This window comes from Chelonia mydas, chromosome 6, assembly GCF_015237465.2.
Source record: "Chelonia mydas isolate rCheMyd1 chromosome 6, rCheMyd1.pri.v2, whole genome shotgun sequence".
NCBI classification, from domain to species: domain Eukaryota; kingdom Metazoa; phylum Chordata; order Testudines; family Cheloniidae; genus Chelonia; species Chelonia mydas.
In genome coordinates, this window is record NC_051246.2 from 37,878,984 (window position 1) to 37,951,072 (window position 72,089).

The 72,089-nt window shown below is 41.7% G+C and overlaps 1 protein-coding gene, 1 long non-coding RNA gene and 1 other non-coding gene across 5 annotated transcripts; all 3 read right to left on the minus strand.

Moving 5' to 3' along the window:
* Window positions 1-987: 987 nt before the first annotated feature.
* Window positions 988-17,970, minus strand: EIF4G2 (eukaryotic translation initiation factor 4 gamma 2). Of its 3 annotated transcripts, none has more exons than XM_037901427.2 (22): window positions 17,821-17,970; window positions 15,842-15,948; window positions 15,507-15,572; window positions 14,870-14,995; window positions 13,956-14,058; window positions 12,746-12,877; window positions 12,583-12,649; window positions 12,341-12,492; window positions 11,843-11,953; window positions 10,851-10,934; window positions 10,642-10,740; window positions 10,309-10,450; window positions 10,047-10,207; window positions 9,410-9,523; window positions 8,401-8,526; window positions 8,053-8,157; window positions 7,751-7,966; window positions 6,829-7,087; window positions 3,380-3,584; window positions 2,623-2,834; window positions 2,179-2,300; window positions 988-1,813 (listed from the first exon to the last, which is right to left on the minus strand). In XM_037901427.2, the coding sequence occupies exons 8-22, from the start codon at window positions 12,422-12,424 to the stop codon at window positions 1,748-1,750; spliced, it is 2,106 nt and encodes a 701-aa protein (XP_037757355.2). In that variant the 5' UTR covers window positions 12,425-12,492; window positions 12,583-12,649; window positions 12,746-12,877; window positions 13,956-14,058; window positions 14,870-14,995; window positions 15,507-15,572; window positions 15,842-15,948; window positions 17,821-17,970; the 3' UTR covers window positions 988-1,747. The 3 variants fall into 3 exon arrangements, with proteins under 3 accessions (XP_037757355.2, XP_043405823.1, XP_043405824.1); XM_043549888.1 differs by lacking the exon at window positions 17,821-17,970 and adding an exon at window positions 17,608-17,708; XM_043549889.1 differs by lacking the exons at window positions 9,410-9,523; window positions 17,821-17,970 and adding an exon at window positions 17,608-17,767.
* Window positions 9,208-9,373, minus strand: LOC114018839. The gene has a single exon (XR_003564052.1). It is a non-coding gene; the product is annotated as a small nucleolar RNA SNORD97 (small nucleolar RNA).
* Window positions 17,971-22,459: 4,489 nt separating the features above from the next.
* On the minus strand, window positions 22,460-38,509 carry LOC122466424. The gene is made up of 3 exons (XR_006291884.1): window positions 38,412-38,509; window positions 34,540-34,707; window positions 22,460-23,557 (listed from the first exon to the last, which is right to left on the minus strand). It is a non-coding gene; the product is annotated as an uncharacterized LOC122466424 (long non-coding RNA).
* Between the last annotated feature and the right edge of the window lie 33,580 nt (window positions 38,510-72,089).

The window sequence follows — 72,089 nt, forward strand, 5'->3', positions numbered from 1 at the left end:
TGCAGACTATGCTGCACTACTTGAAGCCAGCCACCCTCCACCCCCAATTTAAAATGATACACTGAGCATGCTTCTAACCCTTGTGAGAACTGCACCCTGTGTACCAACCTAAAAATACACCTACTCATGGGATGAGCTATGTCTGAGCAACCTAACTCAGTAGAAGTGACATTTAGACAGCAGTCCTGAACACTTTTAGTCCGTTATATCTTGCTTTCCTTAAGCTCTCATCTACCAGAAATGTAGCAATTTAGTGCTTATATAAAGTTCTCCTTTCATCAATGTTTCATTAAAAGAGTTATATAAAGTGTGTTTGCAAGCTTATCAATACTATTTCTCTGTTCTAGTAGAAGGCAATAGCTTGTCCTTCAGGTGAGGAAATCCTAAGTTTTAAATTGCTTGTGGAACACACCATTGTCATGCTGGATCAGGGAGGTGGTTCATCTAGTCCTCATGTGTAGCCAGTATGAGATACTTCACAGGAAGGTACAAGCAACCACACCACTACAAAATGCAGTCACCCAGATCTCAGGAATTAATAAAACTTGCTCTGTGATTAGAATTTCTTCACTCCCCCACTCCCTTGTATCTCATCTTTAAAAAAAATCCACTTAACAGTGTCTACATATTATGAAATTAACACTTAGTAAAAACCAGTGCAATCTGAAAGTTAAACTGGCCCTAACCCATCAGTAGACATGATGTAATGGTGACATTTTGCAGTTTAACTTAAATCAATTGGGAATAATGTTTAGACAGCCACTCAAACTCCCTTGTAGACACTGTTAAAAAAAAAGTTGATTTAAACTCACAAATTTAACTTCTAATAGAGCACCTTCCCTCATTTAGCAAGGCCTCAGCTCTACCTCATCAGTATATTACCACCTCTATACTTTAACTTCACTCCATTTGGATGAAATGTTTTTAAGGAATCCAATTAACCTTTCACAGTCAAAGCTCTTCTACCGGGAGACATTCAGAAACAAGTCAAGTATCACAATGTTTATTGATAGATACAAGTATATAAAATCAGGGCATGAACATGTCTTGATAAATTAAGTAGACTTAATTTCAATACTATAATAAGAGGGACCAATTCAATTTCTCACTATTTTATGTTTCACACCCACAAAAACCACTTCCAAGGGCATTTAACCACCTTTCCAAACTGATCAGTTTTTGTGCAAGTAAACCATGTTTCTTTTAAAAAGACTTGTGCACTTGCCCAGGCTCAAGGATATTAAAATCTAGCACATAAAGCCCATTACTAGAGGTAGAATTACAGGCAATATACTATTACGGCAACAACCATCGATTACAGTTAAGGATTCTCTGTAACAACCAAATGGATAATCAAATATTGCAACGACTCAAGTATTACACTGAGCAAAGTGCATTTCTACAGTATTCAGTGTTGCTATTCAGTTTTCTAACTTAACAGCCTATAATAACTGGCAGCAAAGAAAACCCTTGCAATAGACTGCTTCTGCTTGAGAACTTATGATGTAATTATTGCATGCTGCTAATACACTGTTATCTAAACATTAAAGATACTCTAAAATATTTTATGGTAGACTATGATTAAGACATACTACAAAAACCTTATGCAGAAGAATATCCTATTGACACGCTTCTGCTTTAAATATTGTGAAACATTACAGCGGAATGAATTTTCGCAGTGGTTAGGTCAAATGCAGTTACATCATAGCAACAGTGTTTGCACAAATTTAAGGCTTTGGCTGGTTCTTTAGTCAGCTTCTTCTTCAGATTCTTCTTCTTCAGCAGTTTCCAGCCAGGTTAGCCACTGGTTTACCTGCAATCATATCAATGCAATTTCAGAAGCAGAATGAGCAGACTGTGCGCGCGCACACAAATTTCTACGTCTCATTCAGGTGGCTTTCCCCTAAAATACTAGCATAGAAAGCATTTCTTTTGGCTAGCATACATGTCATGGACCTTTGTCCCTTTACTGTGTGGAGTAGTGGGGCAGTGCTCCTTTATCCTGCCTCAGATTCCTTTCCCCAGCCCAAATAAATGCCACATAAGAGCATTTCTAAATTAAGCTAAGTACTTAATATTTTTACAATCGGCTTCCCTGAACTCATCAGCACAATGGAAGTAGGCAGATATATACTGAAAAAAGAGTTTTACGATTTCTGCTCCATTATACAGTTTTACCTGGAATAAAGCTTTGCCCTTCCCTGGAAACTCTTGAGTAATATCCTCTTTCCATGCCAAAAAGGCTTCCTCTTCAATAATTTCCATGTCGTAGAAATGAACAAAAAAGCGCAGTAACATGCCTATAAAAAACAGGCCAGGTAAACCAATTCAATATTAGGCATATTGCTTTCCTCAGAAGCCGTTTCCCCAGCTGTAGAAAGCTCTACACAAGGCTGACAATTGCACATTAAATGAAGTTTCATTTAGGTAAGTATACTGTTGCACCCAGGTGGTAAACTTTAAGCACATCCTAGTTATAAAAGTAGCAGAGGCTGCAATTATTATAGACTGCCCTTTGACAGACAGGTTTACTAAACACTTCATAACATGGATGGCACTGGATTCATACTTTGCCAATTTGTTACTGTATGAGAGGGAAATACGTAAATACATTATCCATACCTTTTGGAAAGTTGTTGTTGTAGCAGTGCACCTGAAGTGCATACAGAGCACTCACTTGTAGATCAACATGGTCATGAAGAAACTTCTGCATTACTGGCTTGAAGGAAAGAAGCAGTTGTTTTTCCTGTTCTAACTGCTCTTTAGAAGGAGCAGACGAAGAATCTGGTTCGTCATTAGGCGGGCTTACTTCACTTGAAATATACTGCAAGAAACTGGAAATAAAAGTTAGATATAATTTCAAAATGTTTTCATAGAAGACTAGTGAATTACTTTCACATCGTCGAAGTAGCTGTACAAACAAGCACTTCTGTCAGTTAGTTAAATTCACTATCAATATTTTCCACTTTCAACTGCTTAAAACTCACCACATTAAACCCAAAGACCAACAAGGTCCTATCTGGGAAAGTACTCAATGAGTAGACAGACAAGTTATTTGTGGGCCTATTCATCTTCAGATGCAAGGAATCCTAATCTATTTCCTTGGACTCTGCTGTTAGGGCACTGAAGGATTTGAGGACAAGGTCAGGATTTGCTCTTTAGAGCATTCTTTCCTTCTGCCGTAGTGCTTTAAACAGCATTAAAAACAAGTCATTATGAACCCCCTACTTGTGTAAGATCTTGTCTCTATATCCTCCTTCTGCAGGGTACACTTTATTCCTGCTATGTGGATACTTCATAAGACATTAGTGAGCACAAGTCCATGTTTGGACTACTAACAAGTATGACTGATTAATTCAGAGCAAACCTATCAGCTCACCTGGTCATCAAAATATTCACAAATCCCTTATCTACATGAAGTTTGGGTGAAATGTTGTCTTTAATCCATTTATAGATGGCTTGAGGGGATGGATCCAACTTTATTTGCTTCAACAGTTCCTTCTCCAGTTTCAGAAGTGGGAACAAGAAACTCAGTCCTTTCCCTTCCAAGATCTCCAGCATACGATCCTTATTCTGATCAATTTCTAAGACAAATTGAATGAAAATTCTGAATAACTAAGACAACTTTTGAAGTTAAACGATGGACCAAACCAGCTTAGCTGAAAAGGAGAGGTTACTTACAATTGCACAGTAACTGAGTTCATGATGTTTTGCCACGATGGGTGCTCCAGGCAAGGATGTACACATGCCCATACAGACTAGGAGATTTTTCTACTAATAGTGCCTATGGGTCTGCACCTGCACTGTATGCCTCCTTGTGCTCTGGTATGAGGAGCAAACTAGGACACTCCAGTTCCTTCAGAACCTCACAGCACAGTAAGACTCCAAAGCAAATGGGAAGGGAGGTAATGGCAAAAAACACATAGGGCCAAGACATCAGGAAGAATGCCAATTACTATAAGAGTAGGTTTAAACTAGTGTAAACTGTGGATTCTCTAACTTCACGTCTTTAAAAATCATGATTTGAGGACTTCAGTAACACAGCTAGATGTTACAGGTCTATTAAAAAGGAGTGGGTGATCAAGGTTCTGTGGCCTGTAACGTGCAAGGCAGATTAGAGGACGGGTTCTCAAACTGGGGGTTGAGGTGAGTGTGTGTGTGGGTGGAGAAGGAGGAGGAAGAAAGAAAGAAAAAGAAGAGTCATGAGCTGTCAGCCTTCACCCTCAAACCACACTGTCTCCAGCATTTATAATAGCGTTGTGTGTTTTTTTCAGGGTGGGAGGTGTGTCTTGCACTCAGCGTCTTGCTGTGTGAAAGGGGGCACCAATTCAAAAGTTTGAGAACCACTGGATTACAGGATCATGATGGTCCCTTCTGGCCTTAAAGTCTATGGATCTAAGTTAAGTAACCTCTCCTTGGAGTTATTGTCCCTACGGGTTGTGACAAAGCTCCCACTCTACCTTGGTGGGTCTTGTGCTTAGTGGCGGATTTGCTCGCCTTGGAGCTTCACGGCAGCCCTCAGCTTGGCCGTTTTTCCTGAATTAACAGTCCAGGTCGACTCCTCCTGTGTCTGACCAGGAGTTGGGGAGGATTTGGGGGGAACCCAGGCCTGCCCTCTACTCCGGGTTCCAGCCCAGGGCCCTGTGGAATGCAGCTGTCTAGAGTGCCTCCTCGAACAGCTGTGCGACAGCTACAACTCCCTGGGCTACTTCCCCATGGCCTCCTCCCAACACCTTCTTTATCCTCACCACAGGACCTTCCTCCTGGTGTCTGATAATGCTTGTACACCTCAGTCCTCCTATAGTCCGCGTTCTCACTCTCAGCTCCTAGCGCCTCTTGCTCCCAGCTCCTCACATGCACACCACAAACTGAAGTGAGCTCCTTTTTAAAACCCAGGTGCCCTGATTAGCCTGCCTTAATTGATTCTAGCAGCTTCTTGATTGGCTGCAGGTGTTCTAATCAGCCTGTCTTAATAGTCTCCAGAAGGTTCCTGATTGTTCTGGAACATTCCCTGTTACCTTACCCAAGGAAAGGGATCTACTTAGCCTGGGGCTAATATATCTGCCTTCTATTACTCTCCTATAGCCATCTGGCCCGGCCTTGTCACAGGGTGTACTACATAAAAGTCCCAAGCAATTCCTTAATGTGGAGGAGGGTGTTTAGGAGGTGGATCCCATACAAAGTATAGAACAGCTTCAAAGGCTGCGTCCGCTCTGAAGGCATGGAATAAGGCATAATGCTATGAAAATGTATTAAGGGAGGATCAGGTGACTGACTTGCAAGTGTCCTTGATGGGCACCTTCTTAAGGAGGGCAATGGAATTAGATGAGCCCTCACGGAGTAAGCAGCGACTTGAGAGGGTTCATCCCAGAAAGCAAAATGCACCACCACAATCACTTCAGTCTGAGAGGAGACTGAGTGACCCCTCCAAAGGGCAAAGTCTAGGGAAAGCCCTTTGAAGGACTTACTTTGATAAGGACAGAAATCCAGGGCCCATTTTATATCCAATGTATGAAGACTGGTCTCTGAACCTTATCTAAGTTCCACTTGTCTAGGGAAGACAGATGAATGTCCTGATGGATGTGGCAGTCCAGTGATACTTCACGGAAGAAGTGTGGTAGGCCTGTAACGTAACTTTTGCCCAGAAAACACAGCATATGATGGGTCAGCCATGAAGGCTTCCAGCTCCCCATCCCTTCTGGCTTAGGCGACTGCCACAAGGAACGAAGTGTTGAAGAATGGATGAAGCAGTCAGCAGGTTGCCCTGCGTTTGAAGGGAAATCCTTTTACTGTGTTAAGCATTAAGCTGAAGTTCCAGGGTAAGTTGTGGTCCTACACTGGAAGGAACAGATTAAGGAAGCCCTTAAGGAATCTTGCTGCAGGATATGCAAAGATAAGGGGTTTTTCTGAGTGGCAGATGGAAAGCTGTAATGGCAGATAAATGAACCTTGACAGAGCTCAGGAACAAGCCCATCAATTTCAGGATTAGTACAAAAGCTGAAGATAGATTTCCTGCTATTTAAAAGGACTTGCAAGAGCAGAAGTACTTCTAGATCTTCTACCTATTCTCCCCTGGCATCTACACACACATAGAACCAACTGAACTTCAGAAGAACATTCCTGCTCTAGGCCTGAGAAGCTGGGATGATAAACTGGGGCAGGTTATGGAGCCCTACTACAGAGCCAGAAAATCAGTCATTACAAGAAGGTACAGAGGCAGACCAGATGGGCCAGGAACCACATTCATCTTGGCCACACTGTGGTTATGAAAGTGATCATGGCTTTCTCTTTGAGCAGGGCTTTATAGATCAGTGAAATTGGAGGGAAGGCACATAAGGGACCAATGTGCCAGAAGACCATCTCCCAGGGAGTCACAACTGTGTATCTTTCACACTCTGCTCTGAGAAAACTGGCATTTTAAGTTGGAAGGCATGGCAAAAAGGTCTACCTGGGGAAGGCCCCTGGTAAGGCTGATCTTTCAAAATAGCATGTCTGTCAGCTCCCACTTATGAACTTGATGGCACTACTAGCCAACAAAACCAAACAAAAACTCCAATTAAGAATGCAATGGCACGCACACATCCTCATCTCAGGCATCCATATAGACAACTTGAAGAATAGCATTGATACGACATCAAATAAATCACTGGGGTAGAAAAAACCTGATCAATATAAGAAATTCTGCTATATGACAGACAAAGTTATTTATTAAAATACCTTATCCCCCTCCCCAAGAACGTTTCATGGCATTTTCCACCCTAGTGCACTTTACAGAAGTTGCAAGATAAAATGATTAATATCATGTCACAAGTATTTTTGATTGCTTACCTGGCAACATCTTCTGCATGTTGACTTTGCTTTGTTGGAAGAGTTCAGTTAGCCATTCACGGTCTTGTAACTTAGCTAACTGCTGAAGACAAAGCAAGAAGAGGGGGAAATGGGTGCCACTCTCCAGTGGTTGAGCCAGTTCTGAAATGCTCACCAGTTCTGAAATAATGGCACGGGCTGCAAACTGTGCTAAGTAGGATTTCACCAAAGGGATGTCTACCTCCAGTTTGGGACACTGGTCCAATACATTCAGGAATGCCTAGGAAGAGGGAAGAATATTAAGTTGTCAGCAACATGATTAGTCTAGGGAACTACAAGATGAAAGAACCTTACACGCAAGGTCTGTTCTGTCTAAAGGACACTAACTATACATCCAGTGAAAACTGTGTCTATTATTCGGAGTAGTACCCATAATTTACTATAGCAGTTGTTTTCAAACTTTCTGTATTGTGACCCCTTTCACACAGCAAACCTCTGAGTGTGATCCCCTTATACGGGCGAGGGGGGGGGGGGGAGGAGAAAGACTTAAATTAATGGGGGCTGGGAAATGTCTGCCCCGCAGAGCTGATAGCTCACAATCCCCATGCAAACACCTTGCGACATGAGGAATTATGACCCCCAGTTTGAGAACCCCTGTACTATAGGATATTACAGAAAAAAAGAAGTAGAATTCTATCAAATAAGAAACTTGAAAACCATCTAGTCAGTTTCACAATTTCCATTTGTAGATCTTGGAAACAGTCACTGAAACTGTCACATTTGAAATAGGAATGTAGTTGTAAAGCCACAACAGTTGGGAGAGGGATTTACAAAGTCAGCATTCAGTTTTTTACAGTTTTTAAGCAGACTACCTTTTTGAAGCTAAGCATCAGAAACAGAACCTTTAACTCAAAAAGAACTCCAAAGCTACAACACAGAGTACCTGCATGAAGTTGTCACTAGTGGCTATTCCTTCCTGTTTGAGTAAGCTGATCAAAGCACTTGCTTTCTCTTTATCTTCATCTGATCGGTCTAGGGATTGAATTATAATTTTGCTCAACATCTCAGGTAGGAAGGGCTTTGGAGCCCTCATTTCTCTCACACCATTGATAGCATCATTTGCATTTCCATTGTTCAGATAGTCAGTTACAACAGCTTCCTGAAATAGAAATGAATATCTGAGCTCCACTGATTTCTTGCAGCAGCCGTGTCTCCTGTTTGGAGCAGAGTACAACATTAACTTACAGTGAGTTTAAGCAATTCTTCCTTAGAAGGTGGTGGCTTTTTACTGATCTTTGCAGGCTTCTCTTGAATAAGTGGTGGATTTGTTTTGAGACCAAGCTGAGGAGGCTTGAAAATAAGTGATAAAGTTAGGGTAGTTTCAGAAATTACGTATTTGGTTACATTTATTCAAATAATCTTTTGCTGAAAGTACAGCCAGAAGAAAAGCCTGTATTCATTTCACTGTTTTTTATATACGATTGTGATTTATCCTGATGCATGTGCAAGAGCTACTTTAGTTGTCAGCGCTTAAATTGCATACATATTTATATAGAGCTAAACAATAGTTACTTATCAAATTAGGATATTTACCTGTCCCAAAGGTGGTGTCTGAGTGCGTGGTGGTTGTGCACTGGGAGGAATCATAGTTATTTGGGGCTGAAGCTTTGGCACTTGGTTCTTATTCATTAGAAAAGATTGAGCAGGTCTCAGGCTTATCTGTAAGACGACAAATCCTAGCCCATCAAACTGCTGAAGTTCCTTGGCAAGTCATTAAATAATCAGAATATCACACAAGCCCTGCTAATATAGTATAGTGATTCAGGACAAATTTATTTTTGTAGGCCTGATCTTGATCTCATGCCAGTTTTACACTAGTGTATTCAATGGGATTTCAGAATTTACACTAGTAAAACTAATCAGGAATAGGCCAAGTGTGTACTTCAACACCCAACAACAGAATGAAAGAAGGATAAAAGTCCCAATTTGAAACAAGATGTGTTAATATAAGGTGCCTGTGTATTTAAGTCTTGGCTGTTGATTTACAATATCAAAGACACAATATTGCTAGTTTCAGCCTTGCTTTGGTATTTTGAGGACTGCAATATAAACCCAAAGTGATCTGGTTTGGAAACAGAGGCATGGCTATTAGGTAAGCCAAGATTTAAAGGAAAAATATGCAAGTTGACATCTCAGTGACTGTGTCAAATGCAGAGTAAACTTTGTATTATTGTACATGCATATCAGTTTTCAGATTGACTGAAATGTTATTTTATCATGGCCAACCACTCCCCAAAGCGGGCCTTTAAAGAGAGCCGGTATTGTGACCAGATGAAGAGCTCCTTTATATGAAAGGCCAGAGGTACTGGCCTTGCTTTATGAAAGAAAAATCCTGAGAAATTGCCCTCATATCTCATAATCTTGCTCACAGGACGCTGGACACCCAAGGATAATGAGGGTTAAAGTGAAAGTGGAGAAGGGACAAAGAAGAAAAGAGGAGGAGATAAGAATCAGAGGTCCAGCATTAGTCCTCGTAATAACGCGTCTTGCTATAATCATTGGGCAATATATTAAGAATGCTGCAAGTAATGTAGGTATATACCTCATCTGCATTAAGCTGTCCTTTCTTAGAAAACCGAGGTGGCATATCCTTCGACTGTCCTTGTTGCTGGGATAACAGTCCCTGATTCTGGTTATGGTAGAGCTGGCTTTGCCCCTATTTCAGAGGGAGAGAGAGGGAGAGAGAGAGAGAGAAAGAAAGAAAGAGATAGAGAGAAAAGAAGTGCAGATGACGGGGGTGCACAAAATATGGTAGTAGTACCAAAGGAACTAGAAGTTCAATAGAAAATATTTGCCAGGGAAGGAAGAAAGAGGGGAAAAAAAAGTAGTGTATTCTATCCCTAAAACCAGGGCCATGGATTTAAAAGAAAAAAATCGACACATTACACACTTCTGACTCGAAGTCATTAAATGTGCACCTTCCCTGGCAATAAAGAAAGAAGTCTCCCTTGCATCAGTCTCTCTCTTTTTTTGGGGGGTGGGGGTGGGGGGATGGAGAGGGGAGCTGGGGGAGAAACGACGCAGTGTGCAAGAAGTGCTTATTCTCCTACCAGCTGTAAGAACCTTATACACCACAGATGACCATCATCCATCTGGAAGCCTGCACATCTGTCTCAATCTAAAGAGATTCCAAAACTAAGAGGTTTCAGATATACCTAACCACCAAAAGTCTTCCTTACCTGATTTTTCAAAAAAGATTTGCCTAGATCTCCAAACTGGGATTGAGCAGGAGGCATGAGGTGTCCCCCATGGCCATTGAAAAGTTGATTTGAACGATGACGTCCCATGGTTGGTGAAAATCTATCCTGAATAACTCCTGGACCAGTACCAATTCCACTACCTGTATATAGGAAGGTGAATGAGAACATAGACAGTCATGTACACACCTGACGTTCAAGAGAATGCTGCTGCCGCCACAGCAGCTTTCGGATTTCCGTTTACCTGGCATTTGTCCAAACATATCAGCAAGCCCTCCAAGTGGGTCCCTGTCAAGTTTCATCCTGGGTGGCATAAACGGTCCCTCCAGAAAAAAGTCGCTTCTCATCCCTTGAGCCATAGGAGCAGGAATAAAGACTCCCAGATCCTTCAAAGACAGATTTAGAATCTTAGTCAATTCATCTAGATAGTTCTGCAAGTCCAGAATATGTATTCGCAGTCTAATCAGATTCTAGGATTAAGAGTTTAGTCAGAGTCCAGGAGTCTTCATGGAAACATGCCACAGATAACCAATAATACATCATTACATTTGATGCAAATGTACATGGAAGTACTTACTTTTACTGCATCTTGACGGATTTGATTGATAGTCTTTGGTCCATTGTCAAGAAAAGCTTTGCGAGGAACCCAGTTGTGTTCTCTCAACTCCACAGTATCCTAAATGAAAAAAGCAAAAACTTAATGGGAGGGGGGAGAGAGGAGACGAGACGAGACAAAGAGGGCAAGAAACCTCACAGGACAAACTGTTAAGTGACTGGCACTCTTACCTGCAGCAGGAAACGAATCCTTGCTGGCAATTCCTTACTTAACATCAAGGAGCGCATACGGGCAAAGTACTGATCCATTAAGGACTACGAGGAGAAAGAGGCCAAGTTTAGCTTAGTTGTTTAAAGTTTCAGTTTCCCCCTCAATAGTCTCTCTTTTCAGGATCAGTATTACAAATTACATTTTAAATGTGGCAGTGTTCAAATGATCTAAAAATGATAAAGACAAACAAGCTGTTGTCCTCCCCTTCTGTTTCCATTCCTTTAAGGGAACGGTTTGGACTGGACTGTAGCTGAATCACTAGACTATCTTCTGCCCAAGTCACTCTGAGGCAAAAGTCAACACTACTTAGCTTTATAAACATTCTGACAATGACCAGCTACTAAAAATACCTATGAAGACAAGACAAGTCAACCTTAAGAGACATGGGGTAGGAAAGTTATAGGCCATAAACATATAGAAGAAACATCATGTAACTAGTTGCTTGTGCTTAGAATACAGATCTACATCATCTCCCCCCCCTCCCCCCGATAGAAAACATTCAGATACATAATTCCCCAACTTTCTAGAGTGAAAATTGTGAACAAGCAACTTATTTCTGCCTTTTTTCCCCCCTCTCCAGAAAGCCATCTCAAATAAAAAAAATACAATCAAAATATGAATCCTTCACAGATTTAACACAACGGTTCCAGCATTCTGTTTAGAGAGAGAGAGAAAAAAAAAAAAAAGACGACAAGTCTGCGCTAAGTGTGCAGAGTTCACACCAATTATGAAGTGATGAAAAGGCAACACAATTAATGTAGATGAACTCCCTGAATATAAAGAACTTAGACAGTCCAAATCTAGTTCTTTCCAGCCAGTTTTTAAAGGTTTTGGTATAGTAGCATTCAGTCTGAAACACTAATTCAAAGTGGATTGCAACATATTACACCTGGGTCCAAAATTTTTTTTTTAAAAATCAGTGTTAGTACTCCAGTTTGAAAGAAAGACATACCTTGGCTTTTGCATGGTCTAGTCTAGGTCCCACTGTCCTCATTATCTGACAGAGGCACTCCAAATCCTCCCCCATATCCTTGAGTTGGACTCTCTTCTTCTTTTCCAAAAGCTAAAACATTAAAAAGAGGGATTATTTCCATTAAGAGGGGGATCTTTCTGCAGACAGTTATGAGGTTAATTCAAAATACAGAATGCTCTCCCCTCTCTCTATATAGAGCCTGATTCTGCAAAATACCTGGACCAAATTAAAACCTATGAGAATTCTCCAAGATGAGAACTCTATCTGTTCGATAAAGCTATATACTGCACTGAAAGTTGCCCCTCTTGAAAAAAAGAAAAAAACACACCCCAAAGTATTTTGCACGGTCATTAACTATTCAAATTTTCCTACATACACACTTCTTAAAGCAATATTGACTATTTCGCACTTGAATGTTAGCTGTAAAGAACTATTTTACCAAGCTGTTACACAAATTTAGGAAGTCCTGACACTTACTGTTTTGATGCACTTATGAAGGATAGATTCATGAATAAGATCAAGCTTGCCAAGTTCTCCAATGAATTTGATGTTCCCCAGCATCTTGATCTTGGCAATAGCTCTCTGTTCCTCCTCCTCCGGGAGGAGGGGACCATCACGCTTATCATAGACTGGACGTAAAGAGAAGTGTGTCAGCAATACTCTACAAATATACATAAAATATAAACTCTAGATTTAATATAGACTAGCTTTAATCTTACTATCAACATTTCTGGTGCGGTTCTCAAATTCATCTTGAAGTTTAGAAATTAGGAGGCGTCTGAATGTCTACAAACAAGATATAATTAGGTTTCAGACCAATGCAGTTAACCACACAAGCAAAAAGTTTAGATTTTCAGTGAGAGAGAGGAATAAGACACTCACTGTGCTTTGCTTCTGTCCTGGATGACACTCTGCTGATGGGCCATCAAAGTTGGGTGCATCTTCTGCCAGCCGCAGACATAGTTGAGCATACAGGGAGCTATACTTCGGCTCTTCGAGGGCTTTGTCTACGATCTAAAGAAAATAGTATGTTTCTAGTACCGTAACTGATTAGATTTTAATTCAAACTTTAAGATACCCTTTCAGGATTAAGTAGTGAATATCTTCAATAGGACACTAACAGGGGACTTTTAAAAACTGTCTATTTGGGGGCAAAGTACCCAGTCATACAGTTACAAGAGTCACTCTTATATGTGACTATTGTTCCAGATGGACTCCTGGTATTTCCTAACCTCTTGTAGCCTTAGAGAACTTGAGTATCTTGTGTAATCTTCAACACACTGGTATTCCAATGTTAAAAAATACCCTCCTCCCTCCCCTCCTACCACCTCAGAATCTATTACAGCCTTACAACATTGCTATGGGATTTAGACAGTAGTTGTGCCTGAGCTCACACATCTTTTATTTCATGTGAATGAGTGTATTTGGTTCTGCCTCTGCACCGGGGGGAGGGGTGGGGGTCACAGCATGGTGTGTGTCTGTGGACTAGATTATCTCTCAAAGTCCCTGCCAGCCCCATTTTAGTTCACCTGACTATACTGAAGTAATTTACACAGAGCACAAAGATGGGTAGTACGGTACAAATTATTTTGCACAGTATAACTACTACTAGTAGCAATGTTTCAAAAAAAAAAACAAACAAAAAAAAAACAAAAAAACAAACAAAAAAAAAAAACAAAAAAAGCTACACTATCACTTGGCACTCAAGTGTAACAGAGTCCCAAGACCACCTATAGAAATATCAGAAGCATTTGTGGCTAATAAAAGCCTGCTTCAGATTAAAAGAAGTCTTCACATCCTGTACTACTGTAGAAATCTTTACCAGGAAAGGTTGTTTTCATATATGCATAAACATTAAATTGCTCGTTAGTTAGGCTGTTGCTTCTCTTCCAGTTGTAACCCCCAATATGTAATAAAATTAAGTTTTGGGCAATATTCCGTCATCTATTTGTCCCTCTTTTATATAACAGGAACAATTCTGAGACTTTAACCAAGATCAGTCATCCTTTAAGCAAAAGCTTAAGTTTTAGTACAATCACTTATTCTTATTGAATACTAAATTAATAAGCACTTAAAAATACACCTGACTTACCAGCAGTATGATCCCTTTTAGAATGAGCTTAGACTCTACACCCACATTGAGGAGCTCAAGGCATAGCTTGTCAAACTTTTCAGGAGTAAGTTTATTTAGTATGCTAGAGGAAAAAAAAGTTAAGAGGAATCAGTTATGTTTGTAAAACGTTCACATAGTCCATACAGTTTAATCTACGTGAGTTGGGGTTAAGATTTGAGTTCTCCTGGTTTTCTTCCAGTTTTCACTTTTGACAAGAGCAATTTACTTTGTAAAAAGAAAAAGGAGTACTTGTGGCACCTTAGAGACTAACGAATTTATTTGAGCATAAGCTTTCGTGAGCTACAGCTCACTTCATCGGATGCATACTGTGGAAAATACAGAATTTACTTTGTGTGTTTGTCAACTAGAGTAGCTTTTAGGGCACATGAAAAATACACTCAGTAGCAAAGAGAATATAGCAGTCTTAATCCCCCCTTAAAGTTTTTTTTACATGATGCAGGGCAGACAATTCATATTTTCTACTGCTCCTGCTCCACCAATCCCTTACAGAAGACAGCTACTCAGGAATTTCTAACCAGCTTCAGGAATACTCTCTCATAAGTTTATGCACATGTATTTGCCCCTCCTTCTAACCCTTCCATTAGGAACTATGTATTTCAATTTTAACCATATAAGACATTTCATTTGTGGACCCTCCCCCCCAAAACCAACAAAACAAAAAAAAACCCCATAACTTTTAACGAAAGCGTGGACCCCTCTGGAAATCTTGGATGTAGTCTGCAGACCCCTTGGGGTCTGAAGACCACAAGTTGAAAACTACTGGTATAAAAGTACTTATACTACAGGTTGGTAAGACAATATGGGGGAAAGATAATTTTTAGTACTCCATTTTGCCAATTGATATTAACCTTAAAAACAACAGACCAACTTACCCTCTTACTTTCCTGAAGATTGCATCATGTCGTTCTTTGTCATTTGCGGAGTCGTCATCTCGTCTAGTGCTTCGTGAAGGAATCCATTTCTGAGCGTTTTGCCCTGGGGTTTTCCCCAGGAACTCGCTATATTTATTGACAAATATAAATAAGTAAACTGAGAAAAAACGATTTTGCTCAAATATTGTCACAAGCAGCAGAAGCATTGAATGTCACCTTAGATTTAGGATATGAACCTGCAACTGGTTGTGCAACAGGTGCGCCCTTAGCCTATGGGGACAGTACGGAGACCCACTTTTGCAGGATTGGGTATTCTCTAGGATCCCCAACAACTCCTCTCCACACCCCCTTTACTTCACTTCAGTTAAATGAAATCTGATCATATTAGCACTAACAAGTTAGTAATTGCCTACAGTTGGCCAGTCTAACTAAAAAGTTAAATGTCTTTCTCTTGTATACAAAACTGGAATAAGATTTGTCAGTGTTATCTGTTAGCAAGCTAACAAAAACTGACAAAAAGTATAATCACATGGTGTCTTAGAAAAGTCTACAGGTTTGAGATCAATAATTGCTGCATGCATGCAGACTCCTTATTTATGGGTGTATATGTTTTTACCACCATGGCAATATGACATACCTGTTGCTGGCAGTCTTGGGATAGTGCTGAGGTGCACCCCTACTACCTCCTCCGCCTGAAGAAGCACTGTTTCAGAGAAGAAAATATCTTTATTCAAGGCTTTTCAAAAGTACTCTCTCTAGCTCAGGACTAGCTACACGGTTTTTGTATATTTTATTTGAAAGTTTAGCTATACATCCTTCACAAACAGAAGTTAAAAGTGATACAATTAATCTGTCACTTAGCATATGAAACGAACTTAAAATTCTCAGAGAGACAGTTCAACGTATATATTACCAGACATTTTGCTTTTGAGTTATTTTACAATAGTCTGTCATTGAGAGGAAAAAACCTACCTGAAACGAGAAGCACCCCCTTCTGCAATCGCACTCTCCACTTTGGCGGCTTGACAACGAAGAATCTTCAAAAGAATAATAAATTGACAGGGTGGGGGGAAAAAAACCTAGAACGATAAATCAAGAGATCATATTACAATTATTCGCTTGTGCTCATATCAGAGTTCTTTTCTTCAGCAGGATGACATCTATTAAACTCAAATAATGTGATTTGTGTTAACCAAGGGCTTTTATTAAAAAGCACTCCCCCAGAGCTTAAATACAGCTTGAAAGTCAGTTTATTCCTTCACTTATGTGCAACACTTGATGACATCAGCAACATAAAGCAATGTAGGAACATTCTCAGAAAGCTCGATTATGTGACCATAATCATTTCTCTTGTGGCCAAAAATAAGGTCTCAATTCTTGTCCGAGAGGCACCTTTTTCTTACAGGTTACTTAAATTAAGATTTATTTGTACTATTGTTGAGTTTGGCAGGAACAGCCATCCAATAATATCAAATTTAACAGGAATGCATCCTAAAAATCGTAGTGTGAACAGATGTGCCAGATCATAAAGGGTTTAATCCAGGCCTATTTAAAATCACATGAATATCTAATCCATGTAATAGTCATTTAACTACAGAACTGCTTTAAACTCCTCACCCCACAAATGGTTAAGATCCAAAGATGGAGGTAGTTTGAGCATGCCTGGAAACGTGGGTGGCCTTTAAAAGAAAAATCAGAGCAGTACTCATCATGGAGGTAGTCTGCTCTGAAAAGAAAAGATCGAGCACCTGAACAGTTCTGTGTTTCAAAATTTTCCTTCCACAATCTTTTCTACTGGCTCAGCCATTTTAAAAAATTAAGTGACTGAAATAAAGCATGATGGAGCCAAGCATAGTTCTCGTCACTGGAGAATGAGCGCATGAAAGGTGTTTCCCCCTGAGGAAGTCCCCCTCCCTCCTATGCAGGTTTGGCAGGTAAGCGCTACCTCCTACTCTTTAGGGATCCTTTCCGCGTGAGCAATACACCTTCTAATCCTGCCCTGGCTGCTCAGGGCTGGGGGCAAGGGAAGGGAACAAGAGGGGGCTGCAGCCGAACAAAAGGGCTGCGGGAAACGCAGGCGACAGCAGCGACGCCCCTGCAGGACACAGGCACTTCCCCACTCACTGCCGCACGGAGCCCCGAGCGCCCCCCTGCCCCCCGCCTCCGGGCGCCGCCCGTTCCTAGGCGCAGCAGGCCCGGCCGGCTCTTTGTTCTCAGCGAGGGAAGCAGGAAGGCCCCAGCCCGCCCTCTGCAGGGCGACGGGCCTCCCCCACCCAGGACTACGCGCAGCCCGCGAGGGCCTCGCCGCCCAGACAAAGCGCTTCCCCCTTCGCCGGCGCAGGGAGGCACCCGAAAGGGCGTGGAGAAGCGCAAAACAGGGCGGGGGGGGGGGGGGGGTGTGAAATGAAGGTCCTGCGGAGCGAGGGGCTCCTCCGCCCGCCCCCAAGGAGGGGATCCTATGGGGGCGACCACGGTCCCGAAGGCGCGTCCCCCTCTCGGGCAGGTCGGGGGTCAAGGACTCGCCCCTCCCCGGGGCAGATCAGGACCCCTCATCCTACACCCCGGTGTAGGCGGGAGCAGGCAGCTTCTCCCGGGTTACGCGGGAGCCACACTGCCTTCCCCGGAGAAATCAGTCCTCCGCCTCCCCTTTACCCCGCCGCCGCGAGCGGGCTGAGGCGCCCTTCCAAGAGCAGAGCCGGTAACCGGCTCCCCCCGCCCGGCCGCGCCGCAGCCGGTACCTCCCCACGGCTTCTCATCCTAGCCGGACAGGCTGCGAGTCTCTGCCCTTCGCTCACCGGTCAGGGAAAAGCCGGTCCCGGCGGCCGGAGCCGCCATTTTGTAGTGGAGAAAGAGGGGGAAGCGAAAAGAAGATGGCGGCCATTTTAGCGGCGGCCATTTTAGACAACAGTACCCCCCCACCCAACGCTGTCCGCCGGCACCGGCTTCCTCACCTTCCCTGGGACCTCGTCAGCTTCACCGGATCCCGGCGGCTACCAAGGGCGGGGGGGGGGAGACGAGAGAAGGGAGGGGGAAAGAGGGAGCCGGGGACTGGGGTGGGGGGGGGGGAGAGCGTGCGACGCAGGACGAGCCTCCGAGTCACCCAAGCAGGAGCAGCCAAAAGCTTCCGTCAACCACCTCCATAGAGATCCAACTCGCGACCGCTTCTAACGCGCACTGAGACAGCCCCACTAACTTTATTACCCTGCGCGCAACCTACCCCCGCCTCAGCACACCAACGGCCAATCGCCGCCGGAGACTCCGCCCACCCCCGCCAATCACAGCAGAGGAAGGGGGCGGGGATAGAGCAAAGATGGGGGAGGAGCGAGCAAGGAAAGCTTGGTTGAAGAGCAGCACCTCCGCAGTGCAGCACCGGTATGCGCGAAGGCATTTACGCCAACGGGATTGCGTAACTGACTGGATGTAAAGGGGGCGGTTGCGCAAGTGGCGCACCCATTCAATGGGGGCTGCCTGCCTGTCTCTCTTCTTTGCTGTTTGTTCCTATGTTTCTCCCATCAGGCAGGCTCCTGCTTCAGGAGGGCGAAGGAGCTGTCCCCGTGCATTACATCGGGCTGCCTGGCTCACAGCGAGCAAGGGGAGGGGACGTTTTACCTACTACTGTATACTACTACTGGCCTCTCTGACCAGGTTGAAAACACACGTACACACCCCACATATCGTTGCTACACACTACACGGTTATACATTGTGATCTGAGCCTGAAAACAGCTGCATGAAGGACCTTTGCCATGGTGGCTGCAGGGGTCTAGTCCCCTGCATCCAATTCTAGGGTTGCATTCCCTCCTTAGAGGCTACCTAGAGTGCAGTAGATGGGTTCAGCTGGTAGAGCTGTTCAGTCCATTGCATGGCATCATGCACCTGACTGATGGTTGACGATGATTCGTGAGGCCGGTTCTGACTTACATGGTTTATAATGTTTAACAATCGTTCTTGAACATGGTTGTAGCTATGGTAGCACAGTTGGATGCTTTGCCATGGAAGGACTTTTGCTGCTGCTATGACTGAGAGCACATGCACATTTCACAATGCAGCTACTAGGCAGATGAAAGATTTTCCTTAGACTATAAATCACAGTTCTTTCCTCCTCTTAATTGATATGTTTTTGCACATTATTTTAGAGTACAGTCTTGTCAACAGTAAACCATCATTATCAGACATGCCAAACGCTCAAAAAAACAAACAAAAAAAAAAACAAAAAAAACCCCACACCCAGAAATGGGGCTTGTTTTTTTGCTTAATTAGCTTGTGAATTGCTTATTAGCTAGTTTTTGGCTTGTTGCATCTTATTGCTTCCTTTTTTTTGATCAGCTCCCAGCAAGCAGCAGGGGGAAAGAGTCAGGGGTGCACAGCAGGCCCATGCTAGTCCCAGACTGCACACCGGGGGAAATCTAGTCACAGGTTTTTGCCCAGAACCATGATTGTTCAGCTTGCAGGATACGCTTCAAAATATGGCTGTTCTCTCAAACTGTTGTTTTTTCCTCACTTTTCAGAGGGTGGTGGCAAAAATAAAGTGACAGGTTTGAGTAGATATGAGGATGGTTATAGGAGAGTCTTCGTTGGGGGGTAATAGGAGAGTTCTACCTATTGAATTGTTCCAAAGTGCATGTTATAAAGATTTAAAGATTAAATAAATATTTTATATATGCAGCCTGATCTTGGAGGGAGCATACTCTAATCACAAAGTAAAGAACAGAGCCCTAAACTGTCAGCTATAGCTATGAGCATGTTAAAAGTTGTGAAGCATGGTAAACTCTGCTTAGCAATAGTGTTGCTCCTTCTTCTGATATTAGTCTCAACAATCTGGCAAATGGTGGCAGAGGTCAAGGCCAAGGGCTTTGCAGGTCAGTGCCCAGCATTGACTGAGTATACTCCTGTACTCTACCTAGTGGATACACAATACACTCGTTTTAGAAAAGTGGTGGTTAGATGACATTAAGGGTAATCTTTTTTTCCCCAGGAATAATAGCCCAGCTTCAAGGCCTGGTTCCCAGAGAACAACTCTAACAGAGACAAGGCAGAGAGCAAACTCTCCCACAGCTCACACAGCCATTTCTTCCTTGACCACTGACTTCCATGCAGAACTTGCATAACCCCAAACTAACAACAACAACAACATTGTGTGCTATACCAAAGCTAAACATTTGCTTGCACACTAGAAGACGAACTTGGAAGACTGTGTAACAGCACCACCTCATGATGTGTGCCATAACAATATCATTTTCTAAGGCTTAGTCTACACTACAGAGATAAGTGAACGTAAGGCAGCTTACGTCAACCTAATCATGTCAATGTCTACACTAGAATGCTGCTTCTGCCAAAGCAAGTGGCCGGCTACACTGACATAACTCCACCTCTGTAAGAGGTATAGTGCTTATTTCAGTGTGATTAAGGCAGCGCAGTGTAGTGGCTGCATAGACTCTGCCTTACTTAGATCTGCTGTTGGTTGTCATTCTTGTCAGTTTCATGGCTCCAGCTGTGAGCCCCAGGCTGCTGCTCTGAGCAGGAGGAAGCTGTGAAACTGACATGAATGTCAATTTCACAGCTGGTAGGTTTCCAGCAGTGAAATTGAGCCCTGTTTGGCTCACAGCTCAGGCTGTCACCCTGGGGAGGGTGGGTTACTCCACTATGAGCTCTGCACTGCTGTCAGTATCCCACAATGCCCCACTTCAGTCATGCAAGTGCTCCTGGTGAGGATATGCACCATCAGTGGCAGGTACAATAGGTCGGGGAGGCTAAGCCACTCCTAACCCAGGCCATGGCCCCGCCCATGCTTTGCTCCAAGGTCCCGCCCTTGCTTCCCTGAAGCCGGCAGGGGCTGAACTTGGCCTGGCAGCCTGGAGCTCAAGGCTTGTCTGGCTGGCAGCCCAGGGCAGCTCAAGCCAGCCTGAGGGTTGGGCCAGTGCTTTGGCCTGCCTGGTCCCCAGGCCTGCTGGTGGCCAGGGGCAACTTGGGCCAGCCCACAGGCCCCCAGTGGCCAGGGGTGACTCAGCTGGCTGGCAGCCAGGGGTGGCTCGGGCAAGCCCATGGCTGAGGGGTTGGAGTGGTTTGGCCAGGGCTTCTCCGGCTGGGAGGGGCCCCCAGGGCTCTGGCGGGCGAGTGGGGAGGGGCCAAGTAGGTGGGCTAGCCTTCCCGAAGTGGGGGAGGGTTCACCCACCACCTATGATGTGCACTATGGGCAGAAGTAGGGTAGTATGGACACCAACAGTCAATTGAATTACTGCGGTGGCTGTAGGTCAACCTAAATTAAAATAGACCTAATTTTGTAGTGTAGACAAGCCGTAACACAATTATAGCTTGCAGTTTGGTGTTTTGATGGGGATGAGGCTTTTAATTCGTACTGAATAAAATTTACCCCTGCACTGAGTGCCCACTTCAGGCACTGTGTGTCATTTAAACCAGTCATAGGAAGGCTCACTCCTCTCGTTGAAGTCAATAGGAGTGTGCTCATGTATGTTAGTTCAAATAATACTGCCACAGATGCAGCCTTAGGTGGATTCCTAGGTCATGCAGGATCCCTAGCAGCTACAGAATAAAATGCTAGACTGATATGGGTCATGTCCCTTTACCACGGGAGCTTTATGGTGATACTGCTAACTTTAACCTCCTAAAAGAATCAAAATATCTTCCTTTTTATCACAGTCCTGGATGGGTCATGCCAGAGGTTTTCCTTAACACTAAACTTCCACAAACACCCACGTTAGCTCTGGACACATCACCTACTTTGCCTTTCTTTTTTTTTTAGCTGGCATGACAGAAGTGTAGGGCAAGTGACTGAGAAAGTGACACACTAACTCTTGCACCCTGCAGCTGGGAGGTCCAAACAAATGGCTTTACTGAAAGCCTCTAATTTTCCAGAACCAACTCTGGTTCTTCATACCTTGCAGTAGGCTCTCAACACCTTATATTGCTGTCCAAAAATTTATGGGAGGCCTACCGTGGCGCACCGATATAGGCCTTTGTGTGTTCCTCTTCAGTAGGAAGATATTAATCCAAGGTATTTTCCTCTGTCTAATAACAATAAGCATTAACAGTTTAATCTACAAAATTCTATATGAAAAAACCTGAACAGACTATTTAAAAATAAATTTCATGCACAGACACATATGCTGTAATGTAGGTAAACACATGTAGGGACTGTCTTTTTTTAAAAAACAAAACAAAAAAACTAGGAAGGTCAAGATTTCTTTATGATTGGGGGGGGTGGTAGAGGAATATTTTTTCCCCTGACTTGTTGTGTCAAAAGGCAGTTTCCCCAAGGAGCTGTACAGCAACAACATTGAGCCTGCATAGGATTCACACAGGCAGACCTCCGCACCTGTTCACAGCTCCACTAACTTCAGTGGGGTTCTATGTGGATGTAGGGTCTGCGTGCACAGAGGCCATTGCGAGATCAAGGCTCAAGATATTAAAGCACAATTATTAATGTTGGTACCAGGCTTCTGTCAAGTAGAAGATTTTGACCTGTAGTACAGAAGAGATCCAAAAATTTGTGTTCTTGGGAGTAAAAAAAGTGTACTAGAAGTACTCAAAATTTTTGAAAACCAAATTGAAATGAGGGATTGTGTTTTGCTTTGAAGTACAGGACATTCCCCTACAGAGTTTGCAGCACAACTATTCCAGCACTGTGTTAGGGCACAAAGGATCCCAAAGTGGAAGTGAAGTAGAAGCTTGATCATTTGACTTTCTCTAATAAGTCTTTGTTGGGAAGTGGGTAGAAACCACTATTTATTTATTTTTGTAAGCAAATTATGTGGGTGTTGATTAGCAGACCATTGTATCAACCTCTTTTTTTTTTTTTTAGAAAACTACACTACAAAATATTTCTATATTATAGTAAACAATGAATGTTAAAACTACATTTGCTAAATAAACTAACAATACATCTCATGGTGCATGATTCTTACTTTTTAAAAAGTGTTCTTGTTCTTAGGCTCTGACACTGAAAATATGCATGTAAGTAGCTCCCATTGACTTGAATGAGACTATTCAGGTGCATAAGTGTTTGAAGTGCACCTTTAAGGTGAGCCTGCAAGGTGTTGAGCATCTCTGGAGAGAGTTGGTTTCCCTTCCTCTTTAGTACTGCTAAAAATGTTGGCAGGACAAATTAGGCTTTGAAATACCAGTGTCACATATATTGCCCATCTTACTAGTACCACCAATCAACAGCGAAGGCACACCATTGCTCACGTCCGAGAGCTGCATAGCCCAATCACTAGTACAGTATCCAGCACATATCTTAACTTGAAGGGGTTTCTATATTATCCCACTTTGCTCCAGACAATCAGCAATATGTTAATCAGTTATCAGTTTCATTACCCCTTTTGACTGTCATCTGTGGTCCTGATACCTTTATCATAAGCTAATCTTCTCCAAACTACCCTATCCTCACTCCTTTAAATATCTTTTTTCATAATGTCACTTATACTGAACATCAGCTACTCAATGTCTGGAAGAATCCAAGGCCAGGACTGATCTAGCTATACTTCTCTGCATCAGTTGTCTCTGTGGGTATGGAATAAGTTGCCTCTAACAAATAGTTATAATTACAGTATCTATAATCTTTGTGATCATCATGTTTGTTCCATGTTTTGTGCCATCTCTGTGACATGTTTTCCTCTTGTTGCTGCTGTTCATTGGCACCTGGGTTGTTCCTTAAGGTGGGGTCCACTGCCTTTTTTTTGGGTAAAGAAAGAAAAACGTTTAAAAGAAGCCTCAACATCCTTCCTTCACCCTATATCTAAAACACAGTTTTAACATGGACTGCTAACTCCAAAAGTAAAAACCTCAGTCTGGTCCTCTAGAATCTAAATCCAATTTCAGTACCTGCACATTGTGACTTGGTGACTAATCAGGGAAGCTAAGACCCTGAAAAATGTTGTGTGGGTGTACCCTTACACTCATTCAGAACCCCACTAATGTCAGCGTACATCCCCATTGATGGGCATGGAACAGTTGCAAGATTAGGGAAATGGACAGATTTTTGTTTTAGGTGGATGCAATTATAATTGCTATTAAAACAATCCCATTTGAAGTTCATGTGTCACTAATGCACAGAAAATAATCTTGTGAGGGCTACATAGATTTCTGGGTATCAAAGAAGGAAAACATTTCAATTTGGGAGAAAATTTAGAATCACATAAGAAAGGCACATAGGCTTTACTAGGAATGAGTGAATTTACTTTGTCAAATCTCAAACCCACTAACAGCAGAAGTTAAACCGTTTGACTTGAACTGGAACATTATTTCATTTGGTGTTCTGTTTAGGAAAGGCAGGGGCTGGGGCATACAGCAGAAGCGGAAGATTTAAAAACAAAAAAAAACCCAAACCTCCAGTGGGAAAAAATAGGAGAAAAGATAGTGGAGAGAAAAAGCATTTACAAAGGCATTACAAAAAGGACCAGAAAGAAGGAAAGAACAGTATATAACCAAAAATCAGTGATTATATGTACAGTACTGTATAGGGTCATCTATTTGTTTGGGGGTAGTCCTTTAATCCATACACAAAGGTGTTTTCCTAGCTGAGGAGACCTTGTATTTGTTTTAACTCCCTTGAAAAAGAAATGGAAAAGTAGCATGCAAATTTTAACAAATCCTGAAAACCCAAGAAGCAGTTTGAACAGTGTAAAACTGTCACTGGATTTGCTCAGCTCTACTCTCTACCTTCACATACTCGTCTCCAGCAGATCAGTTTAGGCACACACAACAATAGTAGCATCTAACATGTCAGTTCAGAAAATGCAATGGAATAAATTGGTTATAAAAATATCTATAAATGTAGACAGCTACCTCAACAAGTGAAAATGTCTTAAGCAAGAGTTAACTGGATTGTGGGGAACCCATCAATTAAAGGACTTGAGATATATTTTTCTGTCTACATGAACAAACATTTAACAGCCAACAATTAACATTTATCCAGTATAATCTGCTGGAATAGCAGGACAATTGCAATTAACAAGTTATTTTCCTCAACTGATAATTGTTATACACTTGGAATAAAAAGTGTTTGCCATCAGAACGTGTGGGACTGTATGATATTTCTGTAAATGGAACTCTATCTTCACAAAAACAATCCACCTCTCCCTGCTTCTCAAGCGCCTATTGTTATATGCTGTCCTCTAAGCTGTGCAAAGTGATGGGAAAGCTGAACTTAACTCCTTGTTTGCTAAAACCAGTTTGTGTCTCTGCCCCATCACATGTAGCTGTTGTAATCAATTAAATGCTGTCAAGGGATCTCACTAGTTCTTCCTTCTGAGCCTGTGATAAACTCTGAATTGGAGACATCTGTGCTATGGGATTGAAGCTGTGAGGGATTGAAGAATCTATTCATTTGTTTTTCACTTTAAACAAAAGTCCTCTCCTCACTTCCAGCCAAAGAGGAACACATCATTTGGCAAACAAATTTATATTGGGCACTTGCACTTTTACTAGAAGTGTTTATATCGTATTTATGAAAAATGTACTAGTGCATTGATAGCATATCACATTACCGAAGCTAAGACTTGTGACAGGGTTAGGGGTGGAGATGTTTTAGGGGGCTCTGGGGACATCCTGCCTTAGGAAATTTGCTGGAAAATGCTTATTTGGTACAAACGGATTTCCTTTTCAGAAACATTGTATGAGCCCCAGAGTTGCTATTTCCAGAGAGGGGTGACTCCAAAGACGCAGGGAAATCAACCCAATCCTCCCTCTAGTTAAGGGGTGAAGTTTTAACAAGGGGTTTCTGAGAGCACCCCCCTTCCCTCCTCCCAAGAGCCCCTTCCAGCTCATCACTGAATATTCAGGAATATCTTTTTATGTTGTCACAGTTTCAGGGTAACTGCATCTGTATTTCCCCCCTCTGTGGTCCCTCAAGAGCACCCGCTGAAAGGTTTCTGGCTCCCAGCTGTCACCAATCCTGGGTAGAGACCTCTCACTCCCTCCTGACGATGGTTGGAAGGCAGCACAACTCCCTGCACTATCCTCAGCAAGTTAGTTTGCCTAAAAGGCCAGTGCCTGTACTTTGCTTTCTCTGCAAGGGCTATGGTTACTGGATTGCCAGCACTGCAGTTCCAAGTTACCACACAATTCTTTCTAAGAATAAATGTGTTTCCTTAAAATAAAAGCATTATAGTGAAAACAATGAGAATAAAAACTTTACCAGAGGTCACTGCTACTGCAGCCTAAGGCTGTTTTAGTATCAGTCCTTCAAACCCCAAAACTGGGTTTCCTTGTTGTTACAAGTTCAGATCAGTCTTCAGATCAGGAACCAGAACCAAGGCTAGACAGATCAGCTATTTCTTTATGCAGCTCAGGCCTTTGATCTCTAGTCTCCAAGAACAAGTAATAACCAGCCAATGGCTCACTCCTCCAGGTGTAGCTTCAAGAAGCTGGTTTTTGCGTGGCTTTTTTTGGGAGGGGGGCATAGCCAGTATTGTGGCATTACCCACTCCTCAGAAAAATCCATTTAACATGTACTGTCTCAAAAATCCGTGCTTGTCTGGCACATTCAAACATTTCAAACCCCCCCCCCCGACCTTCAAACACCCCCACAGCTTCACCAAGCTCATCAACCCACAGACCAGACCTTTTCAGAACAGATGAAAAACCTGCAGACATATCTCCACTACTATGAAGATCAATACCCCTCAACACACCTTTCAAGATCCCTGGGTCCTACATGCCTTTCACAACAACATGTGGTGTACCTCATCCAGTGCATCAAATGCCATGACTATGTGGGTGAAACCAGACAATCACTCCAGTCTCAAATGAACTCACACAGAAAACCGATAAATGACAAAGACATCCTATCACCCAGAGATGAACACATTTCACAAAGCAATCATTCCATAGCTGACCACGCAGTCCCCGATGTCAAAGGAAATCTGCACAAACACCTTCAAAAGACAAATCTGGGAACTTAAATTCATAACTTTGTTGGACACTATGAAGTTACAGAGACATTAGGTTTATGGTTCATTACAATGTGTCACACACCCTACTGCCTGCTAACCCTTAACTGCCCACTTCATTTTAAGTCAGTGGTTTCCAACCTTTTAACACCCAAGATCACTTTTTGAATCTAGGGGCACCCCAGGATCTACCCTGCCCCTTCCCTGAGGCCCCTCCCCTTCCCCAAAGCTCCGCCCTGCTCACTCCATCCCCCTCCCTCCATTGCTTACTCTCCCCCACCTTCACTCACTTTCACCAGGCTGGGACAGGGGGTTGGGGTTGAGGAGGGAATGCGGGCTCAGGACTGGGACTGAGGGGTTCCCAGTGTGGAAGGGGGCTCTGGGCTGAGCTTGGGGCAGTGGGTTGGAGTGAAGGAGGGGTCCAAGCTCTAGGAGGGAGTTAGGGTGCAGGAGGCGGCTCTGGGCTGGGGCAGAGTGATGGGGTGCTGGCTCTGGGATGGGGCTCAGGGATGGGGTGCAGCATTCTTCTGTGCAGCAGGTACAGGGAGGCTAAGCAGGCTCCCTGCCTATCCCAGCCCCACACTGCTCCCAGAAGGGGCCAACACACCCCTGGGGCCGGGCAGGGGGTACGTGGCTCCGTGCACTGCCCCTCTCTGCAAGCACTGCCCCCATAGATCTCCTGGCCAATGGAAGCTGTGGGGGTGGTGCTTGCAGGCAAAAGCAGCGCACAGGGGGAGACCCCCTGCCGTCCTGGCCCCGGGGCTGCACTGGCTGCTTCCAGGAGCGGCATGGGGCCAGGGTAAGCAGGGAGTCTGCCTTAGTGGCAGCCACACTGCACCGCCGGAGATCACGATCGCCTGGGAGATCCTCTAGGCTTGACCAGTAGATTGTGATCGACCGGTTGGTGACCACTGTTTTAAGTGGTCTCCTACACATGCGTTAACCTCTTATGGTTAACAATCTGTCCCATCTTATATATAGTTTAGACAAGGGGCCGGCAACCTTTGAGAAGTGGTGTGCCAAGTCTTCATTAATTTAAGGTATCATGTCCCAGTAATAAATTTTACATTTACAGAGGCCCCTGACAGAACCCCAGACTGGCAGCGGGCTGAGTGGGGCCGGTGGCCAGGACCCCGGGCCAGGCAGCTGGAACCTTAGACCAGCAGCGAGGTAAGTGGGGCCGGCGGCTGGTATCCCAGGCCGGAAGCAGGCTGAGCGGGGCCAATGGCCAGGACCCCGGCTGGCAAGGGGCCGGCGGCCGGAAACCCAGCCCGTCAGCGGGCTGAGCAGCTCAGCCCACTGCCAGTCTGGGGTTCCGTCCGCTGGCTTCTGCCAGCCAGGGTCCTGGCTGCAGGCCCCGCTCAGCCCGCTGCCGGATTGGGGTTCTGTTCACCCAGGCAGGCAGTGGGCTGAGTGGGGCTGGCGGCCTGGACTCTGGCTGGCAGCAGCGTGCCAGTTAAAAAAAAAAAAAAAATCAGTTTGCATGCCCCTGGTTGCTGACCCCTGGTTTAGACACTTTGGTTACCTTCTGCCGAACTGAGGAATAATTTTGTGAAGCTTGAAAGTTTGTCCCTTCCACTAACAGAAGTTGGTCCAATAAAAGTTGACTAAACCTACCTTGTCTCTCTCTCGTCCTGGAAACATGGCTACAACACTGCAAACAACATTTCAATATAGTCATTGGAACTCTTTACACTTCTCAAGTGTCACATCTGGCTCAGATGTGTCTGAGCCAGAGTTTTGCTTTATCTCGTCAGCTTCTGAAAATCAAGCTCTATATAAATTAGATCAGCATCTGGATTGCCCGCTGCTGCTACCCACTTAATTCTCTAACACATATATGGGCAGTATTCCTCCTCCTCCCCCCCATCACTCTTTTTACACACTGGCCTATCAACTAATAGTCACTGGATTCCTCGGATCTTACAGTCAGGATTGCGTGTGATTTTAGTGGGGTTCTTTGTAAAAATGTGGAACCCAAAATGTCAGTTTACCCAGGAGCTTGCCATGCTTTTCAGCTTGTTGCACTTACCTTAAGAGACCAAAGGCGGCAAAAAACTTACCACCTCATTATTTCACTGGCTAATGATAAACTATGGCCCAGCTTTACCACATGGACAGGCAATCACTAGACCACCAAATATTAGGGGTATTGATGCTACAGCAATAACTGTTTGTGTGGATGACTGTGGGCTGTTATAGGTGGGCATTTACTAATTTGCTTAATGGTAGCAAAACTTGAGCCAGTCCTGCTTTAATTAGTATTACACAAGATCTTATGCACAGTTCTGTCTATACAGTTCAATAGCCTACCAGTATGCTCTTCGTTTCCACAATCCTGTTTAAAAATAGTGCATATTCTGAGCCAAAACGTAACTATAGTAATACAAATATTTAAATATGCTAATCTTTTTAAAAGCTAAAATAGTGCATATATGTCCTCAGTATAGTTTGTACTCTTGGGGGGGGGGGGGGGGGAGAAATGGTGGCCCTTTATTAAATGTTGTCTACTGGTATACAGGACCCATAGAATGCTTAGATTCACCATCTTGTTAAAGTGACAGCATTTTTATAATATTTATTATCAGAGAAATTGCTATACTGGGGCAATTTAGTTCAGTATCCTGTTTCTGCCAATGGCCAGGACCAATTTATTTAAAATAAGGTGTGATTTTAAAATCACACAGTACCTGCCCACAGGAGAAGCTTTTTCCCCCTACCTTCAGTCACTTAATGCTTGACTTATGCCCTAAAGCACAAGGGTACATGCACATGGGTGTATATCCCTCATCAGTTTGCATAATACGTAATGCAATGGTCAATGTTATAATTTCCATTAAAAAAATAATCTATTTGAGACTTAAGCCTTTGGCCCCAACATTATGTCTCAGTGAGTTCCACAGTTTAATTATGCATTGTATAAAATATTTCCTTTTATCAGTTTTAAATGGATTACAATTTAATTCCGCTGAGTATGCCCTTGCTAAAGCAGAACAGGTTTTGTGCTGACCCCTCCCATCAGCATAGGTAGCGTCTATACTGGAGGTCTGCAATATAGCCCTCCCCTCAATTTGTCTCCCTGACATCTTCTCATGGACATCTGGCCATCAGCTCAAGTTCAACATGGCTAAAATAGAGCTGTTAATCTAAATCCCACAAAACCATCCTCACCACCTCCTTTCTCAATCCCCATGGACAACACTACCATTCTACATGTCCCTCAGGCCCATAAACAATCTTCAATTTGGACCTCTCTCCAGGTCCTCACATAGTCACATTCAGCCAACATCTAAGTCTTGCAGATTATTTCTGAGTAACATCTCTAAGATACAGCCTTTCCTAAAGTTCTCATCTTGATTACTGCAACTTCCTTTTCTCTGGCTTTGATAGCAGATATACATTTAGAATGCTGTCGCAAAGATAATTTTCATAGCCCATTGCTTTGGCCACATCACCCCTCTTTTTGGATCCCTTCACTGGGATTCCCTCTTTTTCCCTCACATCAGAGAAGCTGCTCAACTTTAGTCTCCCCTCACCCACTTATCTCTTATTCAGTATTGAAAAGTCAGCTGCTGCCTCTGATCAGCTTATGTCGTCAGCTTCCATCACCCACTTGTTAAATTTTCAGACAAGCACTTTTGTGCTTTCTCCCATTCTGCCTCTCATGCTTGGGAGAAGCCCCCTGTAAATATCTGCAAAACTAACATTATCTTCTTTCAGAGACCTCTTCTGAGCTCTACTTTGCTCTGAAGACTGCAAAAAATTTTGACAATGGGTAGGCGGCTGGAGTGCTGAGAGTACTGCCTATCACAAGGACAAATATTGTCTCATTGTTCCTTGTACTCCTCCCTGCTTTGTCTATATCTGTTTGTTGTTTCTTACCTTATGCTTAGGTAGTAAGCTGTTTGGGGCAGTTTTTTTGTTCTGTATTTGTTTAGAGCCTAGCACAGTGGGGTCCTGGTCCGCCTCTAGGACGCTTAGGTACTATGATTAAACAAAATAAAATAATCATACTGACCTCCTTTATAAAGCACCTGGAGAGCTACTGATGAAAAGAGCTATAAAAAAAGCTAGGTATTATTAATTATTATTATTATAGAAGTGTATTTTCTGAACTCTTTCAATCCAAGTAGTTTAGGGGTAACTTGGTGGGGAAATTTGCACTGTATTTATTCTGCAAATTAAAAATACTCCATTTCTCAATGTTGGGTTTATTTCAGCAGCATGAAATTTACTCAAATGATAAGACTGTTTTCTTATGTTTCATGAATTTAAGATAAAGTTTTTAACAATTGTAATAAAGGACTATAGGTGTGTATTTAAGTTCTATGAATTGTTGGCCCACATTCTCTCCTGTCCTGTTTCCATTCAGGATGGGAGAGGGAGGACCTGAAAGGGAGATGGTTATAGTTACCTGATTCTCTGGCCAGTTCTGAGCCAGCTAAGCCTTGCCAGCTGGCAACAGTCCTGCAAAACTATCCACCAGCTGCAGCTTGCAGGAGCACAGCACACTTCTCCACCCACAACACATTCCCATGCTGGGGATGCAAGTTGGGGTAAGAGGGGGAGGACTGAGCTAGCTATATATGCCTGCTGTGGCTTGCCTTACAGTGGGGGAACCTCTTGCTGGGGGAACTGTGTCTAGTTTCTGTGCCCTGTGCCTTGCATAAATTGTACAGAGAAAAGAGAATTGGCTGCAAAATGTCTCCCCCTTTTATTTGTTTTAAAACCAAGGAGCTGTACTAATTGCACTGTAAACTAGTAGAGTTATTGTGGTTAATGCAAGTGTTTTGTTGAAAATGTTACAAAATTCAGATTTTATGAGGCGTAACTTTTAGACCAGATGGGCCTTCACAGGAACCTCTCATTTTGGGATTAGGCATGTGTTGTGCGTTTCACATTTGAGTACCTGGGTCCTGGGATTAGAGTTGGTTGCAGATTGAATTCAAAACTGGAAGGAGCCTATTTTTCCAGATCCAACTAAAAATGTAGGCTTAAGTGGCTCAGAGCTCATTGGAACAACTGACCTTGCAAGATTTCAATTAACTGGGCTGACATCTCTGAAGACCTGCCTCAAAATTTTGTTACTGACATATTTGAATCTATACACTGGCTTTTTTTGAATAAGATACCCAAACCTCTAACGTTAAACCTAATCCAGATCCAAACAGACTCCTTAGCTCATCTCTACACATTTAATGGTGGGAAATCGTCTTCCCTTCTGTCCCCTCCTACTACATACCGATATCTATATCTGAGGGTAAATAGGACCCTACCCCTCTCCATTTAAGCTCTGAACACACAGGACCAGATTCATCCCTTGGGTAACTACTGACTTCACTAGAGTTACACCATGGATTAATTTGGCTCACAGTACATTACACATACTATATACTTTATTGATTTACATTGACTCATTTATTGACTTTATTGAATCCTGAAACACAGCAGTTCTCAGACGGAAAATGAAATGAAAGTGGTGTGAAGAGGAACCTGATTGTTCAGAGTAAAGTGAAGCAGTTTCAAAAACTACAGTCGGATGGTTTATCTAGCTCCTTTAGAAGATAAGTTGCTGTTGCCAACTAACCATATTTGGGGAAGATTTAGGATGATGGAAGCAGGTGATTGGCATTAAAGTCCCATCAGATGAAAGGAGACAGTCTGGTTTGACCACTGCTGCAGTGAGTAAGATGACTAAATAGAACTGTCCACAACAGCATCCAGATTTCCACTTCTACCCTCCACCCAGTGGTTACAGTAATTAACTTAGATGTGTATATAGATTACTTATATTAGTCCTGACTTGTGCTTACCATGCCCAATTAGGCAATTTGGAAAGGTCTTTCTGGAGTTCCTCACACTGGTTTCCCTAGTCTTGTCTTCCTTAAATAAGAGTTGTATGTCCTCAGCCAACTCACCACTTATTCCTCTTCCAGATTGTTACTATATTTAGCAGTCACTGTAGTACTAATTCCCAGGGCAGTCTATCAACCTCTTTTCTCAATGAGAATTGGCCATGTATATACACACAGTGTGTTCCCTGTCTTCTAACAGTTGTATAACCATGACAGGACTTTACTTCTCAACTGATCATCATCAAGTTTCCTTAAGAGCAAGGCAGTGTGGCCCATCAGGTAAGGCACTAGACTGGGACTGAGAAAAGTTGAGTTCTATTCCTGGTTCTGCCACTGATCTGAAAGTAAATTTGGGGCAAGTCACTTCACTTATCTGTGCTCCAGCTTGCTCATCTACCAAGTGGTGATGCTATTTTGAGTGCTGGAGTTTGCATATTATTAATATTAAGCTCTTATGAGAGTGGCATACTAAAGCCTTCCTTTCCCCTTTTCAGCATTTCCCATCCCCATTTAGGTCCTACCTTTTCATTTTCCCCCTCTCATTGTTTTCTGCATCTGCAAGCCCATTGGGATACATCATGTTATTTTAGCTGACATAGTTTTGGAGCACCAAGTAATGGTTTCCAGAGCCAGTTATTTTATTAGTCTTTAATCGAGTGGAGGCTGGAGAAGCTGATTTCAAGTAGAAACAGCTGTGCACAACAATTTTTATTTATTTTTAAATACTGATTTTTAATGTTCAGTGGAGGAGAAAAAAGGAATTTTTCCTTGTATATACTCAAAATGAATGACCTTATAGATGACAATGTTTCAATCTTACTACACAGAGTGAAGAATGTTGTTTCTACTTTAACTATAGCAGGGGTTCTCAAAGTGGGGGTTGGGACACCTGAAAGGGTCATGAGGTTATTACATGGGGGGGCGGGGAAGAAGAGGTCATGAACTATCAGCCTCCACCCCAAACTCTGCTTTGTCTCCAGCATTTGTAATGGTGTTATACGTTTCATATATAAGGGGGGGTAGGTGGGTTTCACACTAGATGCTTGTTATTGAAAGGGGTTATCAGTACAAAAGTGTGAAAACCACTGAACTATAGATTTTCACTATTTGTGTATTAATTTAATGTTGTGAGATACATTTCCTATGGTTTCTGCTGTTTCTTTTACTTGGCTTGTTGCATTTTGCTTAAAAAAGTTACAAAATGGCTACCCAATTTTTAGGTTTTTGCCCTTAAAAACAAAGGGCTAAAGACCCTTCTTTCCATAACAGCAGTTTATCAGAATGGATAAAGGTATCCCTATAATGAGATCTAGTACAATTGATTCCTTCTGTTCAAATGCCATTTTCAGGGAGCACAAATCAGGTTTGTTAGACACAACAGAGCTCAACTGAATAAAAGAAAAACTGGCTTGGTACTGGTTATCCTATCATATGTATTGCTTCAGCTTTTGTTGTTTCATGACGAAAGGAGCAATACTATTCATATTTAAAAATACAGAAAACTCCACAGGTGATACTTTGCACAGAGGCTCAACTCCAGAAAAGAAAATAGCCTCAGGAAGGATATGGTTTAAAAGACTGACCAACATTTAGTATCTTGCCAGGTTTTGTATGTTTTGGCAATCATACAACAAGGAAGAGAAAAGGTTTTTTCAACCAGATATTCAGAGAAATGTGGGGGTGGGGGTGGGGTTATATTCTCTGTATTGAAAAGAAAGGAATTCTGTGTACAATGTTCCCCTCCATCCTTTTTTCTTTGGTATGTTCTAAATTGGATTGCAAATTGGTAGAGAAGGTTAACTTGTGAAAGTGAGATTTTTTTCCATCACTATCAAGCCTTGTATGTCCAAGTTGAAAGAAAATGTTGTTCCTCAAACATATGGTAGTTCACAAACAGAAAAACCTACCTGAAGTCATACCTCTGCCTGCTAGCATCTGGGCACTGGATGCTATGCCTCTTCCAAAAGCCTCTCTCCTCTGATTACCAAGTTTGTATAAAATCTCCTGGGCTTCCTCGGAGTACCTGATTGGACCTCTAGGCCCCAATCCTGCCTCATTACTTCAGTTTACAACACCTGTGTGAGAGATCAGAGCCAAGCATTAACTCTGCTTGCTAGAAATCAAATACAGCTTCTGTATCTTGTCACAGGGATTACAGGCACAAAGACTTTTAAACAGAGCTGTGATTTCATGCTGACCGTATTCCCAATATGAACAGGAGTGCTTGTGGCACCAACAAACCTATTCCCAATATGTTTACCAGAAGTTCTGAGAAATTTACAGTGCCTCAAGTTCTGCTATTTGTGGCTCCGATATATTTAACTAATTAGTGACTCCTCCATGATTGTATCTCTCATTCCAGGGAATTTCTATTTGACAGATGTTTCCCAAGAGATGATTGAGCTATTCTACACACCCAGGAAAATTTCAAAGATCATATACCATCCGGTTTTTAGAAGTTAGATTACTTGTGTAGCTGGGATAATATTCCAGACCTATTCCAAATGTTATTTCACTGATTTAAAAGTTTTTGGCAGCAAGAATTAAGTCTGGTCTTCAAACTTCTCTATTAAAAACAATCATTAGCACAATTCCGTGTTTCCAGATGTGAAGCCACATCCAGAATATTCTTTATCAGAGGTGCTAAATTAAACAGCTTGATAGTTCCAAAATAATATATTGTTCATTAAAGTAGTGACAGAATTAATTTTTATGTCATAATTTAAAATCATTTTCACATGATCCATGCAAATAGTAACAAGGAACATTATTTTCTTTAGGTCTATTTAGCTGTCAAGGAGGAGGAGAATAAACTAGTTTAGTATCTGTGGTCTATGCAGGCATGGTCTCAATCAGAACACAATTCAAAAAGATAACTTCAAGCCACAAAGGTTTGTTGGATACTAAATATAAAACACAGCTATCAGAAAGTCCTACACCCATTATTTTTCTTTATCTATTTTTAAAAGAGAGAGATAATGGTCTTTTTACTGTTGGTACCACTAGATCTTAAACAGCTTGGCACTGATATTTCAAACTACTCTGCCCCCCGCCCCCTCTTTTTTTTTTCTTGGTAAAAGAGGAGGAGAAGCTGTCACTGCTGCTTGTCTCCCCTCAGAGTTGCTTCACTGCTGCTACTGAAGGGGGTTCATTGCTAATAGCAACAGGGTTGGCCTGGAGGAAACACTTTTGAGCAATTCCATTGGCACCCTTCAGATGTTGAATGATGCAATCCAGCCTTAAGAGGTGCCATCTGTCAGATGCTACAACCTATTCATTAACAAATGACAAAATTGTAATTGCTACCAGTAAGAATTTATGATTAAGTGATTGTCTGAAAAAGTACACCAATATGGAAAAATACAGTTTCATGAGAGGGGCATGAGAACTCACTCAAAAGGACCAAGGGTGCTCATTCTAGACTCCTCAGCAGCCACCTCCCTTGGTTAGAGACCTGTGTCTCTCTTGACTGTGTTTTTCCTGGCTGCACAGTTCCCTGCATATACTGTGATATTCCCAGCAAGCCAGACTGCCTAAAGAGGCCAGCTTCTGCATTTTGTTTTCTTTGAAAGCTACGTACTATGTCGTCGTCAGCAATGATGAGTTACCGCACTGTTCTTTATAAGCGAGCACATTTATTCTTAAGGTGAAAGCATGATGGAGTAAACATATTAAAAAAAACACACAATAAAAGGACCTATAAGCATGAACACACAATAAAAGGGCCTATATGGCCAATGAACTTACCAGAGATCACCCTCCAGCTCAAAGAAGGGCTCTGGTTAGGAGTCAGTTCTTCAAACCCCACAAAGGGGGTTTTCTATGGTTACAACACACTCAGCTCAGAACCAGAATAACCATGAATAGTTCAGTCGTTCCTTTATACAGATTGGGCCTTTGATCTTGGCCTCATGTAACAGGTGATCATCATTCAAAGGCCCACTCCTCAGGTCATAGCTTCAAAAGGTTGGGCTTTTGCATAACCTGGGGTGGGGAATTTGCATTCACTGCCCTTATGTATTTCCCAAAAAATCCACTTTACACATATTGTCCCAAAAGACCATTCTTGTCTGCACTTTATTCAGTCTAGTCCTTTAATCATCCAGGGCCACAATAATACATAACCTTTGCATTTAATACTGTGGAGTCCAAAGATACTTAAACTTAATTTTATAAGGTTTTTCAAGGATCTTGCAGGAAATTGCCATATCTGTTACAGCTAAGACTAAAATGACTTTTAAAAAGAGGAATCAAAAACCGAGGAATGGACAGAGGTGCCTTGCACATGATGCAAGATGATATCCCCCTGTAATTTTTAAATATGGTCATCTAGACTGAACACAGATCCCAAAATTTGTGCAGACAAAATGGGCAAACAGGTACACAGAATGAGTAAGTGTGCACTGAAATTCCTGTGTGGATGTTCAAATGAAGGATTTGTGCAAGCATTTTAGTTGAAAGCAGTTCTCAAAGAATGAAGTTATTTAGCCCAATGGAGAGAAGAAAAATAGAGGAAGAAGGGGAACACTTTACAAAGTAATGCACAGTATGATGGAATCTAATCAGGGAAGGAGGTGTATGTGTGTCTTCTCTATGGCACAGTAAGAATTAGGCACTTATTCAGTTTGCTGACTTTTAGTTTTAGGCCAGATAAGAAAATACTTATTTTCAGCAGTATATATTCAATCTGGGGAATTGATTCACAGGATATTAGCAAGTTAAATAGCTTTCTGAATTTTTGCTGTTGCAAGATCTAGATCAAAAAGTTGCATTAGGTGTAAATTCTCTTTCCTCAGGGCACGAGAAGATTGCCTGCTGTAGAAGCAAAAAAACCATCTTCCCCTATGTAACCAGCCAGGTGTACTGTGGAGGCTGGGTGGTGAAATGTTTTGCCTTCCTACGCGGCATCAAGCATTGACCAATGTCAGATGCAGTATACCTGATGTATCATGACAACGAGTTGCTGTGATATGCTAAGTCTAAAAGCATGTCCACATCTAACTGCTGCCCTGATTAAAAATGCCAAGGGTATATTTCTGTTTGCAAGGAAAATTGCTTTTAAAAGGACTAGCAATTTTGGGAGTATTAATGCTTGACAGTTTTCCTTTCTTATAAAGTGACATTAAAACTGTTTTATTATTCTGTCATCTTTGTCAGGTTTTTCAGGCTCCTCAGCAAGTTAATGGCAAGAGAATAGGAGATTTATATTGAATTTGAATTTCACTAGTTCAATCGTTAATCTGAATCATTCACCTGAAACATGGCTCACATGGGGCAACAAAGGGTGAGTATCATGGAGTAGAATATATACACACACTTGTAAATGCCAGTTGTTTCAATACATTTTACAAATCAGCCATGGCCTTTGTGATGTAACTTGTGGCAGAGCTCTGAGTGATGTTGTACAGGACAAAAATAATAAATAGAGATATTTTACTTATACAAGGAGTTACACAGTGAGTTAAAACTTGTAACATGTCTTCTAAACATGCTAAATTTTAAAAAGCATCTTTAAAGTGTTTCAGTGCCATAATCTGCAGAACTGGAATTAATTTGCAAACTGGACACCATTAAATTAGACTTTGTGGCAAGATGGTTGATTTTAGTCTGATGGGTCCTGCACTTTTCTTGGCAGGGAGCTAAGATACCACCGTTTGCCCCTGCTCTTGGGTGTCAAGGGCCCTGCTACTAGCCCAGGAAGGTGGTAGAGGAAGGAAGGGGTCTGGTTTTGCTCCTCACTCCGAGTCCCAGCCCCTCTCAACCCCTGTGGGTTTCTTACCCTCATCCCCCTTAGGTGGGGTTACCCTCAGTCCTTAGATGCTGGGGGACAGGTCTCCCTTACTTCAATTCTCAGGTCTTCTAAATCACTCACCATGCCTCCAAGCTCAAGTCCTGACACAGGGGGTTTTATTAGGTTCCTAACAGGGCCTTAATTGACTGCAGGTGCTCCAGTTAACCTGCAGCCACTTTCCCTAGTCTACAGGGAACCACGCCTTAATTAGCCTTGAGCTTATATATTTCCCCTCTAGCACTCTCCCACTGCTCCCTGGCCCTCCTGTATCACAACTTGAATAAAGACTGGGCGTGAATGAGTCATTATACAAACTAAAAACTATTTCCCCATGCTAATGTCACACCTTCTTGTAAACAGTTTGAAATGGGGCATCCTGATTATCACTACAAAAGTTTTTTTTCTCCTGCTGATAATAGCCCACCTTAATTGATTAATCTCGTTAGAGTTGGTATGGCAACCCCCATTTTTTCATGTTCTCTGTATCTATCTATATCTTCCTACTGTATTTTCCACTGCATGCATCTGATGAAGTGGGCTTTAGCCCACAAAAGCTTATGCTCAAATAAATCTGTTAGTCTCTAAGGTGCCACAAGTACTCCTCGTTCTTCTTGCTGATACAGACTAACACGGCTACCACTCTGAAACCTATAATCATCACAGGCACATGCAGTCATGAGAATAATGGCCCAAGAAATATTATTTATTGAGGTATTTCACAGGGCGGGGTGGGGGAGAGGGGAAGTAAAACTATGGATTCTGCCTGTATTAACGTGTTATTGGGCCCAATCACCACCACCCTGCCCCAAAGGAGAAAGCTACGGGAGAGGAGATCTTTGAGGTTTCCCCTCATATTGTTCCCTTTGGGAGAGTCTGCTCCTGAATCATGCAGATCCCCTAGACATGTGTAGAACCTATGCTATGAGAATCAGGAGGAGGCCAGGGCAATCTGTGCAAAGGCTGTGTGCATTTGTGCCAGTTCTGTGTTCCCAGTCCCTCCATGTTTTCTGACAACATGGAGCCAGTGGGGCCAATATGCTAGGGTTTCCCTAGCCTGCAGCTGCCTTGGGGGATCTATGTCAGGGGTGAGTGTGTAGAAAATTGATATAACTTAGAGCCATATTAGCTTTTCTGTGGAATTTCCATGGGGCAAGTGTGAGTGGGGACAAGGCACTTGACCCCAGCCTACCCATTCCCTGTTTTTAGATCCCTGGGTACATGAAGTGCCCTCTGCAAGGCCTAAGGGCTCTGGTTGAGTGTGGGTGTAAATACTGTTACAATGAGTCAACACACATAATAGGACCACCTTTGCTCCCACTATTAGGGGTAAGTAAATTAGTGAATATTATGCAATAAGTAGTGCAGTAAAACAGGCATGAAAACTACTGCCATTATATTTATACTGCAACACACAAAAGCAAGTTCAGTTATTTACCATGACTTAGATCTCAGAGTCCTTACTCAGGTCTACTCTATTCTAATCTTCTATCATTGTAGGTAATTATATAGCCGCTATTACTATCGTATCTAAGCAACTCACAAACATTAGTGAACTGACATCCCAGATCCTTTTACATTGTAAGTTACATTTACATCCAATGTAAAGCCCCTTTACGCTGCTCTTAGTATATATGAGAATCAGGCCCGAATGTAATTATCCACAGACACATCCTTGTGAGGAAGAGATTGAGGCCTAATCTATCTTTAAAATTTTAGATCAACCTAGTTAGGTCATTCAGGGGTATGAAAAATTCACAGCCTGTTAACACACATTTAAGTCAAACTAACCCAGGGAGTAGAGGTGACTAGAATTCTTCTGTCAACCTACCTACTGCTGCTCAGGAAAGTGGATTATCTACATACATGGGAAACGCCCTTTCACTGATGTACAAAGAGTCCACACTACGGGTGCTAAAGTGGCATAGCTGCAGTTGTGCTGCTTGTAGAGCCCTTAGTATAGACAAAAAGAAAAGGAGGACTTGTGGCACCTTAGAGACTAACCAATTTATTTGAGCATGAGCTTTCGTGAGCTACAGCTCACTTCATCGGATGCATACTGTGGAAATTGCAGAATATCATTATTATATACACAGACACCATGAAATAATACCTCCTCCCACCCCACTCTCCTGCTGGTAATAGCTTATCTAAAGTGATCATCAAGATGGGCCATTTCCAGCACAAATCCAGGTTTTCTCACCCTCCGCCCCCCCCACAGACAAACTCACTCTCTTGCTGGTAATAGCCCCTGGCCATAATATTTTACATTTAACAAATGTGAAATGGAAGCACAGAGAGATTAAGTGAATTGCCCTTGGTCACACAGGAAGTCTATGGAGTTACTCTGGATTTATACTGTTGCAGCTGAGAATAATCTGACCCAAGGTGTCTGCTCCATGAATATTAATAAAATACGATACACTAGGCAAGAGTTCAGACACGGGCAGAAGCAGATGTTGGTAGTGATGAGGTCAGTGTTGGAAGACTTTGTGAAAGAAGAGTGGTTTAAGGAAGGACTGGACAAGGGCACGAGAAGGGTTGCTGACCTTACCTTTGGAATAAACAGGGCAGCAGTAGACTAGCCCAGGGTGCTTGTGATGCTGACAGACTGTCATGAAAATGGCATTTTTTCTTGCCTGGCTGGACCCACTTTCTACCCAGTCAGGCAAGAATACAGGCTATTTACAATGGGATAATAAAAAAGGCCAGTGCAGGTTCTGCTCTGAAAAGGAGACATCACTACTGTGATTTATGCTTGTAGGATCCTGACTTGTGATCTTGCCAGTACACCCCTTAAACAGTGAAGAAAAACACTTTGTTCTTCCAGGATGACACGAACAGAAGAGACCTTAAATACATTAAAAGGCATCAGTGAAATTAAAAAAAGTTTATATTAAATAAAAAAAAAAATCTACCCAAAGTTCTCCCCCCTCAGCAGCGCAATGAATGCTAGCTGAACATTCCATTATATGATGCAATATTTTCCAAGGAAAGACGTGCCAGAATGTTCAGCCAGTTTAATTTTCTTTATTTGTGTATATATAGCACCCAAGCTGTGGGGCTGTACAAAGTTAAAAAACAACAATTAAAGCCAGGCCAGTTGGCCCAGAGAGACGCAGCCACTCTACTAATGGGGGAGGGACAAAGAAAAAATGTAATCATTTGACTGACTGAACAGATTTAGGCGCTTTGTAATATTATGTACTATATTTGCTTTGCATCACACACACTCTGGATAGATTTTGCTGGACTGAGTTGACTTATTTTGGCCTGCTGACATTACCTGCTCTGTATTAGTCTCCATTATATCTTTTTGGTATAGTACAGAAGGTTGTGCACTGTGTTGTTTTTAAGTAGCTTATATTCCATTCCCTTAACAGTGTCTGTCTGCTGGCTTGCAGGAGTCATATTGTATTGCTAAGCAACAAAACAAAAAAAATCCTTGTATTGCTCATTTATTGTATCCATGCCTGACCCTGCATTCACCAACTTCATAAACGCCAAATGTAGATGTATATTAGTAGAATGTATATTTTATTGTATATTAATATTTTCAATGTGTCTTGAAAACTGAGTTGTCAAACAGTTCATCAGCTTGGAAAAATAGTACTGAATCCTTTTAGTGTTTAGGAGCCCCACTCATCTATCAAGGCCTCATTATGCTTAGCCCTGTGCAAACACATAACAAAGACAGTTCCTATCCTGAATAGCTTGCAATCCAAGTATAAAATGGGAGATAACAGGTGGTTAGAACATACAGATGATGGAGCACAAGGTAACAATGAGACAAGTAATCAGCTTGTTAAGCAGTGGTCATAGCATGCTAATTGCCTAACCATTGTCAAATTTTTGTAGGCACCAGGGCAGAAGCACTGCAATAAGTGGTGCTTGGAGCATGCAAGAAATGGAGAACAAGGCCCAGAATAGATGCACTATCACTACATGTTGTGTAAGCTTCTCCATACTGCTCTGCCAATCCTGAACTGGAGGAAGCACTTCTATGGAGGAGTTGATAGTTCCGTCCCCACTGCCCATCCAGTTCTTGACCTCTTTGCTGAGACTGAACAAAAGTTGACAGCTAGTGCCAGCTATGATAGAGGACTGTTTTAATGATGTGGACTGGACTGACATCACCAGGTTCATTTGACATAGGCCACTGAAAAGCTTTGAGTAATACCAGCCAAGCCTGGATTCAGACATGCAATATGAGTGAAAGGCTCTTCTTCCCATTACTAATCACCCAAGCTGTCCAGTCCTCCACAAAACAAAGTTAATTCATATTATGAAATGTAATAAGTTAGAAATTGCAAGGGAAAATCCCTGAGTGCTTTATGGGATTTGGATAGATCTCCTGTAAATATTAAAAAGAAAAGGAGTACTTGTGGCACCTTAGAGACTAACACATTTATTTGAGCATAAGCTTTCGTGAGCTACAGCTCACTTCATCGGATGTAACTTATGCTCAAATAAATGTGTTAGTCTCTAAGGTGCCACAAGTACTCCTTTTCTTTTTGCGAATACAGACTAACACGGCTGCTACTCTGAAACCTGTAAATATTAAGGAGACGAGAAATATCCTCTTATTAATTCCAGTCAGTCTCTTAGACTTTTACAGTAGATGTTCTCTGCAATAGAGAACTGCTTCTCAGTTATTTCACAGATGAAAGGCTATTGAAAAACCAATAGTTTATTAAATAAACACAAGAGACAGAAGCAGCATTAATATTTACAGAAGGATTAAGTGTTTATGCTGTGCAGAATCCTACAATTTGGTGAGCTAGGCCTGGTTTCACTGAACCTACTGAGCTTTGTGAAAGACAGTTTTCTCCCTAGTCATCACAGCATCACCAGGGGGGAGGGGGAATGATAGCTCAGTGGTTCGAGCTTTGGCCTGCTAAACCCAGGGTTGTGAGTTCAATCCTTGAGGGGGCCATTTAGGGATCTGGGGCAAAAATTGGGGATTGGTCCTGCTTTGAGCAGGGGGTTGGACTAGATGACCTCCTGAGGTCCCTTCCAACCCTGATATTCTATGATCTAGATTGTAAATACTGGTATCTATTCTTTGTATGGCTAAAGAATCTAGAGCAGTATGCTCTTCAAGTTTGGACATTTATACTTCAGTCTAGTTTGACACAGTCTAGTGTATGCATTACCTTACAGAAAGCACTTCAGGTCTTTCACTATGTGACCATCCAGTCCTCCATAGCCTTTCCCCTGACAGTGCTTTAAAAGGAATAGCCATTATATCATAGAATCATAGACTATCAGGGTTGGAAGGGACCTCAGGAGGCCATCTAGTCCAACCCCCTGCTCAAAGCAGGACCAATCCCCAATTTTTGCCCCAGATCCCTAAATGGACCCCTGAAGGAGTGAACTCACAATCAAGAGTTTTACATCCAAGCCAGGGAAGTGTTTTATATTAAGCCACCACAGCGCGCGCACATGCAAAAAAAACACAAAAAACTGTTAGCTGTGCCCCACCAATCACATCATCCTCGCACTCCTGCCCCATACCACCATATAGGGAGACTGGGTATTGTTCTGGGTGAAGACAAAGTTGAGTGGGCGGATGGGGAAACCTCAGAAACACCTGAGAATCTGAGAAAAGCAGCAGAAACCAAGACGACAAACAGAACAAGCATTGGGAACATGGGTCTGAGTAAAACACAAGAGAAACATTTTTGGGTAGAATGCTGCCTGAAAGCGTACTGGAACTCTGAGCAAAGAAACCGTCTCCTCTTTGTACATTCTTTGTAAATAAATAGGATTACATCAAAGTATTACCTGACTCCATCATCAATTTCTCCTCCAGTGCAAACAATCCACAAGACTCTGAATATTGGTGAACCACTCTGGTCAAAAAGGGCGCAATACCATCTCTGTTTAAATGAAATAACCCTAACTTCACTTATGTATAAAAGGATTTATGCAACTGCATATATTAGGCCCTAGGTGCACAGAGAAGGGGAGATAATACAGAATATGGGTGCTCACAATCCAGGTTGCCTTACTCATGCAAGTGATCCTATTCACTTAAAAGGGACTACTTGCATAAGTAAATTAAACAGAATTTGGTTCATGACCATTAGGGAGATAATACAAACAACATATTTTAAACTAAAAGACTACCACCAATCATTTCCTTTTTAAAAAGCTATAATTATAGGGAGTGAATATTTGGAGAAGAATGGATTTTAAATGGAGTTTAGATAGATTTCAAATTTCCCCCTACTTCCCACACTCCATAATATGCAACAGTGAACACTAGGTAAGGTTTAAGACCTTGTGGGCTCTCCTTTTAACACAGACTACATAATCCTACAGCATCAGTTGCAAATAATGTAATAACACTATTAGCTGAAATTTTTGAATAATTATTGTAGAATGTAAATGTTTATAAGTATGGCAGGCATGTAATAAATAGATGGTTCTGAAACAATCTTCAGGATCCAAATGCTGATGAAATTAGGATCTCTCTCAAAAGGTGGGTCTTTCGATACTGCTGCTGCTTACTGTAGTTTAGCAGACTTCAGTAGGAATGGCCAGCACCTGGGAGCCTAATTCTGCAACTTTTACTCAGCTTACGTAGGGCTTACATACACCACAAGACGCACTGACTTCCTTGGAACATCTGTTTAATAGTAATTAATTATCAAGGAGTGACATTTACAGAACTGAGCCCAACTCCTTCAAAGTTCAAACTCACTTTAGATTAACCAAATTCACGGTACTCTGGTGTGCTCACATTTGATTCTGTCTTCAACAGGTTCTGAAGGCAAGTTCATAGCATACTGTGGAAGCACGGAAAAGCAAACAAACAGTCATCCAGTATTAGTGAGAGAAGATCTAATTACAAGATGTTTGTGTTTGTATAATGCCAAGCATCTAAGGCTATACAGTTATTCCAAAAGGTGCAGGCAGACAGCTCAGCCTGTGATTGTTTTAACACTGGTCTTCAGAAGGATATTGGATGCCTTTTAATTCAGACAGAAGCAAGATACACTTTTTGAAAATCAGGAACTTAATCCTGTAGCTCTTAGGCAGGCAAAGTTCCCATGGCAATTTGTTTCAATGGGAGTTCTGCCTGCACAGGGATTGCAGAATGAGACCCAACATATATTTTCTGTTTACAGTGCGTACTATCATTGCTACCATAATATGTAATGCACAGGTAAATGAAAGAGCAAGGACAGGCCATCTTGCTTTTTTACCTAGACTTTTGATAAAACTAGACCAATCAAGAGAATTGAGATAGTGAAGCTTGAGGAAATCTTATCAGAGTTCTCACAGGCATTCCCAGATACCTGTACAGTAAAAATAAAGGTTATCTGCTTTATACTAGTGTCATCACTCAGTCAGTCTCTGAAACCTTCCATCCATTTGTAGAAATCACAGTTCTCCAAGCACAAGTTTATCTCACACAATACAGAACCAGTGTAGGTGTACTGGTATAACGCACACAGTACCGCATAGGCTAGTTCTGCAGTCCTTAGTCAAAATTCCTACTCAAGTCAATGTGAGTTTTGCCAGAGGAAAGCTGTAGTATTTGAACTCTAAGCATCTTATTGTAACGACCTAGTTTATCATGCTTTTGGCCTTACTTTAATTCTAACCATTGTCTGATTACTAGTTACCAGCCAGTTCCACAAGGTTGTTTGTAAAGGGAAGGGGGAAAAAGCTTACAGTGTATCTAAGAGTTTAATTAATTCCCTGCAGTTCTTTGCAGTCTCATCAACTCCCAGTCTGATTTCCTGTATCTTTCCACCTGATCGTTATATCACATATATTCAGCAGCTAAGCCATTACATTTAATATGTCTTTGTCAAAAACAACAACAAAAAACCACCAAACAAAAACACTAGCTAACTGCAAGTTACAGGGAGATTCACTCTCACAATACAAGATTTTAACTATAAAGTAAGGCCTGTTAAAACAAATATTCAACTTATTTGTCTCATGTTAGCTTTGTACATTATTATTGGTTGGAATGAAGGTTAAACTAATATTGCGAAAGAAGCCTCTTTTGTTGTACAATAGGCAAGAACCACTATTAAGCAGAATGCTAAAATCCCTGGAAATTGGTGCATATAAGACTGGAACAACACTGCTTTTCAAGGTGGAGGGTTAAACTCTGCTGAAAATAGATGGAGCTCCTATGAGAGTCTGTGGGCCAAGTTTGCTAGTGAAGTCAGTGGTGATTTAATTTACATTTTGAACTCAAGTGGTAAAGCAACACAATTTTCATTAACTTGGCATTCAGTTAGTGAGCAAAAATGAGTGAAAAGGCAGAAGATAAAAAGAGCTTTTAACAAGAAACTAAGAGAGAGCATGACATAATATAAGTAGGACACAGCCATGCAAATACTTACTCACTAAGTGGTTCCATAGAATTCACTGTGATACTTGGGTGAGTGAAGTTACTCCTGTGTATAAGTGTTAATTGGACCAACTCCAGAGTCATGTTCTACTCATTTACATTCATGAAACCCCTACTGACTTCAAAAGTCTGTTGTATGACTATAGGTAGATACAGTCTTTAACTACATGATCACATGCTATTGCCCCCCCACAGGATTTGATTTTTCAACCTTAACATTCTTTTAACATTGTGTTTTGGATGTACTTTCATATGTTTTTAAAAATTGAAAGAAAAATTTTATCTTATGTAATTATATTGATGCCCACATGTGTCAGTGGCAGGGTAGGGATCTTTAGATCTACAGCACAGTCTTCCACCATTTAAGCAAACAGAGAAACTGGTAGCAATAGAAGGCTCTCTCTTCTGTGTGGATCTGTTGCTAGAGGGGATAGACACACACTTTGCCAGTGGGTTTCACAGATATTTCCTAGGCAGCGAAGGAATGTTGAGACTCAGGAATAATGGATTTATTCCAGGTTCTTTAGAGGATTGTTCTCTAGTCATTATATATACACACTCCTGCCCCTGTCCAGCCTCTCCCTGTCCCCTTCTGCTCCTATACCTCCCTCCCCAGTTCCTGTCATTGTCCTCCTCCAGTTTAGATATAATCCTTCCCCAGTTCCTGTCCCCAGCTCCTTCCCTCTACTCCTAACCCCTCCCATATCTCTCCCCACACCCCAGATCCTGCCCTTGGCTCCCCACTCTTGGCTTTTGCTTCTAAATTAACATTTTCCCTTAATCTCATTCTGAGAAGCAGCAGAACTGTTTTAGCTGAAACTTAAAATCAGCCTGGGGAAGACACAAGGGCATGGAAAATTTCAGCCCAAATGGTTTAAATTTAACAGAAAGTGTCAGGTAACATTAACTATAGGTGTCCCACCTATAATGCAGCGTGCATTGTTCTATCCTCAGATACACATGCAATATGAAATGACATCAGTAATTGCATGGATGTATCTGAAGCAAAATGGAGTCATATGAAATATACATGGATAGTGTAGGTAAGTTCAAATTGCTGTGAAAGAGAAAACATTTTATAGCTAGGGCTGGGGCTTTATGAGATCTGGGTTCTGTTTCTGTCTCTGCTTTTTCTTCCTGGTGTGACTTTGGGCAAGTTACAAAATAGCCACCGATTTTGGGTGCCCAAACTCAAACAGGTTTGAGCCTGATATTTAGAAGTGCTGAGCCTCCACACCACCATTGAAAGTCAACGGGAGCTGTAAGCGCTCGGCACTTCTGGAAATCAGGCCACTGATAGTTAGGCTCTCTTACATCCATGTTTAAACTTCTAACCCATGTTTGAAAATATTAGCTTATGCTAATAAGTCCTTTTATTGAAGTTTTACAAACTGACTGGAGGTGACAGTTATGGATGGAAACATTCTGATGGAAAAAATGCGAAGAGCAAAAATTCTGTTTGTTTGATTGCTTACTGTGAAAATAAGATGTCATTTCTCTCTCTCCCCTACCCAAGGTGGTATATGCCATTTGTCAAATCGAAGAGCCTGCACAACAAATTAATTTTGCAAAAACAATAAAAATCATTTTCAAAGTGCATAATCAATAATGGTTTACAAGAGTTCTTTAGCAAATATTTTCAAAAAGTGGTGGTCCAGAAGATGGCAGTGTATAGGTTAAATATTTAACATATATAGACTTGTGTGTTATAATATATACAATTTACATATAGGTATATTATACACCCAGAAATAATCAGTAAAAAAAACAAAAACAAAAAACCACCAAGAGAAAATTAATAGAACAACATCTTTTGACATACATATGGCCTAATAACATCACTATGAATTTACAGAGTGTTTTTGTGACCTTGATCTCTCAAAAATAATTGACAAAAGGCTCTCCAAGGCCAAAATACCAGGTCCTTCCCCCTCCCATGACTTGTGATAAAATTGGACTATTATAATTTAAGTCTGACCATAAATTTTCTCTTAGAAAAAGAATGTGTTACGCCAACATAATGTCAAGGGGGAAGGAATGTAAGCCAAAATTGGGTAAGAACTGGTTAAAGAAAATTTAGATAAATTAGATGCAGTCAAGTCAGCAGCACCTGATAAAATTCATCCTTGGATACTTAGCTGAAGAAATCTCAGAACAATTAGCAATTATTTCCGAGAACTCGTGGAGTACAGGAGAGGTCCCAGAGAACTGGAAAAGGGAACACATATTACTTATCTTAAAAGGGGGAACAAAAACAACCCAGAGAATTATAGACAAGTCAATGTAACTTTGATACCTGCAAAGATACTGGAACAAGTTATTAAACAATCTACTACAATCCCCAGTTCCTTTTCAGCAGTACTACCACCTTGCCAGTTATTATTGATTTTGTAGCTGTATGTATAATTTTTCCTTCCTAGGTGCAGTAGTTTGCATTTGTCTTTCTCAAAATTAATCTTGTTGATTTCAGACCACTTCTCTAATTTGTCTCAGTCTTCTTTGGATTTAATTGTCTGGAGTGATTTGCTATCATCTGACACAATCTAATCTAAACATTAAATAAAAAGAATCTGTAAGGGTAGTTAAGCTTCTGGAGTCCCTACCAGTGGAAGTTAAGAACAAGTTGGACAGACAGCTTTCAGGGATGGTCTAGATCAGTGATACTCTGACTGTGGTTCTTGAGTCACATGTGGCTCTTTAATGTGTATCCTGCGGTTCTTTGCAGCACATATTAAAACACTGCGTGATTTATTATTAACCAATCTGAGTTATTAACCAATTAGGATGCTTCTACTATGTTATTAACCAATTATAGTTCATAAAATATGTGGTCAGTCATTTTTCTGTGAGAATAATATAAACTAAATATTTCCCATGTCATACTTTTTAAATATGACTATATAGTATTATAGTAAATGAATCAAATGCATTCACACTACAGTGGCTCTTTTGGGTAATGTTGATTGCTAATTTGGCTCCTGAACCACTGAAATCTGAGTATTACTAGTCTAGATTTACTTGGTCCTGCCTCAGCACAAGGGACTGGACTTGCTGACTCTCAGGGTGACATAGCCCTACATAGCTGTGATTCAACATGCCCAGAATTTTCTTCAACTCAAGCACTAGTGCAGGGGTTCTCAAACTGGGGGTTGGGACCCCTCAGGGGGTCATGAGGTTATTACCTGGGGGGTTATGAGCTGTCAGCCTCCACCCCAAACCTCGCTTTGCCTCCAGCATTGATAATGGTGTTAAATATATAAAAAATTGTTTTTAATTTATTTTGGGGGTCGCAGTCAGAGGCTTGCTATGTGAAAGGGGTCACCAGTACAAAAATTTAAGAACCACTGCTCTAGTGCCATTATTAACTGTGACACTAGAGAAAGTAATGAAAGGAATTAGTAGGGACATCCACTTGCATACAGCCAGGCAGAGCAGGTCATGCTTATGAAACAAAGAATTGGTGTAATTGTCTTTTTCTCATTTTCTAACACCTTAACAACACTTTTTAATTACAGACAAAATAGAGATAAACCTGAACTGCAAAGTTTAGATCCAGATCTGAATGTGAAAGTTTGTCAGCATTTACATCAGGGACTTCTGTTTGTTTCCTATCATAACAGGCTGCCATGAAATTCAGATTTTAGTGAGAACTTCTCCAAAGTTTGGACATATTCATTCTTTTTCTTTCAAACAAATATAATTTTGAACTCATATTCTGTATAAATAACTCCACTGAAAGACTATATTTTCCAAATTGCTTATGTCACTCTATGTTATCCACACATACACTCTTATGCTTGTATAAAGGACAGAGAAGGATGTGGGCATTTTCCTCATTGGTGTGCAAGGACTCCTTTGGAATGGTGACCATCTATCAGCCCAATGCAGAGGTTGAGTCTTCCATGAAATGTTAAGGCAGCCTGCTTACTCTATAGATGCCAGTATGTTTCTATTTGTGGGGTAGATATTGACTAAATGTAAACTCCCAAATACATACCACCCCAGACACTTCAGAAGTATTTTACCTGATTACCGAACAAACTTCAAAAAAGAACTGTGGTGATGAAGAAACCCTGCAATATATCTACCTAGCAAGACAGTAAAATCCTGTTTCAGGCAGCCAGAAGCCCCTTCAAGATACTGCTGAGATTATAGAGGACAGCTGTCTCCTGAGGTTTTGGACTCCAATGCTCCAGAAATTACAACAGGTGTTCCTTGGGGCAATGTTAACAAGTCTAATTGGCAGCAGGGACATGATTAAGTAGATGGGGGGTGTAAATCAGTAGCCTGGAGGAAATCAGGAGATCTAAGAATGGCAGGAGGGTGTCTTGTCTCTAATGCCTGTCCTGTGTAACTGAGTTTGAAGAAACCGGATCTTGGTTTATTTTGGATGTTGGCTGATAGAAGCCTTTTCCCTGCTGTCTGGGCAGCGTGGTGAAGAAATTTGTTTCTTCTTTTTGCTCTTTATCCTGACTTCTGGCTGGACAAAACAGGAACAATTTCTCAGGTGAGAATGAAAACCCATTCAGTAAACTCCTTTTCCCCCCTGGCACACAGAGTAGTCCATCACAGGAAATCTTTTGTTGCTTGGCTTGGTGACAAATGTCCTCAAGGTTCTAAAAATTTGTTAGTTTCTTTAACTCCCCACCCCCACTCACGGAGATTAAAATGTTAATGCATTGCTTGCAGCCTTTTTGTGCTGTTGCAGATAGGACTGGCTCTAGGGGGTTCTGTTGCCCAAGGCAGCAGTCTGCCCCTACTGTAACAGCCTGAAGTAATTGACACAGTTACTGGGTTTGTTTGTTTGTTTGTTTTTTTGCTGCCTCTTGATGGTCTCACCTAGGAAATGGATGAGCAAAGGCTTGAGGCAATGTGCAGAGGTCAAAGAGAGACAGGATGCACAAATGATTAGTTTTCATCCAACTTCCATTTTTTTGTTTTGATTCAGTTGTTTAGATTCATAGATACTAAGGTCAGAAGGGACCATTATGATCATCTAGTCTGACCTCCTGCACAACGCAGGCCACAGAATTTCATCCACCCACTCTTGCGAAAAACCTCTCACCTATGTCTGAGCTATTGAAATCCTCAAATCATGGTTTAAAGACTTCAAGGAGCAGAGAATCCTCCAGCAAGTGACCCGTGCCCCATGCTACAGAGGAGGGCAAAAAACCTCCAGGGCCTCTTCCAATCTTCCCTGGAGGAAAATTCCTTCCCGACCCCAAATATGGTGATCAGCTAAACCCTGAGCATATGGGCAAGATTCACCAGCCAGATACTACAGAAACTTCTTTCCTGGGTAACTCAGATCCCACCCCATCTAATATTCCATCACAGGCCATTGGGCCTATTTACCATGAATATTTAATTACCAAAACCATGTTATCCCATCATACCATCTCCTCTATAAACTTATCGAGTTTAATCTTAAAGCCAGATAGATCTTTTGCCCCCACTGCTTCCCCTTGTTAGTACCTTGTTAGTGAAGACGGAAGCAAAACAGATAGTAAACACCTTAACCTTCTTACTGCCATCAGTTATTAGCTCTCCTTCTCTGCTAAGTAGAGGACCTACGCTTCCCTTTATCTTTCTATTGCTTTTAATGTATTTGCAGAAAATATTGCCTTTTATGTCCCATGGTAGGTGTAACTCATTTTGTGCCTTAGTCTTATGTATATCTGATTTTGTCCCTACATGCTTATGCTAATCTTTTGTACTCCTCCTTAGCAATACGTCCATGTTTCCACTTTTTCTAGGATTTCTTTTTGATTTTTAGGTAAAGAGAGCCTAATAGAGCCATATTGACCTCTTACGATGCTTCCTGTCTTTCCTCTAGTTTGCAGTTTTGCCTTAACATTAATCTCTTCAGAAGCTGCCAGCTCTCCTGAACTCCTTTGTCTCTGAGATTTTCTTCCCATTTACCCACCAGTTCTCAGTTTGTTAAAGTCTGCTTTTTTTAAGTCCATTGTCCTTATTCTACTGATTTCATTCCTTAGAATCATGAAATCTATCATTTCATGATCACTTTCACCCAAATTGCCTTCCACCTTCTGATTCACAACCAATTCCTTCCTGTTGGTCAGAATCAAGTCTAAAATGGCTCCCCCCCACCAGTTACTTCCTCTACTTTCTGGAACAAAGAGTTGTCCCCTAATACATTCCCAGAAATTACTGGAAATTGTGTTTTGCCATATTACTTTAACTACCCAGACATCTGTTGGAAAAGTCCCCCATTATCCAAAACAAATTCTGGTAATATTTCTGTTACTTGTTCTAGAAATGCCTCATTCATTTTCTCCTCGTGACTTCGTGATGGTGTACCCTTATTCCCCGCCCCCCACCCTTTATCTTTGCCCAGAGACTTTCAACTGGTCTCCCACTCAGCTCCTTCTGGACCTCAGAACAAGTGTATATACTCTTGATGTATAATGCAACACCTCCTTCCTTTTTTCCTTGCCTTCCCTTCCTGAACAAGCGTATTTAAAAAAATCAGTCTTGTAAAATTCTACTTACCCACAGGGAAAATTTTTTCTTTTGTTTTCTTTTCCCTTAAAAAAAATAAATATGTGGAGGAAAATAGTGTTTGCTTTATTATCATATTTTCTTTTTCATTGAGTCAGTAGAGCTGTAATACTGCAAGAAAAACTCTGTTCATGGTATTTCCTATCTGATCAGATCAGCAAAAGGAAGCAGGGAAAAGTCTTATGACTTATTGTTGGGTAGATTTTCAGCCCAGTTTTACAGGCCAGTGAATTTTGGGTAGCCTGGATAAGATTCAGATACGCATTCTAACTCTTCAGTGATTATCTTAAATGAACCTCCAAACATTTAGAGGTTTGTCCATCACTAGCAGCTTTACCAAATTGCTCTCATTTAAATTCTAGTAACTCTTAGATTAATATTCTTGTTTGGGTACCAATCTATAAAAAAATTCGTAACAGCCCTGCCCACAGGTAGAGGGGGGATGAATTCCATTTTTACTGCTCCTGTCACTCAGATCTTGTTTAGACTGTGTATTTGCCTCAGTTACAGCCAGCTAGTAGTAAGCAGGGGTAAACGGCTCTGGTACAAATCATATCAGATGCTTTGTCTATCCTAGCGCAGTTAGGACTGGTGATTGGTCACCACTGTCTGAAATCCCCAGTGGAGATCAGTACCCTGCACAAAACTAAGTTTGGATCACTTACAAAGATGAGGGGAGAAGTAAATTCCACCCTCAAAGAGGAACAGCCTTTGTAATAATAACTAAAATATTTATATGCAGAAGTGTGTCAGGCTTTGTTCATTTACATATGCTTCTTTTGACTCAGCCCTGGTCTACACTACGAGTTTAGGTCGAATTTAGCGGAGTTAGATCAATTTAACCCTGCTCCCATCCACATGACAAAGCCATTTTTGTCGACTTAAAGGGCACTAAAATCGACTTCTGTACTCCTCCCTGACGAGGGGATTAGCGCTGAAATAGACCTTGCCGGGTCGAATTTGGGGTAGTGTGGATGCAAGTCAATGGTATTGGCCTCCGGGAGCCATCCCAGAATGCTCCATTGTGACTGCTCTGGACAGCACTTTCAGCTCCGATGCACTAGCCAGGTACACAGGAAAAGGACCAGGAACTTTTGAATTTCATTTCCTGTTTGGCCAGCATGGTGAGCTCATCAGCACAGGTGACCATGCAGTCCCAGAATAGCAAAAGAGCTCCAGCATGGACCAAACTGGATCTGATAGCTGTATGGGGAGACGAATCCGTGCTATCAGAACTCCATTCCAAAAGTTGAAATGCCAGTATATTTGGAAAAAAAATCTCCAAGGGCATGATGGACAGAGGCTATAACAGGGACCTGCAGCAGTGCTGCATGAAAATTAAGGAGCTCAGGCAAGCCTACCAAAAAACCAAAGAGGCAAACGGCCACTCAGGGTCAGAGCCCCACACATGCCACTTCTATGAGCTGCATACAATTCTAGGGGGGGCTCCTACCACTACCCCACCCCTGTCCATGGACACCTGTAAGGGAGGAGTCTCATGCAACAGGGATGAGGATTCTGGGGACAAGGAAGAGGAGGAGGAGAAGGAGGATAGCACACAACAGGCAAGTGGAGAAACCGTTCTCCCTGACAGCCAGGAACTGTTTAATCACCCTGGAGCTAATACCCTCCCAAGGCTGGCTCCCGGACCATGAAGCCGGAGAAGGCACCTCTGGTGAGTGTACCTTTTGTAAATATAATACATGTTTAAAAGCAAGTGTGTTTTAATGATTAATTTGCCCTGAAGACTTGGGATGCATTTGCGGCCAGTACAGCTACTGGAAAAGTCTGTTAACGTGTCTAGGGATGGAGCAGAAATCCTCCAGGGACATTATTAAGGGGACATTCAGAGGTGGCTGTTCCTGCTGGGCTGTTTGCCTGTGGCTGAAAAGAAATCATCCCCACTTTTAGTCACGTGGTGGGGGGGAGGGGGTTTCACGCTGAGCTGTTCGCGTCTGGCTGGCAGGGATCTTCCCTGATACTAGTCACGTGGTGGGAGGAGGGGTGAAGCGATCATCCCAGAGAACTGGGGGTGGGGGAGTTAGTTGGATTTGTTCTGCACGTTAACCCGAAAACCGCAGCCCCTCCTTTTAAATGGCCAACCCAACGGGAGCTTGGTATGGGAAAGGAGGGCACTGCTGTTTGAAACCATTCCCACATCTTATTAAGTTTGAAGAAGCCAAAATACTGTGGCTTACCATGGCTGCCTGTAAGCCGAATTCTGTTCCCGGCCCTGCGTGTGTGATCTCTCACACCAAACCAGCAAGCCCTCAATATAAGAGGCAAAAATGCGACCTTGTACCGAAAGCACATGTGCTATGTAATGTTAACAGCTTGGTTCACCATGAAAGAATCTACCCATTGTTCTCTAAAATGTGTCTTTTTAAATACTACTCTCCCTTTATTTACTCCCACAGCTGCAAATGTTTCAACGCTCCCCCTATCATCTCCATCCCAGAGGCTAGTGCAGATAAGAAGGTGGGGAAAAAAACGCACTCGTGATGAAATGTTCTCCGAGCTCATGCAGTCCTCCCGCACTGAAAGAGCTCAGCAAAATGCATGGAGGCAAACAATGGCAGAGTCTAGGAAAGCAGAAAATGAACGTGAGGACAGGAGGGACGAGCAAGATGAGAGGTTGCAGGAGCAAGAGGAGAGGTGGCAGCAGCATGATGAGAAGAGGCAGGATGCAGTGCTGAGGCTACTGGGGGAATCAAACTGATATGCTCCGGCATCTGGTGGAGCTGCAGGAAAGGCAGCAGGAGCACAGACCACCGCTGCAGCCTCTGTGTAACCACCCGCCCTCCTCCCCAAGTTCCGTAGCCTCCTCACCCAGATGCCCAAGAACGCGGGGCGGCAGCTCTGGGCACCCAACCACTTCACCCCAGAGGACTGCCCAAGCAACAGAAGGCTGGCATTCAATAAGTTTTGAAGTGCAGTGTGGCCTTGTCCGTCCCTCCTCCCACACCCCACCCGGTGCTGCCCTCCTGCCCCACCCCTCCCAGGCTACCTTGGCAGTTATCCAAGTGTGTGATGAATTAATAAAGAATGCATGATTTTGAAACAACAATGACTTTATTGCCTCTGCAAGCGGTGATCGAAGGGGGGAGGGTCGTTGACTTACAGGGAAGTAGAGTGAACCAAGGGGGTGGGTTTTCATCAAGGAGAAACAAACAGAACTGTCACACCATAGCCTGGTCAGTCATGAAACTGGTTTTCAAAGCTTCTCTGATGCGCAGCAAGCCCAGCTGTGCTCTTCTAATAGCCCTGGTCTATGGCTGAGCATAATCAGCGGCCAGGTGATTTGCCACAACCTCCCACCCCACCATAAACGTCACAGATATTGTGGAGAACACAGCAAGCAGCAATAACAATGGGAATATTGGTTTCGCTGAGGCCTAACTGAGTCAGTAAACTGCGCCAGCGTGCTTTTAAATGTCCAAATGCACATTCTACCACCATTCTGCACGTGCTCAGCCTATAGTTGAACAGTTCCTTACTACTGTCCAGGCTGCCTGTGTATGGCTTCATGAGCCATGGCATTAAGGGGTAGGCTGGGTCCCCAAGGATAACTATAGGCATTTCAACATCCCCAACAGTTATTTTCTGGTCTGGGAAGTAAGTATCTTCCTGCAGCTGTTCAAACAGACCAGAGTTCCTGAAGATGTGAGCGTCATGTACCTTTCCTGGCCATCCCATGTTGATGTCGGTGAAATATCCCTTGTGATCCACCAGTGCTTGCAGCACCATTGAAAAGTACCCCTTGCGCTTTAGGTACTGGCTGCCAAGGTGGTCCGGTCCCAAGATAGGGATATGCATTCCGTCTATCGCCCCACCACAGTTAGGGAATCCCATTGCAGCAAAGCCATCCACTACAACCTGCACATTTCCCAGAGTCACCACCCTTGATAGCAGCAACTCAGTGATTGCATTGGCTGCTTGCATCACAGCAGCCCCCACAGTAGATTTGCCCACTCCAAACTGATTCCCGACTGACCGGTAGCTGTCCAGTATTGCAAGCTTCCAGAGGGCTATCGCCACTCGCTTGTGAACTGTGAGGGCTGCTCTCATCTTGATATTCTTGCGCTTCAAGGCAGGGGAAAGCAAGTCACAAAGTTCCATGAAAGTGCCCTTATGCATGCGAAAGTTTAGCAGCCACTGGAAATCATCCCAGACCCGCAACACTATGCGGTCCCACCAGTCTGTGCTTGGTTCCTGGGCCCAGAATCGGCGTTCCATGGCATGAGCCTGCCCCATTGCAACCAGGATGGCCAAATTGCCGGGGCCTGTGCTTTGAGAGAAGTCTGTGTCCATGTCCTCATCACTCTCATCACCGCGCTGCCGTCATCTCCTTGCCTGCTTTTGCAGGTTCTGTTTCTGCACATACTGCAGGATAATGCGTGAGGTGTTTACAATGCTCATAACTGCTGTGGTGATCTGAGCGGCCTCCATGTTTGCCGTGGTATGGCGTCTGCAGGAGAGCAGAGTTGCAGCGGAAGCGGTGGCTGACAATGGATGCCACGAGAATAGATATTTATAGAGAATGACGAGAGGACCTGCGAGGTGGATTCATGAGAGCAGAGTTGCGGTGGAGGATGACGGTTAGCACCGCGCACATTTCCCGAGGAGCCCATGACAGACAACATGGAGAAATTAGCTCTTGAGACAATAGCAGCAGAGCAGAGTTGCAGCAGAAGCGGTGGATGATGATGGTTAGCAGTCCTACTGTACTGTCTGCTGAAAGCAGTATGGCGTCCGCACAGAAAAAAGGTGCAAAACTATTGTCTGCCATTGCTTTCACGGAGGGAGGGGCGACTGACGACACGTACCCCAAACCACCTGTGACAATGTTTTTGCCCCATCAGGCATTGGGAGCTTAACCCAGAATTCCAATGGGCGGCGGAGACTTCCAGAACTGTGGGATAGCTACCCACAGTGCACCACTCTGTAAGTCTATGCTAGCCACGGTAGTGAGGACACACTCCGCTGACTTAATGCGCTTAGTGTGGACATATGCAATCAACTGTATAAAATCGATTTCTAAAAATTGATTTCTACAATATCGACCTAATTTCGTAGTGTAGACATACCTTAGTTGTTCACTCACACACTTCTGAGACAGAATTTAAGATCTCACTAATATGCCAGTTACTTATCTAACATTAGATAATTAGCAGCATTAAATATCTTTATCTCTTAGAGTTAACAGCTATGAAAGTGTTATTCTCTTAAACCTTGATTTTTCACCCCCCAAGTTGGGGAATTTTTAAAAAAGGCCTATCATTACTTTTTCTGGTCATATATTATTCTGCCACATGATGTCCTCCTAACCCAGGTTAAAGTCAGAGTGAATATACTTGATTAACCTCAGTAATGCAGGCAGAACCATCTCATGTACAGCAGAGCTACTGCAGATTTTATATGAAAAAGCATTGATCTTTTATTGACTATTTACTTCATCTGCCCTCACAGACTTCTGTTACTTTAGAGAGTGAGGCACCTGTGTAATTTTTGTTCTTACTGTAGGCTAAATCTAAACATCCCCTCTATGGCTGAGCATTCTAAACAAGGTTCTGAAATATCTGCAGTGGAATTCAAAAGCCTAAAAAGCGGATGCATTCCTTTTTCATGCTGCTTTAGTTAACTTGTTCCAGTTTCCCAAAAACTGGCATTTTGTACAAACATAGCACCATTCTAGACTTTGAAATTTTATTTGTTATGAATTTTTGAATCAATACACCATTTTAATGTAACATGGTTTAATGTGAAATTTTGCAACAATTTAATAAAAAATGAAATTTTGGAGTCAAGAAATGGCCTTGAACAAAATTACAATTTTGTTAGTATTTTGTTTTGGAACAGCCCTAATTTTTAAATATGACATTAATTGCATTTAAATTTGTTCTGGAGTGTATTTCTTTACAAATCGTCTTTCTATCAAGAATGATTCCTCTTTGAAATGCTGCTACAACAAATCCACAATCACCTAGAACTTTATGGTGGTCATTATGTTGCCATCTCAGGAATGTAGTAGTAGGGATTAAACTCAGTGCCTCCTGTTTGAAACAGAGGCAACTATCACTTAAGCTAAAGGAAAATCTTCATTACCTCTCAGTTGGATAAGGTCTATGTTATAGCTGAGTAATTCCTTCCACTAGGACAGTAACACTCAGTGTAAGTGTTGTGCATGTGATGACTAATCATTAAAACCATGCAACAATTTACTCATCAGGATAAAAGTTTCCAAAACTTTGTGGTTCAGAATGTCTTACAAAAATAGAGCCAGAACTTTGTCTACTAATCTGTTTTGGCTGTAGCAATCCCTTGCAGACATCCGACTAGTTTCTCTCTTCTCACGTCACCTTCATACACTTTATGTATGGCCACCTATAAACCAAAAGAGAGATAGCCAGAGCTTCCTCCTCCCTGTCCATCTGGCCCACCATTGTGGTGACAATGTGCATAGTGCATGGACTATGTACAGTATCATACATTTAAATTGTGGTTGGATAATGGCAAAAGGGGCAAATTAGTGCTACAAAAAATATCTGAATGTATTTGGAACGATCATCTGCAAATCAGGTTTTGATCACGTTCATTGAATAAGGGCTCCCTGACTATTAAGTTCTACAGTGTCAGATGCTTCCCCCCCGCAGAGAAATATGATTTTGAATTTTCAGAAGATCCCATCCCTAAATTGTCTTCCACCAAAACAAAAACAAGAAAGTAGCGAGACTGAGTTGTAGATGCCATTAATTTGAAAGACCCAGCCCCAGTGAGCTGTTGAAGAATGCAGTTCAATATGGACAAAAATAGAATGAAAGGACTGAAAAAAAATAGGCTAATGGAAAGGGATTACATGGAGTAATATTTAAAAATGAAACAAATAACTGTTATCTCCTAAAGATTTAGTAATTTTTAAAAACCCACTCAGTGTTATCTAAGGTATTTATATCTATCACCACAATATCTGGGAACAAATTATATCCTGGAAAAAAAATAGCACTGTTCTAGGATGTTCATGAAATCTATTTTGACAAGTCCATGAAGCATCTACTTAAATAGTAATAAAAAAAATTCTGCTTAGATTCCTACCACAATCCCCCAACCAAGCAAAAAAACAACAGGCCATGCTATTGTGACCCAAAGCACTCCTGTATTCACACCCTAAACACTATTGTAAAAATCCTTGTGAGCCATCATTTGAAAACTAATAACTCTGGTAAATAATATCATGGTGAAATGTATGTAGCAACATTATATGTAAAGATATGAATTCACTCTGTATGATATTAGCACATGTTCAAAACCAGGCAGTTCTGCCTAGGCAAAAATTCTTAAATAGATCTATCCTAAACGAAGGAATGTATGTTTACCCCAATTTACATATAGGTAGTAAACAGGATCATCTGGACAGCAGGGAAAGGACAGGAGGGATGAGCAAGATGAGAGGTTGCAGGAGCAAGAGGAGAGGTGGCAGCAGCATGATGAGTTCTCTCTCTAACCTCAGAGAGAGGCACCAGCACCTTTGGGCCTCTGGAAGATATCCTGACTGAGGAGAGGGTCAGTCACCATCTTGCTGTAAGACTGTGGGTGTGAAAGGCAATCTTGAACAAGAACTTGCTAGATGAAATTTTAGACATTTAGATGCGTGTTTTCACTTTTATTTGCTTGTAACCATTTCTAACATTCTCTCTTATACTTGAACTCACTTAAAATCCTATCTTTTGTAAATAAACTTGTTTTACTTTAATGTAAGCCAACAGTGCTGTGTTCATACTAAAGTGAATGTCAACTCCAGTTAATGTGGCAAACTGATGTGTTTTGTCTCAATAAAGGAGCAAATATCTTATTATTCCTGTGAACATTTCAAGAGAGAGCACATGGGACTGGGGAAGTTCGGGACTTGGGGTGTTTTCAGGTTGCACCTGCTAACATTACCCAAGTCTGGTAAAAACAAAAAGGTGTGTGTGATAACTGCTGGCAGGCTGTTGAATTCAAAGTGGTTGAATCACAGCTGCACAGTATACAGAACATGGAGTGCAGGATGGTTGCGTATATGTCCTAGGCAGGGAGCCTCAAGTAACAGAAGCATTTTGGGGGCACCCAGGGTTAAAATACAAGCGTGAATTGCATCACAGCACATGATAGTTATATGTCAAGCAATGATTTAAGTGCCTTGAGCACAACCTAAGAGCTAATTAATCCTGTGTTCTATAGATTAATAAAAGGAATTGGTCTGCATTGTGCACAGATGTAAACAGTTAATCATTTATTCTCTATTTGAAACTGAAGCAAAGAAGAAAAAAATGAAAAACAAACCAATTTTGCCTCAGAGGAATGTTAATCAGCCTCCTAATGCTAGCAGGCTATAAACACCAAGTACTAATTAGTTTTAGATGATATTAGTAATGAGTCTCTAGTTCCTTGGAGGCAATAGACTAAGTTGGACTCAGATTTATTCCAATATTTATCAAAAGAGTTATTGTGACATGCAGTGTCAGCAGCTTGATTGAACATTATTAATGTCAGATATTCCCCAAGAACTTCAGGAGAGACAGAAATAACAGCTGGTTTAAAATGTCTGAGCACTAAGCAATGATATCATCATCAGTCTCCTCAGGACAAACAAAGTGTCTTATTTTGCAGTTACTTTCTCACACGCTTTTACCATTTCTGAGGCAGTTATCTGGAAGTCTCAGGTAAGACACCAATAGGGGGATTGGTATTCTTTACCAATCCTTTGAGGCAGCTAGTTCCTACCACAGGATTAGTGATGGAGGATTGTAGCATACTGGAATATTCTGTTTTTCCTCTATTACATATCTTTCAATATCCTTCCTCTTTAAGTGTTCAGTAAAGTTACCCTATAGCAAGTCTTTCGTTGTTCCACTTGGCACCTCTGGAATCTTCTCACAGCTACCACTGGGTTGTTGCTTCCTTCCATTATATCATCATTTCCAAAAGCTGTGCTTCCTCACAACCTCACACTGTTCAAACTGTGAGAAGCTGCAAAGAGGTAGCACAGAGCCCTCTGATTCACAAACTCTGGGCCGCTTAACACAGGGTGCGCTGGTTTTAAATCAAAGGTGAAATAAATGTCACAGTGAGTCTTGAACTCCTAATCCACTGGTGCCAAGGTGATTAAAATGAAGCTTTCATAAATTAAACAGAAAATTTGAAGCAATATTAGTAATGCTCTGTATTGCTATTCCCTTTATGGGAATTCAGCCATAAGTCCTTTATTTGTTAAGTACAGTAAATCATCAGTGTTATAACTCTGCAAATGTTTATACAAAAAGAACTATAAACCTTTTCTAAATATATTAAATAGCCAGCTTTTCAACTTCAGGATAAACAGTTCAATCCTTTCCCTTTTGGGAGGAAGTGCAAACAAAAGCTTTAAAAAAAAATCACTTATACTAAAGGATTTTAGCAGCTCTAGTCCACAATTAGTATCATACTAATATTAAGATGTAAATGACTGAACCTTCCAGTTCTTCTAAGTCATATTTAACTAATGAAGAATTGCCCTTCCAAACCAACATCTGTTAGAAGTACACTCTAAACCTTGTAGCCATATAGTTGTAAAGAATAGGAAATTCACCAGCAGCTCTGTAACTCCTAAAAATATTGAAGTCACCAGCCCTGCTACAGACCAAAGAACGGTATATACCAATTGCATGCACTACTCCAGATCTAATATAGGTTATATACTGTGAATAAGACAGAGCAACAGCATTGTACAGTTTACCAGGTTTTTTATTCCAGATGTTTTTAAAACACCAAGGATCGTACTGCAAATACTGGTCTTGTGGCTAGGGACCCAGCCTAGGATTGGCGAGACCTGGATTTGAGTCTGTTCCACCACAGAGCTTCTTTGTGACCTTAGGAAAGTCACTTATCCTTATCAACAGCCTGTGAGAGAGGGAAGTACTATTATTACCATTTTAAAGACGGAGAACTGAGGTATAGAGAGGTTAACTACAATAAAAACGTATGACAGTGGGGGCCATATAACTACCATAGATAGAAATAACTGCATCAGTAATTCCTCGCACTCAGGTACAATGCACCTATGTTCCCATCATATACCCCATAAGTACCCTGCTTTGGCAGGGGAACCAAAATTGCAACAAGCAGGCTGCTACAGGTTTGAATTTTAAAAATAATAATACAAGATGTTGAATAACCAGATTAAACTAGAATTTATTAGTCAAAGATCAATATTGTACAGTCCAGAAAGGAAGGTTATGCATACCAAACTAGTCCAGAGAAGCACCTTTACAGCTCAATTCACTCCCAAGTAACAACCAGCAACTCTCCCCCTTATATACCATGCATTTTCTGTCTCTTTTTCTGTGTAAATGACCTGTTGACCTATGTAGCTTTTCCAGTTATCTGGTCTACCTAGCAGATAAGATAAAGACACCTGCAACCAAATCATTATGACAGAAAATATCTGTGAGTAGTTCCTGATAATGATCTTGTGGGAGATGCTTTGAGCTTCTCAATCACAGAAGCCATTTACCCTTCATGAATCACAAGTCGTCCATTTCTGGCCATCTTGACACATTTCCTAAGGGCCAATACCTCAGATTAAGAGGACACCCAATCCACCATTGATAAGACGCTAAGGCACAGCCTAAGTTCATTTTATTGATAACACAATAGTTTCAGCTGAAGCTCAGTTAAGGTTCATCTTAAATATAAAGAATTATAGACACAAGGCATTGTGGGACTCTGTCTCGCCTGCTCATAATCATGGAAGTCTGGTTCACCTACTAACAAAGTCAAAACTTTCAGATCACGGCCGGCATGGACTTTCAGTGATCTCAGCAATCTTACCCGTGATCAAGAAACCTTGGACATGGGCCCATTTCTGAAAATCCTTCAGCTAAACGTTTAACCAGCTATACTCTCCATTCTCCAGCCCCTAGCTTTCAAACATAAAACTGATGTAATTTTCGTTCAGGAGACACCTGTTGACTCACTCTCTGCCAGCTGCTTATGACCTTGTGAGTTATTCTCTGCATAGCAAATATAGCCATGTTTCCTGTGTTATAGCATGTCTTGTCAGCACAAAGCCACTCCCACCTAATATATCGGTGATGTTGTGAAAGTCAGACATTTGAGAGTGGCAAATAAGTACAAGCCCCTAACCTACTCCAGATATTCTTCCTCAACTCACAAATCCTGCCACCTATGTTGGAGAATATAGCAGTCACCACAACACCTGGAGATACAGAAAGTCAGATCAAAATGGAGTTCATTTTTTGGACTGGGTCTCACTCTATGACCTTCAACTCATTCATGATCCAAAACAACAGGGTACCTTTTCAGTCTGCCAGATGGAAGCAAGACCGCTCCCCTGACCTCTCCTAGACCACTAGCACAGGCAATCATCCCCTTCAGGCTATAAGCAGTGTTTTGAAAAACTTCCCACATAGTCAACATCATCCAATCCTTTCCAAAGTTGGAGTAACCATACCTATTGTGAACACCAATAAAACACTCACTGGAGCTATCGGAAAGCAAATTGGCAATCCATCCAAATACATCACTCATATCCCACATGATTTCTATTGAGGAAGCTTGCATGTGGTTCACAAAAGCTATTTACAAACCTGCCACCAAGTCAATTCCAAGAGGTCTCTATAAGATCTATAGTCCCTGTCTAGATGAGGTGTATACAGAACTCCTCAAGGAATATGAAGAGAGTGGCAATCCAGACAACGCCAGACATCTTTTAAGCAACTTGAATGCTTCTAGAAGGGCAAGGTGGGAGCAGGTCACCAAGGAACTAAATATGCAGAGATCCAGCCGCAAAGCCTGGGCAGTAATCAGAAAACTTGGTGCTGCTTAGAAGCCTCCAGTATAGTGCCACTACCCAATCTTTCCAAACAGTATGGCTACCCAGCTGATAAATGTCGCAACAGTCCATAAGGACAAAAAATTTGAAGGAGAAGTGAAGAAGAAAGGCAGCAATACAGGGGTACACATATCCCCGGTTGAGAATCACTGATGTAAAGAGTTGATGTATCAGGCAAAGGTCATAATGTATCTGTTTAACACATACTACCCTGAGGACCTCAACTGCCCTATTTCCAGATTATTTTCTGATTTTTTTTATGAGCCTTATGAGTAGAAGAGCTGAATGTGAGAAAAGTCTCTCCATTTTTGAACTGGAGCTCAGTGTGGTTTTTCCAAAGAAAAAGTCAAGGGACAGGGGGAAAGAAGTGGGAAGTACTGAGGAATGAGAAGATGGCAATAGGATGAAAGAGAATAAGGAGAAGTGATATGAGAAGAGACGGTGAAGAAAAGCAGTTTGGTTCCGCTTCCAAGGATCAGACAGCTTCCTTTTTCTGCTTGGGAGTGTATAATTCATGTGGACATTTTGCCCATTTATGCCATACCAATTTGCTGCTTCCTTTTATCAAAGAAATGTGAACTGATTGCAGCTTACCAAGGTGACAATAAGCGTATATTTGTTCAGGTGAGAGCTGATGTTTCATCATTTCAGCATTTCTGTGTCACACAACATAACACTCAAGTGTTATATGCCTGAATGACAAATGCAGCTAGCTCTCTTGCCAAACTCTTCAAGCCATGAACTCATATTTATTTGGCAAAAATTCTAATAGCGATTTATACATCTGTGTTTTCTGTCAGCTTCAATTCTCTTCTGCTACCTGCCTGTTGCATGCAAATATAAATCTTGAACTCCTCAATCAGCCAAAGGGAAGAACATCTTATATCCTATAGTTATTTTATAAAGGAGGACAAAATAGTTTTCCCTACAGACATTCATTCAAAGAATAATCAACCTTTGAGAAAAATTATCTACAGACATTGAAAAGCTGGAAAAGACTGTTGGTTATGCAAGTTAGAATTGTTGCTACTCTGAAAAAATCCTATATTTTTTATGCACCCATAACTGCATACAATGCCCACCCCCACCACCATGCTAGTCCATCATTTCTGTTGTTACAATGGTTTAGAGTACCTGGAAATGAAACTAGATTTGTAAACTTTTTCCAGTTCACTACAAATTAAAAAAAAGAAGTTGGTTTCTGTTTGACCCGACCCAATTTCCACCTCGCCCACAATTTTTTTTAGAACGCCCTCTGAACTGAAAAATTCACCCAGCTCCAGTCCCAACAGCTGTTTACATTAGGTAGTTAACAATATGGAGGGGATTTTCCCTGGGTCTGTACTGGACCACATAGGTCAGATTCATAAGCCTTACAAAATTGGTTATTTTTATGCTGTTTCACTATATGCACAAAAATTGACGGAACAAATTAAGGTTCTGCAGATCATGCAAGCTGACGCACCATGGTGGAACACCGTTGATATCAGTGTAACTTTTCCTACAGCTAACTTTGCCTAAGTAATTTTGCCTAAGTTTCAAGAGAAAACTGTAATAAAGAGTGAGTATACCCTCACATCTAAATTCTGGAATATATTTTCTCAGTGAGAGCCAGACATGAAGCAGGGAAGCAATGGTTGTATTGATCATATAAGGAAACCACTCAACATCTAAAAGTCTAAACAAAGATTACTATTACCGCTGCTCCAAAACAGAGATGGTAGGGACTTTTCCATCTGAATGACTTCTGAATGGAAAATGCAGTTTCTAAAAAAGCAAAATTTTCCATTGCAAAATTCTGATTTTTGCCAAAAATTTTCCACAATTCAGTTTGACTCAAATTGGAATCTTTCCTTTTTTTGAACTGAGAGAAAATGTTTAAAATCAGTTCAACAAAATAGTAAACTGGATTTTTTTATGAGTTCATTGATTTATGGGATTTGTAGTTCAGGCCCCCATTCTCTCCTCTCGACCAGTCTTCCTAGGGGGACCGGGGGTCTCCATCTCCCATAACACTATATAGATTTCTATCTGACTGAGATGCACAGTGCATCATGGGATATGTAGTTCAGCTCAGGAGGCTGGACCAGAAGCGAGAATGGGGGCATCAGATTCTTGAACTACAGTTCCTATGAGGCAATGTTCCACTATGGGAAACTGTAGTTTAATATTGAACTGACTCCAAATCAAGTGTTTGGGTCTGTTCAATAAACTGAGTGAGGACATTCTTATTTAAATGCCAGTTACCAAATTCCCAGTTCCTATGCAATGGAACATGCAGGCTTGAATTCCTCATTCCTCATCACAACCCCATACAGCAGCTGGCTGCCCACTGCATCTCACTCACATATTGGTAATTGCATCTCAAAAAATGCTTAACTTACTGTTTCTGCTAAAATGACCAGCAATGAACTAGTTAATGTTGACATTTTAATTTTCATAAGGTGCCAGCATTGGCCCGTTGAAATGATTGAGGCAGTTCATACCTCAGAACTGTTTCATGCTATCTGAAGACTCAGGCATTATTTTATGTTCCTTCACATTTTAAAAGTTACTTTTGCACCATAAAGGCTTGAAACAATTTTAAAATAAATAAATCAAAGGCTTCATTGAAGAGCACAATTTTGTGGCAACTTGAGTAACTAAAAAAGGTAACTATGCAGTCACAAGTCCTATTGTAAAAATGTCCTGTTAATTACATGAAATAAAAAAAAAAAGAATAGAAATTGACCTACTAACTAAACTGCTTTTTTAAAAAAAGATTTATTTCAATCTAATTTGAATCAAAGACTTTGTGTTAGCTCATCTCTCCTGCATGAAAACATTAATACTCTGACCCCTCCCACTAATTAGTAATGTAGTTACTACCTTTATGCATTCATCACTTAGTAAACCAAAGTGTTCAGACTTGGTGGTTGTAATCAGTCTTCATTCACTTGTGTTACCATGGTGATTGCTGAATGGTGCAGCAATATTTTCTCTGAGTATTTCTAGGGGCCCAATTCAAAGTCTGGTGAAGTCAGCATGAGTCTTTCCCACTCCCAGAGACCAAGAACATCAGCTGTACCATGTGCTTGCCTTTGCTGGCCCAAGTTCAGGCATGCGCTTGGATTTCCACTCCTGTTGCATGTCATGAAGTCAGCTAAGACACGAACTTCCCCGCCCCGGATTCTATGTCATTAGTTGATTTATTCTAATGTATACCCACTGAGGGTTCCAAGTAAATGCAATGCCTCTCTAGATGACATACTGCCACCACTGTGATCAGCAGAGGTACTCAATCTGGAGCTCATGTGATGCAAGAAAGAGACAGGGCATTCTCCCTGACGGGGCCACAGCATTGAACTAGCTTCCCACCTGCGTTCAAAATAGCCCAAATTTGTCTACTTTCAGGGCAAGTTTTTAAAGGGGGGGGAGAGAGAAAGGAGAGAGAGAATTAGGAAGGGAGTTAATGGTGTAAAGGGAGATTGCTTTAATTTTTAATTTGTCTGGTTCTGGGTTAGAAAAATTGCTGAGGTTATAATGAAGGGGATTCTGATAAAGGTGTTTTAATTGATGTCACATGCACTTAGATCAAATTGATAGATGCCCTTTCCTTTTCTTTACAAATTGACATAAATAAATGGGGACCTGTAAGGGATTAATATAATTTGTGAATTCATTTTTCATGCAAACTTTTCTATAACAGCTGCCCTACAGCACATTTTGAAATAGGTTAAAATCTCTTTAGGCCACCTCCAAGATAACAAAATTATTCCCACACACGCAAAGGCTAATGGAATCCACTTTTGCCATTTGCCTGTATGAGCTAATGTAAATTTCCTGTGGTGTGAAATGGCTGAGTTAATAATGACTAAATACAGGACTTCTACCAATATTCTCCCATTTTGTGTGGTGTTTGCATCACATTATGATGGCCAGTATGCTAACACAATAATAGGGTGAGATTAGGCAATAGTATTATGCCTTTTATCAGAGTTTTCAACCTCCAGAGCTATTAGAACACAAAACTCTGCAGGGGTAGCATGATTCTTTTTTAATTACAGCACAATTTTACATCTCCTTCTTGGTTTAGTGTGTGCATAAAATAGCTTTTTGCCATATATTTTCTAAAAAGGTTGGCGGGAGATAGTTACTAGAATGGGCCTGAAAACAGATCTACTTCTGAATTTGACAGTTGTTCCCTTTTTCTAATCTCAGATCCAAACACACCTGAACTTTGGAATCTGGATTTGAAGTTAGAAACCCATTTTTGCTAGTAACTGGGGGCCCAATCCTGCAAACCCTTAATCATGTGAAGAATTCTTACTCATAAATCCATGGGACTAAATTCCTTGAGCTAAGGGATTGCAGGATCAGGTTCTGGGTTTGAAATATTTTCTCCTTGAAACAGTGTATATTATTAGGTTAAAGGAAAGGCTTGTTCTGACAAAATAAACATGGAAACCAAGGAGCTTTGAAGGAAAATTAAGCCACTCCTATTCACATATTTTATTTCTTAATGAAAAACCCCCACAAACACCCTTTCAAGTGATTCAGACCTAGCAATATGAACAGCTTTATAACTGCATGAACTTTTTTACTATTACTCTCTTCCCTCCTCACCTCCTGCTATTCATTCTACCAACTTATTACATCTTGTCTTAAATTATATTGTAAAATCTTTGGGACAGGGACTGGAGCTGGTTGAAATTTGCAACTTTTTGGTTGAAAAATGGCTTTCATAAAAATTAAAATCACGATAATACATTTCTTCCATGAAGTGTTTCATATTTTTGTCAAAACATTTCAGCCAAAAACTGTAATTGTTTTTTTCATTTTGGGGGTGTTTGATGAAAACTTAAAAAAAAAATTGAATAAACTTTTGCTTTCATCAACGTTTTTCATAAATGCCAATAAAACAAAAACAACCTATTTCCCAAATAGCTCTAGTAGGAATAATTTCTTCTTGTGTGTACATATAGTGCCCATCATAATGGAGCTCTGAGCCCTAACAGCACTTTTGGGTGCTACCACAATATAGACAGTATAAAAACCTCCAGCATTTGCTGAGGGATTGATGCTCATCTCAAAGTGCATTAACCCTAGTCTGTTAATTATAAAGCAAGTGCACTGGACCAAACTTGTTATTACTATTGAATTCATTTGGTTTTTCTTCAACAAAAGATAATCCAAAATGACTTTTCCTGTGGTGATATTTTTTCCAAAGTACCTCTGGGACAATTGCATTGATTGGCATTGTTGTTCTACTAGGCACTTCTAGGGAATTTATGCCTCTTACAACAGCCACTCAATGTCATTATTTAATGCGCAGTATGCTACTGGGGCTATGATTTTCAGTGAATTGAACAGATTTTTCCCCTCCCTTCCATTTAATGACAGTACCATTGTTAGAAGGTTAGTGTCCTGGGTTTTTGTTGTTGATGAGCCTTCCCTTGTACTAGTGGCTGATTAGTCTTGTTTCTTCTGTGTTTAATTATAATCCTGACAGAATGCTCCATATAAATGAATAACTGATCAGCATTCTCCGTGAGGTTGTTTTGACAAGACAGACAATAGCTTTCTGTGTGGTGTCATTCAGTGTGTTTCAGGCCACTTTTCTGATGCACAGAAGAAATGGCTATGGGAGGAAAGAGATATTTTAAGTGTTCTTCCTCTCATTCTTATGCGGAACAGTTACAGGGTCAGCATTAAGCTTTATCTGTCCTGCAGCAAAAATCACTCCAGAAGCCTTGATCTCAGAACTTAACGTCTGTGCTACCTAAGGTGACGAGACATCCCAATATTCGGGGCTTTGTCTTATATAAATGCCCCCACCCCTCGTCCCGATTTTTCACCCTCACTATCTGTTCACCCTAGTGCCACCTTCAGACCTTCAAAGGAGCAGGTTTGAGTGTGGAGCTGAGGACATGAACACTATCAATTGTGTTTACCCAGCATTTGGAACAACAACAACATCATAAATCTTTCTCTTTTTGAGACTTGATTCTGTCCCATTTTCTGTGTGTGTGTCTTGAATCTCAGTACCCTATTTCCTTTTATTATTGTAGAAACATGGACTGATAGTTTCATAGAATTGCCTACAATAAGCCTCTAATAGTTTTGAGTAAAGCATTCAAATTGCTCCATTTACTCCATACTCTCTTCCTTTGGTTTGTCCCCAGATATAATGTATTTTACGTGGAATATATTAAATTGTGTATTCCTCTTACCATCCAAAGCTACTAAAATGCAAATTCCTTTTAGTCTGGTTACGTAGTATCCTCAGAATTAATGACCTACTTCACCCCCCACCAAATTTAGGCTCCAATCCTGGTATGGAGCTTTGTATCTTCAGGCTCCTGTGCTTTTGCAGAGCAAAATGAAGATGATGGGAATCCTTGCAGGACTGGAACCTCTTACAACTTATTTTTGTTGCTACTTCTCACAGAGGGATGATTCCAGGTTCAGAAGGTTCCTTTCCCCAACCTTAGCCCCTTTGGACCTCTCACACAGGACCTTTGTAAGTCTCTCATCTCCCCTGATTGCCTTCAGTATTACTCTGGTCCTCTGAGAACTTTCCTCATCTCTCATCCCCTCACTCATTGCTCCATGTCATTCTGATTCTTAAGATCTCACTGAGTCTCATTTCACTTATACACTGATTTTACACCAGAGTAACTCCTTTGAGTTACTCCTGAATCACACTGGCACGAGATCAAAACTGGCCATTATTTTTTGTTGCTCCAGGCCTCTCTAATCTGGTCTGATCTGTGAAGCTACCCAAGTGTCTCTGATCCCCAGAATTCACTTATATACTCTGGCACTTCCCAATTAGTCCCCTCCACTGTAATAAAACTTTTGACGTACTAAAGAAGGGCTTTCATAGACCATCCGTCTTTTTCCTAAGTGGGTCAGA

What these genes read in the sequence shown, in the direction of transcription:
- EIF4G2 (XM_043549888.1), bottom strand. An exon ending in CCGCACCAGAAATGTTGATA is followed by an intron (nt 12,493 to 12,582) that starts GTAAGATTAAAG and finishes CTTTACGTCCAG; the next exon opens with TCTATGATAAGCGTGATGGT. An exon ending in TCCGTCAAGATGCAGTAAAA is followed by an intron (nt 10,451 to 10,641) that starts GTAAGTACTTCC and finishes CTGTCTTTGAAG; the next exon opens with GATCTGGGAGTCTTTATTCC.